Source organism: Marmota monax, unplaced genomic scaffold, assembly GCF_021218885.2.
Source record: "Marmota monax isolate L192 unplaced genomic scaffold, Marmota_monax_Labrador192_F-V1.1 WCK01_AAM20220418_F8-fsc00011, whole genome shotgun sequence".
NCBI lineage: Eukaryota > Metazoa > Chordata > Mammalia > Rodentia > Sciuridae > Marmota > Marmota monax.
This window is the reverse complement of record NW_026693082.1, coordinates 12792921-12865009: the sequence shown is the minus strand read 5'-3', so window position 1 is coordinate 12865009 and position 72089 is coordinate 12792921. Positions and strand designations below refer to the sequence as shown.

Sequence of the window (72089 nt, the reverse complement as noted above, 5' to 3'; positions counted from 1 at the left end):
TAGTTTGATATCGGTATCAATGTAATGAAAGGTTAGGTAAATCTAGGCTGGGGTGTCATTTTGGTACATGTGACTGCTAAGGAATAATCAGGGGAATATGATTAGTAAAAAGTAGAGAGAGAGAATGAAAGAAAAAGAGGAGATGCCATGTAGCCCTAAATAAACAAGAGACAGAGAAATCACCTTGAATCTGGGTGCTTCCCTGTTTCAAGCTGAAGTTCATGTGAGATTATCATTGGCTTCATTTCTGAGAGCAGTCACTGAATCTCTTCATAAATCTCATTTAACTATTACAGATTTATTTTTCTTCCTTCAAACAAAAGAGACTTGTCTAAAATATTGCTATCTTTCCCAGGACACGCAGCAGCCTGGAGTACTTTAATAACAGTGCTACAGATTCAGCTAAACTGAGAAGAGTCTCCTCTCCTACTACTACTACTACAGCAGCTGTCTCAGATTACGGGATCACATCAGCCCTTTCACTTTGGTTGGGAACACATTAAGCTTATGTATGCAGTTCAGAGTTGCTCCCAGTTTCTGCAAAATTCAAACTTTTCTCACTTTGATTAATTGACTGTATAAATAATACATCCCTTGCAAATCATTAAATCCATTTCTCCATGTAATTTCATGAAACCAATAAACGGTGAAAGAAAATCTTTTCAACAAATGGTATTGAGAAAACTGGATATCCACATGCAATAAAAATAAGATTCATTTCATGGGTAAAAGTCATCTTGAAAATGAAACAAAGACCCAAATTGAAGCCTTAAGAACTATAAAAGCCTTAGCTTAAATTCTTAAAACTATAAAACATTGGAGAAAAATATTTATGACATTGGATTTGGCTATGATTTCTTGGATGAGACACTAAAACAGCCAACAAAAGTAAAAATAATCAAAATTCACTACATCGAAATTAAAAATAACTATGCACCAATGTTCACAATCAACAGAGTGAAAATGAGACTTTTCAAATGGGATAAAATAATTGCATATCATGCATGTATATATGAAGAATATATGAATATATGAAAAAATATATGAAGAATAGATGAAGAAATATATGAAGAATATATGAAGAAATACTACAACTCAATGACAAAAAATAGATAACTTGATTTAAAAATGGGCAAATAACTTGAATAGACATTTCTCCAAACAAGATAGACAAATGGCTAACAAGCACTTGAAAAGATGTTTGGCATCACTAATCAACAAGGTAATAAAGTTGTTATAATGAGATATCTTGGCATTCATTAAGAGAGCTACTATTGAATAAAACAACAACAAATAATAAGTGTCAAGGGCATGAATAAATCAAAACCACTGTACACTATTGGTAGGAATAAAAAAATGGTGCAGCCAATATAGAAAATAGTACAGTATTACCAAGAGGTAGAAACAAATGTCTATCAATCAATGAATGCACAAAGAAAATGTGGTATGTACAAAAAATGGAATATTATTTAGACAAAAAAAAGATGTGTCATAGCTTCAACATGAATCAACCTTGAGGATATTAGGCTAAGTGAATTAAGACAGTAATAAATTGACAATAACTACATGATCCTACTGACATGAGGTATCTAGAGTAGTCAAATTCATGAAGAGAAAATACACCACTGAAACTACTCTAATTGTTGAAAACAAATTCTGTGGTGTCAAATCAATGTTCAATTTATATTCTTTGTTCTAGATCTTTCAGAGAATTTGAAACAGCTGATCATTTTCTTGCTGAACAATGCTTCAGTTTTCTGTTTGGATTACATACTCTTTCTATTTTCCGATACAGTCCTGGCAATATTTTCTAGTTTCACTCTCTAGTCATTCCTTGCCTTCCCAAACTTCAGATGTTGGATTACCACATGACATAATTCTTGGAGCACTTTATTTTTTAATCTACCCACTCTCTCTAAGTGTATTTATTCAACTCTTCAGCTCTAAGTATCATTTATATATGCATACAATTTATTTGTTTATATCTCAGGGCTCACTTCATCTCTGAAATTCAGACCTTGTGTCACTGCCTCCTTCACACCTGAATTTAGATACCTAGTGGGCATCTGAATCTCAATAAGTCCACACCAAACTTTTATATCCACTGTTTTTCTGCTCAGTTATCCCACTAATTAAATGGTAACCTCGTTCAGGCAGTTTCTAGACCCAAGAAAGTAAAAGTCATCAATGATTCATCTCTTTCTTAGCAGATTCTACTAGTTTTATATATAAAACATATTTAGAGTCAGATTTCTTCTAATTGCCTTCATTTCTGGTCCAAGCAACTCTATTTTGCCTGCACTGATACAAGAGCCTTCACACTGGTGTTATTCTTTCCTTCTCTTCCGTCTACAGTTTACAATCCTCACAGCAATCAGCATACTCTTTAAAATTGGAGATCAGATGGCATCACTGTCCTAAATCCTTTTGACAATGTTCCATAATGCTAGAACAAAATCCACAAAACTCAGACAATGATTCCATGGTGCATATACTCCTGACCTGATTTTCTCTCACTCTTGTCTTTACGCCCTCCACTCTGTCACACTGGTCCTCCTGCTGTTCTTCTAGTATGCCAAATTAGTTTCTGCCCCAGGGCCCTGACACCCAGGTTTCCCTCTGCCTGGCATGTTGTCCCTCTGACATGAACATGGTTCTTCCTCCATTTTGTTCATGTTTCCACTCCACTGATACCTTCTTGAAGAAGCTGACTCTGACCACCTTACTGTACACCATCCTTCTCCTTACTTGTGATCATCCTATGGGGCTATATATGTTTGTTCTAGAACTTACCACTGTCTGAAATTATTTTATGTGATTTTTCTGGTTACATTTGTGTGAGACTTATTTATTAAAATTGAAAGTCTTTCAGTCAGGGATATGTTTATTCAATGGCATTCCCTCAGTACCAAGAACAGGTCTTAGAATATAGGTATGTACCATAAATATCCATTAAATAAATAATAACCATCAACATATTGAACATGCCCTATTTTTATGCAAACATAGAACAAGTGCAAAACAACTTGAAGATAATTAAAAAACTTTTAGTTTGTTCTTTACATATTTCAATATTTTAAATAATTTTCATGGCCATCTATTAGTTTATAACAAAAAATAATCACTTGGTTAAAAACAACACCTGTGTCTGGAAATAGCTTGTGGCATAGTGAAAAATGTTAGCAGAGCGGATACCCGTCAAACAACTGAAACATTAGGAACTGTGCCAGAAAGTAGAAAAGGACATAGAAAGTTTAAACAGAACAATTTCAAGTAAGGAAATTATAGCAGCCATCAAAAGCTTACAAACAAAGAAAAGCTCAGGACTGGATGGATTCTCAGCAGAGTTCTATCAAACCTTTAAAGAAAAATTTGTATAAATCCTCCTCAAATTATTTCACAAAGTAGAAAAGGAGAGAACTCTTCCAAACACATTCTAGTATCACCCTGATACCAAAACCAAAGACACATCAAAGAAAGAAAACTTCAGACCAATATCCTTGATGAACATAAGTGTGAAAATTCTTAATAAGAGAGAAGAAAAAAAGAGTATCAGTTACATTTTCCTCATGAATAAATATTTAAAGGTAATGTATTAAACATTTATTATCTCCAAAATTTTCATATATTTTCAACGAGCTTTTCTTCCTTTGGTTTTGAGGATTTGATAACAGGAACTCTTTTAAAATTAAACACATACACACAAACACAATGAAAGGCATTTATTTTATAAAAACCTTGGACAATTCAAAAAATTAAAATCATATATATATAGTTGAATTTTGAAGAATCTATATATTTAGCATATTTTATTATATTATCAAGGTATTGCTTTTTATTTTGAATGCTACAGCTTCATAACTGAATCTCTATTATTAAATATTTAGATTAATTTTTTTTCTTTTTTCTTTTTCTTTTTGGTACTCTGGATTGAACCCAGGGTACTTAACCACTGGGACATATCCCCACCTCTTTTTAAAAAAACTTTTTTGTTTTGAGACAGTGTCTGGCTAAGTTGCTTGGGGACTCACTTGTTTTCTTCTTTGCTTATGTTAATAATGCTATGGTAAAAATCCTTGTACAAAAATCTTTGTGCATATCTCTGTTTTCTTCTTTTTAAAAAAACTCCTAGTAATGGAAACTGGATAAAAGGGTATACTTAAGGCATTTGATAATATTTCCCAGTAACCATCCAGAAAGATTGTATCATTTTACATTTACCTCTGATCTTATGAGAATGTCTGCTTCTTAAATCTTTGCCAACTCTGAATGTCATATTTCATTTTAGTTTTTGGTATTTGATAGAAAAAAATATCATCTCAGTGTATCATTTTGTGCCTCAAGTGAGTTTTGAATTTCTAGCTTTTCTAGTTGTTTGATATCTAGGAAATTTGAAAATGTTTAAATATACTAACAGTTCCTCCCATGCTCCCTCTCCCTATCCCACTATGAATCGGCCTCCTTATATCAGAAAAAACATTCAACATTTGGTTTTTTGGGATTGGCTAATTTTACTTAGCATTAGGGGAAGGGAGGGGGCATGGGGTTATTAATGATGGTGGAATGTGATGGTCATTATTATCCAAAGTACATGTATGAAGACACGAATTGGTGTGAATATACTATGTATACAACTGTAGAGATGAAAAATTGTGCTCTATATGTGTAATAAGAATTGTAATGCATTCTGCTGTCATACATAAATGAAAATAAATAAAAAACAATAGCAGCACCCTCCAAAAAAAAAAAGAAGACTATAGAATAGGAACAGAGAGGAGGTGAAAAAAATAATGTTTTCTGGTTGTTGATAATCAATCTGATAAGGAAGAAATGACAGAACACGGACCATGAACTTTTCTGTGTAGTTATAGATAATCAGATTAGTCTTATTTTGGGTCTAGGTGATATTGTTGAAGACAAGAATTCCCTTTTGGTATACAGTCACAAGAAAGTTTCAAATCAGTGACATATTATTGTTTAGGAGCTTTGTTATCAGTTAAAATTTAGATCAGGTAAATATTGACTGGAAACAGATGGAGCGAAGGAGAAGATTCTGGTCTTAACTGAATGGGCAGAATGGTTTTTTATATGGTTGGGGTCTGAGATACTCAACACTTTCCTCTTGTGTTTTAGTATTCCATTATACTTCTGGATTGCTTTGGACCCTACAAGTAATGTGAATGTCAATTCTATAAATCCACAGTAAATAGAACTGGTGAGAAAAAGATTTTTATGAATTCTCTGTAAATAGAAACAAATGATATTTTCAAAATAAATAAATACACTAACAAGCCATCTGAATTCCTTGTAAATGGATTGCTATTCATCACTGTTTTTCTTTTCTTATCAAATTGCAAAGACACTTATATGTAAACACTCTACCTACCATATACAATAAAAATATTCTTTTCTCCACTTAAGAGACATTTATGGAGCAACAGTTATGATGAGCAGAAACAACTGCTCCAAATTAATTATAAAAATGTGGATTGATGTAATCACACACATTTGATATCTTTTCCTGTGTGCCAAGCACCACACTGGCCACTGACTAAAAATACAGAAAACACATTCTTTGTTCATATGCAATAGACTGGGGATGCAGGTGCATCAAGAGATAACTAGGAAAAACATGCTGAACTTGAGACATTTACTTGCTTGGTTGGCTTCCAGGAGGAGATTGTGGTGTTACTGAATTCTTGCCCATCCTTATTTTGCCCTGAACATGGATACACACAATAGATTTACATGTTGCACACATACACCACTTATTACACACATATCAAAAACAGTGATGAATAGTAATTCATTTAAAATGTTAAATATTTAAATATGTCACACATATACACCACTCATTACACACATATCACACAACATACACATGCACGTGCTTTCTCCTCATGTATGCTCTTTATAGATGTCCTTCTCCTGCCTACAAAGTAGGCTGTTGGTCAGGAGAAGGTGGAAACAGGACCATATAGATCTGCAGCCCCTTTGAAATTCATGGTTTAGAGACATCTTTTGTGCAAATGTAGCACTTTGTTTGGTCTGGCCTTCTGCCACCCTAATCAGACAGGAATACAAGGCCAGGCTCATCATTCCACATCCCACTGATTTCATATAGAACAGACAAGGAAGTGAACCAAGGATAGAGCTAGGCTAGTTTGCAAATCAAAAAATAATACAAATAAAACTTATTTCAGGCAAAAGATGAACATAGAAGTCTCTGTCAAAATAAGATGAAAACATTTAAATTTTTCTAAGCTCATAATAATATATTCATTTAGTGTTCAGAAGATAAGCAATAATTATTCCTGAAGAAAGTAGAAATGCCTTCTTTTCTGACATTTTCTGGCCTTTTCTATACCCTAATTTATACAGATAATGAAATAGATTAATAAAGGTTAAGTAATACAAGTAATCAAAAGTAACATTAGGACTGAATCCAAATATTAAGAGCCCTAGCCCAGCACTCATCTCAGCATAAGATGTTGAGAATATAAAACACAGGCTAGATTTGCAATCCATTCATCCAATACAAGATGTATGGTCTATGTGGGGAATATTAGGTGGATGCTAAAAAGTGAGTGAAAAATGGGGAATTCAGTGTGGTTTAAAGGGGACCCTTCACAACAGTACATGGCCAAAATTTTGATGTCTTCATTCAGGAATCTCTCCTCATTATCATCACTATTGTTGTTATGGTTTGTATATTTGTGTCTCCTACAAAATTCATATGTTGAAACTTACCCACCAGTGTGATAGTTTTAAGAGATGAGGGCTTTGGAAGATGATTAAGTCATGAGGGTAAAGTCCTAGTGAATGAAATTAAAGCCTTTGTAAAAGATTTCACAAGATCACTTCAGCTTTCCACCATGTGAAGACACAGGAACAAGACACATATTGGAAGCAGAGACTACCCTCTCTAGACACCAAAGCCAGAGAGGCTTGATCTTGGACAAATAAATTTGTGTTCTATGTAAATTACCCCACCCATAGCATTTTGTTATAGCAGCATAGACTAAGGCAGTTATCATCATCCTCAATAATATCTCTTGCTCTGCACAACTACAGCCTCCTGACAGCTTTCACTATGGTTAATCTCATCCTCAGATTTCATATAGAGATTATATCAAGTATTTTGTCAAAGTGATAGAAAGTTGACCAATGCAACATATTACATACAAGATGACGTTTAAGTTATTTGACCTCATTCTTCTATGACCTGTCTTCTCCAATTCTCCAGCATTATTTTCCATCACCCTTGTCTCACACTTGATGCTCCAAGTTTATTTCATCCTTTTGGAAAATCTCATTAACTTGGTTAGATAACCATCTGTGGACCTCTGTATATATTACTTCATCACTCTATGTAACACATTATATGAATGTTTTCTAAGGAATCAAATTTTTAATTTTGTGTTTGATAACAGACACTCAGGTCAGGCTTGTTGGATAAGGCCAATAACTTTATTAGTCAAAAGTATCTGTCATACTCTACAGTCCAATTCCCAGGATTTGAATCACAGATCTGACACTTGAAAAAGTTATCCCATCTGTTTTCCTCAGACTTTCTACCTATAATATGGGAATGATTCTGTATATAATTATGAGGATTAAATAAATTAAATAAATACATAAAGCACTAAAACCAGTGGCTAGCACATACATGATCTACAAATATTTGCTAGTAGGATTGTGAATAAAGGTAAAATTAAAAATGAACTTATCCTCAAGGAGCTTAGAAAGACTAGGAAGAAAAATCATGTGTGTAAAAAGAAAAGAAATAATAATTGAATTCAAAATACATTAGTACAAAAATGCACAGACTGAGAGAAAGAAGTGTTTCTTAAATTTTGCAGAGGAGCAAAGCATTTTAGGCCCAAGGGTAGAGGATATCTAAAACCTCCTGGAGGTAGTAGGACTTGAAGGGTTAGAGTCCTCAGTAGGTACTCAATGAGCATCTGACACAGAGTGACTCTGTTGTGAGGAGATGTCCATACAATGTGGCATTGCAGATTGTTAAGAAGCCCCAAATCCAGGGCACTTATTATCAGAATAGCAACCCTATGGTGATAACCATAGATACCAAGATAATTCTAAACAATCTCCTAGGAGAATGGTATTGCACTGGTTAAAAATCTCTTGCAAAAGAAGAAAAGTAGAAACGGACATTTCAGACAGAAAGAATAGCAAGAACAAAAAAAGTATAGATGTATGCCCATAAAGTGTTTATAAACCAAGATTTAGGCCAAAGCATAGCAGAAATATAATTTTGATAATGACCTCAGAGACCAAAGCGTGAAGAACACAGATATTATGAACTGAATAGCTATGTACCCCTCAAGTTTATATGTTGACATTCTACCCATCAATGTGATGGAATTAGGAGGTGGGGCCTTGAGACAATTGGGTCAAGAGGGGACAACCCTCACGATGGGGATTAGTGCTCTTAGGAGATGAGATGCAACAGGTGGTTCTGAATTTCTCTGCTATCTGCCATGCAAGGATAGGTAGCAAGAAGACATCCATCTGCAAACCAGGAAATGGGCCTTCATACTTTCAATGAAACTCAATCTCTTGTCACTTTGGCCTTGGGCTTCTTAGCTTCCTAGAACTATGAGTGTTTCAATCAGCTTTTTCACTGCTGTGACTAAAAAGACCAAACTAGAACAGTTGTGAGGACAAAATATTTATTTGAGCCTTACAGTTCCAGAGGTCTCAGTCCATAGAAGGCCAACTCCATTCCTCAGGGCTTCAGATGCGGCAGGACATCATAGGGGAAGAGTGTGGCAAAGTGAAGCAGCTCCCATGCTGATCAGGAAGCAGAGAGAGAGGTCTCCACTTGCCAGATACAAAATATATAGCCCATAGTCATACCCCAAGCCCCAACTCCTCCAGACACACCCTATCACTTCAATTAACACTCAGTTAATCCCTATCACGGGATTAATTCACTAATTGGGCTAAGACTCTTATAACCCAATCATTTCTCCCGTGAACCTTCTTGCACTGTCTCATACATGAGTTTTGGGGGGACACTTCACATCCAAACCATAATGGTGAGAAATAAATGTTTTTTTTAAGCCTTTCAGTCTGTAATATTTTGCTATAGCAGCCCAAACTGATTATAACACCTGATGACGAGGTCAGAAATTAGTTTGGAATATTTTTAAGCACTGTTCCCCTATGCCTCACTTCCTGGAACTGAGTGGAAGGAATATAAGCCTCAGAGCCAAACAAACATGTGTTTTAATCCTACATCTATCATTCACTTCTGTATCAGTCATTTCATCTTTCTCAATATCCATGAATCAAGCAAATAGATTATTGTGAAGAATAAAGAGGTATGTCTCATAAAGCACTTAGCAAAGTGTCTAAAACATAAAACTTATACCAAAAATATGGGTTTGCTTTTTGAAATCCCTCTTTGTTCTTTCTGCCAGCACTCCAGGTTAATAATTTGCACCTGTATAACATTCTACTTCATTTTATTTTTAACTCTAACTAAACACATCTAATTATCAAGTTTAGAGATTGGGAAAGAATGTATTTTGCCCAAAGTGTCTGGAACAAATTATAGTTTTGAAGCTCAATGGAGGATTCCTAGGGGGACTATTCTTAAGGGGGCCACCTGAGAGTAGTTTATTTAGAACACTTGATAACAAAACATCACAGAGAGGCAATTATCTTGTGCCTTGAATATGGGAAGAGGAAGAAAGAAATTACTTTGATAGGCAAGTTGGATGTTCATTTTTATATATGGTCTATCATAATTCTTTTTCCCAATCTTGCTTAAAAAGAAGACCTTTATAGGCAGATTTTAAAATCTTCTATTTTGAAGTCTCTTCAACAATTAGAAATGTAACTAGAATTGGCTCTGCTCCTTCAATTTCCCATTTAATATAAAGCCTCTGCATTAATAACTTCTTGCTGCTTACAGTCTGTTCTTTTAGAGGTTATTTTGGGTACTCACTCCCCCCTCTCTTTTTTTTAATCAAAGGGATTGTTGAATGCTGGTTTGAGCTCTTTGTTAAGAATTGTAGGCAATGGAAAGCAGTCTGACTACTGGAAACAAGCAAACAACATTCTGTTCATTGGAATGCTGTGATTGTATACAGTAACACACACAAAGCTATGGCACCTCACAAAGAAAACCTTTCAGCCACTGTTGAAAACCCGAGCTGATGATTGGGGATTAATCCTTAGGTGTATGAATTACTTGCCCAAATTCTTTGCCTTTCAGATACCTACCTTTGGGGCCATTGTTCTACTCTTTAGAATTTCCAAGGGAGGACTTAAGAGAACTGAAACTGCTGCTTAACAGTGCTTGGTAATGGACTGTGGTGAGGGTGAAATCTGTAGATTAACAATGCTTCTCTTTTTTTCCTTCTATTTGTTCCATTTCATTCAATTGACTATTTAAAATTATGGAGATTTATTCATAAATTTCAGATTGGATTTGTGAATTGTAATTACATATGCAAAAAACATTTAGGACACATTTTGTAATTTATATATTTAACTGACAGCCCTGTCTGAAAAGCAGCAACCAGCAAATTGTATGAGGTAGAATCTTGCAGGTTGAATTATCTCTCTCCTACAAAGCAAGATATGCTGGAGTCCTAACCCCCAGTACCTCAAAAGTTAACCTTATTTTGAAGTAGAGGTTTTATAGAGAAAATTGGATTAATGAGGTCATTAGAGAGGGCCCTAATCTATCATGACTGATGTATTTATAATAATGGTAAATTTGGATACAGACCAGTGGAGATGGAAAGATGATATAAATGACATGGAGAAGACGATCACCTACAAACCAAAGCGAGGCCAGCTGACACTTTGGTATTGGACTTCCAATCGTCAGAGCTGTGTTGTTCAGTAAACCCCACGTCCAGTTTCTGGAACTTTGTTAGTTCTAGAAAACTAATAAATAGGCTTACACTTTAAAATTGGTACTTATTTCTATTACGTATGAATTTCCAGTTTTCCCAGCACCATTTGTTGAAGAGGCTATCTTTTCTCTAATGTACGTTTATGGTGCCGTTGTCTAGGATGAGGTAACTGCATTTACATAGGTTTGTCTCTGTGTCTTCTATCCTGTTCCATTGGTCTTCATGTCTGTTTTGGTGCTAATACCATGCTGTTTTTGTTACTATACCTCTGTAGTATAATTTAATATCTGGTATTATGATGCCATATGTAACAGAATGAAATTGAACCCCTATCTCTCACCCTGCACAAAACTCAACTCAAAGTGGATCAAGGACCTAGGATCAGAGACCCTGTACTTACTAAAAGAGAAAGTAGACCCAACTCTCCTTCAGGTATGCTTAGGAACCAACTTCCTCAATAAGACTCCTAAAGTGCAAGACATAAAATCAAGAATCAATACATGGGGCTGAAGTTGTAGCTCAGTGGTAGAGGATTGCCCCATGCATAACAAACTGGGTTTCTCAGTACCATATATAAACAAATAAATAAAATAAAGGTCTACTGACAACTAAAAAAAATTCAAAAAAAGAATCAATAAATGGGATGGTATCAAACTATAAAGCTTCACAGCAAAGGAAACAAGTACATGAACAGAGATCCTACAGGATGAGAGAAAATCTTTACCAACAGTAACTCAGATACATCATTAATCTGCAGGTTATACAAAGAACTCAAAGACACTTAACACCATAAAAACAAATAGCCCATATCAATAAATGGGCAAAGGAACACTTCACAGAAGAAATATGAATGGTCAGCAAATATATGAAAAAATGTTCAATATCTCTGGCTATTAGAGAAATGCAAATGAAAACTACACTGAGATTCCATCTCACTCCAGTCAGAATGGCAATTATTAAGAATGTAAGTAACAATATTGGTAAGGATGTGGGGAGAAAGGTACTCTCATACATTGTTGGTGGGACTGCAAATTGGTGCAACCACTATGGAAATCAGTATGGAGATACCTCAGAAAACTTGAAATGGAGCCATCATTTGACCCAGTTATTACACTTGTTGGCATGTACCCAAAGGACTTAAAATCAGCATACTACAGTGATGCAGCCACATCAATGTTTATAGCAGCTCAACTAACAATAGCCAAGTTATGGAAACAACCTAGGTGTCCTTCAACAGATGAATGGATAAAGAAAATGTGGTATATATACAGAATGGAATATTACTCAGCCATAAAGAAGAATGAAATTATGGCTTTTGCCTATAAAAGGATGGAACTAGAGAATATCATACTAAGTGAAATGCGCCAATTCCAAAAAACCAAAGGCGGAATGTTCTCTCTGGTATGTGGATGCTAACCTAAAACAAGGGAGGTTGGATAGGGGAAAAATAGAAATCCACTGGATTAGACAAAGGGGAAGGAAGGGAAGAGGGTAGGGAGTGGAACAGAAAGGACAGTAAAATTAATCAGATTTCCTCCTGTTTCTTGGTTGGGACAGCAAGTGTGGTAAGCTAAATGTCCAATTTCTGAACACTTCCTGAGACACACCTTCACCAACACACCTACAGCATCTTGACCTTTCTATCTCCTATGGGCTTTCTGGTTTCTTTTTTGGGGGTAAGGGGATACTGAAGTTTGAACTCAGGGGCACTCGACCACTAAGCCACATGCCTAACCCTATTTTGTATTTTATTTAGACACAGGGTCTCACTGAGTTGCTTAGGGCCTTGCTTTTGCTGAGGCTGGCTTTGAACTCATGATCCTACTGCCTCAGTCTCCCAAGCTACTGGGATTACTACCATGCCTGGAAGCCTTCCTGATTCCTGATGCAGTTTAAACTTTCTAGTCTCATCTTTTAGTTCTTCAATTCTAGGTTCTATTTATTTTTGACCTTCTCCTTTGTCTGGCTATGATCTTGCCTTCTGGCCTTGACTTTTTCTCTTATAATTCTACCCTATATTCAGATTCAAAAGCATTGGCCTCAGTCTTCCTTTGGGGGCTCTTTTGCTCTTTACTAGACACCATTCCAGTTACATAATGAAGGTTAAGTTTAGGTGAGCACAAACGTAGCAGGGATCTGTCAGGCTTTAAGCATTGGATAAGAATATCCATTAAGACCAACAAAATATGGTTTAAGGTTTAAGACAATCTGTAGTAGTAAGGCATGTTTTTATACTGTGAACAGTTTTAGGTGTACTTACTAAGAAAGTTTAGTGGAATTTTTAAAGTAAAAATTAAGACTTTGCTGCCAGCCTGCTCTGCTCCCAAGCCTCTGCATAAGATTCCTAAGGGCAATGAGCAGAGCTATTTAATATTTTTGTCTTCAGTTAATAAATGCTGAATAAAGTAATGACAGAACTCCAAATAGATAGATATGAGCCACCATGAGAAAATATGGATGCACCATGTCGCCTTCCTTTCTCACTGGCTTTAAGATTTATGAAAGGATTAGAGGGTAGGTCAAGAAGAGTAAGAAAGTAAGAGAGATAGGCAGATGTTGATGTCATGGGAAGCAGTATGTTTCTGGGTTTTGAACTAGGTTAACTTACCAAAGAGGCTATGCATTGTAGTGACTGAGAGGGGGTGTCTCTGAAGTCTGCACGCAAGATTTGAGTTACACCTTTGCTTGTCTATTTTGCTGTGTAACCTTGGAAAAATTACCAAGTTCCTTCCAAAGTTCCAGTTACCTAAAGTGTGATGATGACAATATTCTCTAGCTTGTAGACTATATTGATGAAATAAAAAGGTAAAACATAACACAGTGCCTGATACATAGTAAAAGCTGCATGAATATCAATTGTTTCTGTGTGCTACCATTTGCAGAAACATTAATAGTGATTTTATAAGACTTTACATTTAAGGTTCAAAATACCAGGTGTATTCCTCCATGTAAAAAAATAAAATAAAACATGATTTAATCATTTAGTAACTTTAGGTAGGGGGAAATGAACAGCCTTTATTGGTTGCAAAAGGAAGAGGGAAAATGACAGTTACTGCTCCTAAGTGATGTCTGAAAACTCAGTTGCCAGTCTCCAAAGAGCAGCCAATTTTTTAAGGCTTCTTCTAGACCTCGGCCAAATCTGAGAGTGTTGACTCAAACAGTCTGTCAGGAATACAGGTGCACAGGTTACAAAGGTTTAAGACAATCTGTAGTAGTAAGGCAAGTTTTTATACTGTGAGCCATTTTAGGTGTACCTACTAAGTAACTTTAGTGGAATTTTTAAAGTAAGGTGAAAACACTGATTATGGTTCTGAACATTTAAACAGAACAGTTAAAAGTTAAAAGTTCAAAGTCTAGTTAAACCTATATTCTGTCAGTTGCTGAGGGTATTAAGGCCAAGAATAGATAGCTTGTAACTAAGAGTGTATAACCTTCCTTAGGTATCTAAGAAAAACTCCTGACATTAGCCCTGCCACTCCTCCCAAGTTGTTCTTTTCCCAAACCTGTTCATCACACCAATGGCAAAACCATTCATCCAGTTAGTCATTCAGCCCCTAATGGTAAATACACATTTACTCTTCTTTTTCTCTCATATCCAATATTCAATGATAAATTCTTTCAGGTCTACAACTGAAGATATAACAGGAATCAATGTGTGGGCCCATGTTATTCATGGAGGATTTGTTCTAGGAATTTGATGGATGCCCAAATCCTTAGATGCTCAAGCCCCTTATTTAAAATGATTAAAATTTGCATATTACTTATGCATATTCTCCTTCATACTTTAAATCATCTCTACAAAACTTGCAATTCTTAATACAAATAGTTGTAGAATTGTATTGCTTAGGAAGTAGCACTGAAAAAAAGTGTACATATTAAAATAATTTTTCCCAAATATTTTAGATGTATGATTGGTTGAATCTGAGGACAGAGAACCTGTTTTTACAGAGCAACTGTCCTTCCCACTACTCAGGTCAAATTCATCATTATCTTTTGCTGAAAAATCTTCTCTATTTGGACTTCTGAAACCCAGCTTTATTCCTACAGTTCTGGTGCCCTGCTTTCTCTGTGATCTTATCTTTTACTCAGTTTACCTCTCCAAATGCATTCCAGTTTCACTGGCTGCTTTCACATTCTCAAATTGATACCTTCTGAGCCGCGCAAGATGATATATATAGGAGCCAAGAGGAAGGATCCACTTATACTGTTTAAGTATCTACCAAATGCAGTTTTTTCCACAAGGCAGCTTGCATTTTCTTTTCCTACTCTCTGGAACATTATTCTCCCACATTCACATGAGGCACTCCTTTTCATCTTACCTAAAATTGCATCTATTCCTCATCACCTTAACTAAAATGCTACATTGACTTTTTTTCTTTAATCATAGCGCTTGCCATTATGTTTATTTATTCACTATTTCTTTTCCACTGTCCTGTAAGCTCCATGAGAGCAGGGACACTTTATTTCATTACTCTATCACTGATGCTCAGAAAATGTCCAGGATCTAAGTGCTCAAAGTATGCTTGTTGACTAATTCACGAGTGCCTTCGTATACGTCTTCTCATTAAGCTCCTGCTCAAATTATCCTCATTGCTGCTAAATCTTCTATAACAGCACAGCTTTCAATAATTCTTTGAATCACTGTGACATGATCTGTCATATTCACTTGGCACTAATTATATAACCCCTGCAAGTTAATTAACTAATTTTATTCCAAGACATGAAACACATGAAAATAGAGATGATGTTAATTACCTGGAGAAGACTGAACTATATATTTCATTGACACAAACTTCTTATTGATCCTCAATTATGAATACATCTAGAAGTATCTACTAAAAAACTAAAGTCCAGTTGCGTATGATAATATGGGGAAAACCTTTTCTATTCTGTGACGCTCTTCACGTCCTGTGATTGCAAAGGTTAACTTAAATTTACTACATAATAGTATAGCCAAGTAGACTAGGAGATGATGTATAGATCTGTTTGAAACCAGAACAGGCATTACAGTTAGTGTTTAAAAAAAAAATCTCACACTCAAAAAGCAAAGAAATGCAAAGTCTGTCTAGACAGATTGAGGATAAGGTTACAATGCCAAATACTGACTTAGTTGATTTTAAAAAATGCTTCAAAATGGTGGAAAGGAGTGCATTTTATGAAAATCTAACAACTTTCCAGAATGTTTTTTTCATGCAAGTAAGGATGAGGATGAAAAGCAGGAAGCAAAAGGTAAGGGATAATAGATTGGAATTTTATATTTATTTATTTGTCTAAAGCAAGATGATGGCATCTTTGGAATCTGGCTTGCTTCATTAAAGTTCCTGTAAAATATTTTAAAATAAAGATTTCAAAAATATATCTTTCTACGGAATCACAGGGAGGCGGATTACATTATAGAGGATCTCTCCCCAAACAAAAGGTTCTGTGAAGTACAGAGATTATCTTTTCATAGGTAATAACTTGTTAGTATAATTTTTAAATTATACTAATTTTTAAATTAAGTCAAGATATTTGGAATATTACTATTTCCATATTGCAAAGCATCTGCAATTAAGCCCTCAGAAATCTCTTTTAAAGAGGGAAATCTCTTACTTCTTTTGCTCCCTACTCCAATTCAAATGGTAGGATTAGAGAAATTCAAGATTAAATTTACTAAGCGTGTGGAACTGACCACAAGTCACCAGAGATCACAATGCCCACACTGTCCAAGGCCTTCATTTCCCACTGTTGTGAGAAATAGTCTTTCCAGGCTCAAGGATGTAGCTTCCTACAAACACATGGTGATCCTCTTTTGGTAATTTATCTCTGTGGCTTGCCCATGTATTCACTCACTGTTTCTTATGTTTCATTCCTACATAATGTGGGCATCTGAGGATAACTACAAAAGTCCTAATCTGTCCATACATTTATCTTAAAAATTCAGAGAAGCTAGCAACTCCATTTAAGACTTGTCAAAATGTTTGTGGCACTGACAACAAAGAATACATACAGTTGATTTCTAAAACAGCTCATCAGTTGTAAACTGTGCATTTAAGAATTTATTAAATCCAAGTGTTACTCAGCCAAACAAATATTGACATGATGTATCATCACAATATGCTCTCAATAACAGCTTTTACATTGCTAAAAGAGTTTTGCCAGAAAATCAGATATCTATGCCAAAACACTGGCTCTCTGCATTTGCTGCCAACCTTGGCCAGTGTTTTGCATCCAGTGACAAAATTACAGCATTTTATATAGGAAAGCAGAGAATAGGTCATAAACCTACTTTTCAAATATTCACAACTGTGGTATATAAATGAATATGCTTACTAAGAGGGAATCTGTAAGTGCCAATGCTTATGTAGTTACTATTAAAATTTCCAAGCACAGTGAGATCATAGTAATGTTCAACAGCAATCTATGAAGCTCCTTCCAGATGTGTACTCATTTTGAAACATTTAAATATAATTCTACGAAAAAATGATGTAAAATGATTGTGTGTAGTTATCATCATATAAACCTTATAGTCAAGTCTTGAATACATTAACAATTGTCTAAGCTCCCTTAACAGTAAAGAAATAAACACGAGTATTTGATCAATCAAATGAGAGAATGCATGTGAAACGCCTGGGGTGACCTGTACTTAGTACATAAAGAAGCATCTGATATATATCTTCATGTCTATGACTCCTTTACCAGATAGTTGTTTTTTTTTTGCTTTTGAAATGTATAAATCCCAAGAAGTCCAAGAAAAGGAAATATGTCTTAGTTATATTTTGCCTTCAGTAGTTAATATCCAGCATATTTTATAGCTAATATATTTTTAAAATGATAGAATACTTTGTACTTTTTTAACTCATTAGCTCATTTCTGAGAGTGAGAGTAAATTTCCACCTCAATAGAAATATGAATATACTAGTTGATTAAATATCTTGTCTAAAGAAGTTACTATGGACAAAATACAAATAATTTCAATTTCTAATATATTTGTCTTTCTTTTATGCAGTCTTTCAAAGTATTTGTTATGAGCAAGGCAATTCTGAAACCCAGTTTCAGTCATGATCTTAGACTTATATAAAATTTATAGTTTACAAATAATTCTATATTTAATAAGAGCTATAATAAAGGAATGTACAAAATACACTGGTTGCTTACATAGTTAAATTCCTAACTCTGCTTAGAAGAGGCGAAGACAGGCTCAATGGCTTTCGGACTTGAAAAATGAGTTCTGTATTTTCCAGGTACACATATGGGAAAGTAAAGGCACTGCATGCCAAGAACAGGCACAACAATGATACTGTGTATCACTGTTAACTCTAAGATGAAACTAAGTATCATCTGCAGTTGAATGTAACTGGAGCACAGAGAAGGAAACCAGGAAAGCAGTAGTAACAACTCCAAAAGGCCTCATGTGTCATGGAAAGTATGCGTTTTTATTTAGCAGAACTTTTTAGTGGGAAGTACACAATCAGGTCAAAAAGCTCATTATAGCAACTGTGAAAGAAGAAATGGGAATAACAGTGGCTTTTTTAATAATATAAAAAGGGCTTTAACTGAACAATGGGTATGGCTTAGAATTAAGGTAACTGTTTGCTTTTATATAGTGAGAAAGGAATCATGATGAGTAAAACATATCTGGTATATAGACAGTTTTCAGGATGCGGATGTTAAGAGTGAGCCTTTTAAGAATATTTATTTCAATAATAGTCTAATTAAATGTCCCAGTTTAAATAATGTTTCACCCATCTCTAGCATTAACCAACAGAGGACAATTCCAGAATTTCTGTATTCTAGAGGGGCTTATGAACAACAACCTGGTGGGAAGAGTAGGTTATTAGGGAAGTAGTCTCACAGCTAAATCTGTGATACTTAAGATTAAAAAAACAAATGGTCTGATGGGGCTGAGGAAAAGAGAGAGACAGTTCCTACTTCTACAAGGCCACTTACGGAGTACTATCAGTATTATCATTTTTAATTGTTTAGTTCATGTTTAGTTCATATTTAATGCCCTAGAATTTTATATTTATACAATCATACTATGTTAAAAATTAATATAGTTCCTTATCATTACATGTGTATTTAGTACTGACATATAATTTTAAGACTTACATTTGTAATTTTTGTAACTCCTAATTCAACACAGCTCTAGTATATTACAAGAAATGAATACTATAAATTTCTCCCAGTATGTCAAAGTCAAAATAAGGGTTCAAATTTCAAATCTCAACCTAACTAAGCCTCTTTCTTCTTCTATAAAGTGAGGACAATAATTTAGCAGTTTGAAGAATGAGACAACGTAAATAAAATTATCCTTAAAACAATATAATCCATAGATAAACCATGTTTCCTGTGGTTTTACAAATGGCCCTGAGAACATTAATATCAGTTAATTTAGAGTCACTACATTAAAGTACATTAGTTCTTCCAATTTATTTCAAGTCCTTGGGTAAAAATGTATGGTAGATAGTAAAAAGGTTGATTTTAATTCTAAAATCACCTGCACTGCAGAAATCACCAGAACTTTTTATAAGAGGATCTTTTACACTATTCCAGATTTAATGACTTGAATTTAATGGGTGGTTTCCAGAAATCTGTATTTTTAATTCCCTACATGACTGATAATCACCCAGGTTTAGGACCTACTAGTACAGTTAATTACTATCACCCCTTCTTCAGAGTTTTAATTTTTTATTTTGTCAAATAAACTGACACTTGGAAATATACATTCTTATCCATGATTTATGGTATTTAATTATCTTTGCTTTTTATAATTACATTTTTAATAAACTGGCACAACCGGTGTGCTGATTAAGAATTCTAATAATAAAATAAGGATAGGCAATATGGTTTACAGTATAACAAAAGTATTTTCATAAGATATTAATTATGGACTATTAATTAAACTAAAATACAATACTTCAAAATATTTTGCACAAAGAGCTTACAGATCATAATTGTTAAATAACAAAATATCTCACTCAATGAAAGTTTTTTGAGAACTGCAATCTAATTTTCAAAACTGAAGAACAAAAGTATTAAATAAATCACTTTATGGCACAGAACACAATAAACTTATCTAAGCAAACAACAGAAAGGTTTTTGTATTAGAAGCAAAATGGGAGAAATTTTAAATTAAGCCCCAAATTCAAGGAATAGTTATTCATAACTTTCTGGTTAACTTATGCTCAATTATAAGAAATAAGGGCTTTTAAGCTTCATATCACTGTTTTTTTCTTTCATATATAAAATATATATATGAAATTCCAAACATTAAGAGTATATTTTTTTAACTTGGCAAAAAAAAAAAAAAAATTCTTACTTTGATAATTCAGAATCCTGGTATTCATCAAATCTGTGAATAATATTTGGTAATTTTTTAAACTACCGATGTCACCCTTAAGAAGATTCAGTTGTATTTTCTTGTAATTTATTTCTTCCCCATCAAACCTAGGAACTATAACAGGGAAGACACTGAAACATGGTAAGATAAAAACTGGTCTTAGACTTTATTCATGAATAACTCACCAAGTATTTATCGAATGTCTACTACACTTTCAGCTCTAGAAAGAATCTGACATGACAAGCCCTGCCTCTAGGGAGTTTGTCATTCAAAATACAGCACATCAAGAAATGATTCTGAATCACTAAAAGCCTTCATTTTATCTTTCAAGACGTACCCAGATACTGATATCCTATGTAAGATCAAGTATAATTTTTTATTATACTCTCTGAATTGTCATAAGGGGTACTTTGAAATTTGTATGCAGGCAAGGCCCCTTCTGCTACTTAGATTAAGTCAAATATTTTGTTTTCACTTTCAGTTTTCTCCAACATACCCTCCACAGCTTTGTCCAACCAGCTGGCTATTTCTGTGACACTTTACTTTCCTCTTCACTGGGTACTTGTTGCTTTCCTTCTTGCAAAAGCCTCGTCAACCAGTCTTTCTCATCTTTCTTTACTTGGTTTCTTATCCATTTGGTTGAAAAATATTAGCACTTTTTTAAAGTCAGGTCTTTAATTCATTGGAATTTTCAATTGGTATCTTTAAACTTTGTTGTATTCTTCATATTTTCTCTGCAACAACACTCTCTTCTTCAAATTATTTAGAAATATTATCCTCCAAAGCACAATGGTTTCTAAAAGATTTCCGTCTCAAACACAAGACTGATACAGAAATGCATAATTCAGTAAAGGACATTTGTACTGCATTGTCAATTCCCACTATTACATATACTGGATTCTGCCAAGATGACTATTAAAAGACTTATTTGTTACGGGATGTGACTTTATATACATAAAGGTTAGCTCAAAAGTAAGATTTTTGGTCCTCTGGTACTAAATTAAATGTAATTTACATGACACATGAAGTCTAAAACTTACAACACTAAATGATAAAGTCAAGACAGTTAACCATCATCAGTCTATCATCATCATCACAAACTATACACTTAAAAATCAAACTATTTATGAGTCTGTAAGTCAGATGCTGTCTAGCAAACTTCCATCTATGACTCATTTCCTTTTATATTTTTAACTCAAATACAAATATGTAAGATTAAGTAAATTTTAATTTTCCAAAAGTTCTCCAGAAAGAATTATCAGAATCATCCAGGTAAAAAACACAGTTGGATAATCCATTTTCACAAATGAACTCCGTACTTGTGTTGTGAGGTAGCAATCAACAACTCTAAGACCTTCTGTGGTGGCAGTTCCCGCTACTCACAAGCATTCCCTCTGCACATGAAGATCATGAACAAAGAAGGGACCAGAAGAGTCCACTTTTCATTGTTTCACTGACTTCTTGTGTTTTCGTAGTATGCTAAATGCCTGATTTCAAATTTACAACAACAAAAAATACCAATATTTATTCTGAAAAGTAATTGTATGTTCCAAGTAGCAGATATTAACAAGTTCCAACACGATCTCTAGGAATAATTCGAAGTTCTGAACCGTGCTTTAGAAAAACATTTCCTACACAAACAAATAAAACATAAAGTTAGGTTTCTAAAAAATGACAAATTGACAAGTTATCTTAATAATCCAACGATTATTACATACAACAAACTGTGTATTAAAAAGTAAAGTAGGTGCAAAAGATCAAGTAACATCAGAATCCAATTCCAACGTTTTGTTTTTTTGTTTTGGTGGTACTGGGGTATTGAACCCAGAAGCATTCTACCAAGGTGCTATATCCCCAGTACTCCTGCTCACTTTTTTTCAAATTTTGAGACAGGATTTTGCTAAATTGCTGAGGCAACTTGCCATCCTCCTGCTTTTCAGCCTCCCCAGTGTGTACCATCATACTTGGCTTAATTCCAAGCCTTTTAAGTTTTGTTCCTACTTTTCCCATAGCTTTACAACCAACAAATGTTTGCTTTAAAATTTTAAATAAGAACACTAGCCATGAAAATACTAACAATCAGCAAATAACAAGAATTAATTTCATCATGAATACTTGACTTAATACACAATAGAATACCTAAAGACAGAAAAAAAATTAAATTATCACAAAAGACAAAAGTTATATAAATTACAAAAATCTAGATACTCTGAATCTATTTTGGGTCAATTATTCACTGAGATTTCTTCATGTCCAGTGAGATACACAATTTAATTTTGAAATGTAATATAATAAGCATAATAGTAAAGTAATAGCTAAAATTAACGTATACTACACAAAATTTCTAGAATAAGACAAAACCTTAATCTACTAAGTTTGAATACATGTATATAATAAAATGCCTCACAATTTTCAATAAAAGCCCTTTTCAATTAAAAAAATATATATACTTAAAACTGTTGATTTAATTAACAATTTACAATTTTATATCATTCCTTACTTTCTACATGGCTAAATTTCACTAGTGGTCTTTAAGGAAAATTTTTTTTTTTATTATAATATAAAAGTACCTTAGAATATAGTAATTAAAAAGTAACTACTATTTAAGAATGAGGTTATATTATATTAAATCATATGTAATTTCAGAACATTAAAATTAGATGGTTAACCTAAAAGAACATATTTCAGAAATAATAAAAGTTTTTTTTTTTTTTTTTAATAAAGCTTAAGACTACTTTTAATAAGGACTTTTACTTTGCATGTTGATTAGAACATCAATGTGTCACTCTGAATTATGTGTAACAGTTTAGAAGTTTGGAGTGTGGACTCAACCCTCTTACATGTAAATGACTGTTCTTTAAAATAAAATAATAATAGCTAGGACCTACTGCATGCTAAGGATGCATAATGCAAACATTAAAACACCTGCTCCCTCACAACCACCTTAAGAGGCCAAAATTATCATTTCCATGAGAGTACAATCTTACCTTCATACATTTTGTTATGTATTAGTTAAAAACTTTCCCTAAACAAGAGCTACAACCTACTGAAAATCTTTAATTAGAATGAATTAAATACTCATCATCAATAGACATATAATTCACTCCCACTTCATGATTTTCAAATAGATACTCACCAGCAGTCTGTGCAGGATTTATTCCTATTCCATCTAGAAAACAAGTTATAAAGTCATGTAAGTTATTTCTAAAGAACCAGAAGAGATTTACCAATATAGTGCTGCTGCATAAACCCCAGAACATGAGTGAGAATCTTCCAGGTAAGTTACCTGTTTAAATCTACCGTTATGTATTTATGTACATTGCTGTATTAAACAAAAATAGCTGTCAATGTGATGATTCTAATAAATTCTATGGAAGACACAGTTTTTAATCCTCTTTTGCTACAAAGCATAAAAATGTTTGTCAATTCTTCTAAAAAGCTAAAGGTATCTTAGATATGCCATTAATAATTTCCATTCTGGTTTGAGGTATGAAATCTTAAGGGTGGTAGGGTACACAAAGTCATTTAGTTCAAGTTCCAATTACAATTTGAAATTTTCAAAATATTTTCTTGAGTTATTCATTTGTGAACCTAAAACTTTCCAGAAAGTAGGAAAGCTTTCTTATAAACAGAAGCACTTTAATTTAATAACATACAGCATATTTCATAGTAAGAAATTCTGACATACCTAAGTTACATCATGATACCATACTTTAAGCTCACCTCTCTTAGTATTCTAACTGGACATAAACCACTTGCTCACTCATTTATATTAGTCTGTGTACTTGAAAGATGATGAAACCCTCCATGCAAGCTTCACTCCCATTTTCTTATTCTACTATTTCATCATAAGAATAGTTCCATCATGCTAAACTTTTATCAGAATTCAAAGATATTCAAATTTTTAAAACTGTATCCCTAAATGGATAAAATACTACAAATTTGGAAGAGTTTTCTACCAGGAAAGGTAAAGCAAGGCATGGTAAAAGAACATGCTTGCTTAAGTTCCTGTATTTTAGAGCATTTTCTGATACAATAATCCTGGCATAGTTTACCATTAACTTTATCATTTATATTAGTATATTCGGGCTTTTTGGATATAAGTTATTGTTAATTAATTTGATTTCTTTTAAATAATATCTGTATCTCTGAGGTAATAGTTTTAAAGTAAATTCTTACCATTAGTAATAATTGCACTTGTTGCTGCAGGAACTTTAAACTAAAAGGGAAAAAGGAAATAAATTAAAAAAATGTGTAACTACCAAAGAAGAATAATAAGGATGGGATACATATCACCAATTCTAAAATCCCAAAATGTATGTGATTAATCTTTCAGAATAAGTGACATTAAAGCAAGCACAATTTGCTTTAATGAAGAGCCCTGTACTCTAAATAATGCATTTGACCGCATAAAGGAGACCAATAATTGTAAAACATTCCTTATTTATATACTATACAAAAGAAAACATTGTCAATCTATGGTCCAATCAAGGCCTATTCTTTTGGCTTAGACATGTTTCCTTTATCATGCATAATTCTCCTACATAAGCAAAAAAATAAGTATAGTTGATGAAAATATTTCTATAATTTCTTCATAGAAATGGCAGGTTTCAAACACATGCTCTCTTGTGTTTAATGGGAGTACCTCCGGAAGATTTTTAGATAACCACCAAGGCCTGTATTCCTTCCTCAAAATCTCCTTAAATGATTTGTTGATGTATATCTCAAAGGACTGTAATATTCCAATTATGTTGCTAGGAAATAACTATGAAGTTCAGTTAGGTACAGGTAATGTCAATTAGACAATTATGTGACTGCTACATGGGCAACTGCGATAGGAAGACACTCCTGACCTATTTCAGAGATGTTATAAAAAGATGTGCTTTTTGAATCAAAGGATAAGGCATGGAACTTATTGGTAGATAAGGGAGAGTCCATCTTGTAACGCTCTAGAGACCTGGAGCTGACAAAGTGTTCATGTCTTTATAGTTTATTCATTTTATCCAACAAATATTTATTAAGCATGTCTGTATGGACTAGTTTTATAGAATATTATCATTTAGTTTGGTGACCAATAAGTTTGAAAAACATTTATACTGAAGCAATACTCTTAATAAAGCTCTGATCAAATACCAAATTATTAAACAACTCAGATTTTCAAAGAATCCTACAAAGTTTTCAATTACTCTACTTACTCTTAAATCATGACTCAACACTTAAATCATGTCCATTTTAACATACGTTGTGTATTTTCTTAAATCACATTTTGTAGTGGCTGAGTATTTTATAAACTTTAAAAGCCAAAAGCAACTATTAACACAGTTTGTCTTTTCTCCAAAATACAGAAGCAATGATTAAGGTGAAACCTGGGCTGGGTGTGACATCAAATACAGTAATTAGTCTTCTGATCTTACACTACTGTCATGTTTTCTCTTGGATACAATATTTAATGTTCTCAGTTTTGTTTTCTATTCCAATTTAACAATTCTTTTAATTTAGGATGCTAAGAAGCTCTTCTGAAGTTTTGACAACTCAGTGAGTCATGTAATAGGAAATTTTGTTATTGTTTATTAAAATAATTTTATTAGGGTCTTAAATCTGGACTATTGGCTTCTCTGTGAGAGCCCCTCTCACCTCTGCCTGAAGTCATATTCTTTCAAAACATGTAATACTCACAATTCATAATTATATGCTACATCAAAACTTTAATTAACATATATGGTTGAGTGAATGTTGTTAGTTTATTTTCTACTATAGGTCCCTTGGGATTTTCTTCTACTTTCCTGAGAAAACCAAGGTTATAACAATGTATTAAAATTATAAAAGATACACCATAAAATAACTAAAAAATATATTATAATAATAATGATTTATTATAACTTTTACAGATCTGCTTCTTAAATCAGAAACCTACTATGCCCAAGACAGGGAATATTTCTTGCAAATGATGCATGCAGCAAAGCAATAACAACATCCTGTATTCAGATCTGTGTCTCATCTTATTTTACCTATTCTTTTGCATAAAGAATAAATCAAAATTGACTATAAAACTTTGTAGTTTAATTCTAAGTAAGGAACAAACGATGCTAGTGAACTAACATTAGTTTAGAAGCTAAGAGCAGTAACTAGTTGGCTGACTTCCCAATAACCACACAAATACAGGGAAGGGTTATAAGTTAATCATGTTTCTTATTTATTTAGGTATTAACATCATTTTTATATGACTATACTTTCCTAAGACCAAAACATTTGGTTTTGGGTTACTCTGAACCTATCTAACACTTTTAATTCCCCATAAAATTTTGGTAAAAGGTATTATATCTTTATACAAAATTACTTAATCAGATAGGAAGGACAGGCATTCACTACTAATTTCACAAATTGATAAAGAAAGAGTGCTAGGAATGTAGTTTAGTGGTGAAGAGCCTCCCTCGCAAGGGTGAGGCCCTGAGTTTGATCTATAGCAAAGAAGGTGGGAGGAGGAACCAACACACACACACACACACACACACACACACACACCAGCAAAGTGGAGAAGAAAGGAACTGAAGGATTTATTATAGCATACAGTTACTTAATGACATAACTAAAATAAGAGATCTAAAGTCTCCCAAGTTACATTTCAGTGCCATTTCTACTTTTCCATGAGTCATATCCAAAGATTTGATTATACATGTTTCTGATAATGGATGAAAATTTTTTTTATTTCTCAACAGCTAAAAACTTCACCTTTTAAAACTAGACACTTTTCAAAACAATTTTACTCACAATCTACAAGGTCAGGCATAAGATTTGGAAAATATGATAAAAATGTTTTTTAAAAATATATAATTCCAGAATCAAAACAAGTAAAAATTAGTGTTCAAAATTTAAAGTGATATAAAGTTGTTGTTTTTTTTTTTCAAAGTTTACATATCTTCACTACCTTCAATTTCAAGGAAAATTCTCCTTACAGTTTTTAACAGTTGCATAAAACTGGTGTGACAATTTGTTCAACTCATTTTTTTTGGTCTAAAAGTAAGCCTTAACTTTCACCGTTATCATAAACATAATAATGAACCCATAGGGAAATGCTAAGTCACAATACATACAAACTCAAAAATTTTTGAAAGCCATTGCCAAAGTGTATTACATAAAGATAATTCCAATTTCCATACTTACTTCTTCTGCTGCAAATTTTAAGACTGCTGTAAAAGGTGTACTCTCAGGAACACTAAGTCTGGAAGAAGAATTAAAGAATGTTAAAAACTTGGATTTATTTCAAGAACCTTTTTTCTTATTTCTTCCATTGTAAGTGATCTAGACAAAGCTGTCTTTTGAGTTTCAGAATTATTTGTTTTGATTACAGTACTATTTCATTGACTCTAAAATTTTAAAAAAAGGAAGCAAATACCCACTTGAAAACTTTTAAAACTTTAAAATTGAAAGCTAATGCCCACAGATATAGATTTATGTATTTTACCTTTTTTGATACAATTAAGTTTAATATATCAGCTAATTCTTTCTAGAGACAGATTTCAAGAAGTTTAAATCTCTTCTTGTTCCTCAGTCCACTTTATTGCCTTTCATCTAAACATTATTTTACCCAATGTGGCAATGTGTTTTATTTTCCAAGTTGGCGGCTTTTCATAGAGGTAGATATGCTTTGACTGTAAATGCACAGAGGGCACTATGGTTTTATAGGTATGTAGTACATTTACAGACAAGGGGATGGTAAAAATGAGAGAACTCCCCCTCTATTATCTTGATAGCAAAGGGAAAAGGAGTTGTGGAAAGTTTTGAAATTTTTATATAATCCTTTCTGACAATAAGAGAAAAGTGAGCACACTTGAGGAATACAGGAGAGTGCCCATTATTAATTTTATATAAAGCATCAGCTTAATTATGTATTTTTCCAGGAATATTCAGTCACAAATAGAAAATGAAAATGGTTAAGAGTTGGTGTCTCCCAAAGCAAAATATGTCAGGAAGAGAAAGGGGGACATCAGAATTGAGGGCATTTGCAAGGGAATGATTTTTAAAATGGACCACAAACTATAAGCTGGATAAGGAAAAAATAAGTGGGATATGGCACTGGGGAGTGGGGAGTGATAGAATAAAAAGCCACTGTCATCAGTGGATTAAAAAAAGACTTGTATAAGACATATTAGAGTAAATCAGCTGGAAGGAGAGAATGTAGTAACCTGTAAGACAGTGCCTGAAATTAATATTTTATGTTATTAACTTTCAACACAGGAAGTGTGTGGCTTGAGGCTCAATTACTTTGTGATATCCTGTTGAGTCATATACACAACAAAATAAAAAAAAAACTTGACAACAAGCGGTCAAGTAACTTCAGAGTCTGCACTGGGAAGTCTTCCCTAACTTCCTCTAACAGCTGCCAAAATGGCTCTAGGACTTTGCAATCACCAGGAGTGAGGGGCTGTTCAAGAGGACCAGAGCCTTGTTCAAATGCCCTCCCGCTCCCTCGTTCACCAAAGGAATTCCAAAGGGGATCCGGATAAACTAGAGTCACGCAGCCCTACCCCCGTGCAAGGGCCCAGCTGTCACTCAGGGGAGCATGCGGGGACCCCTCCTTTAGGGTTCCGGCGGGAAGAATTCCTGGAACGGCACGGACTGGGCAAAGGGAGGGAAGGGAAGCAAGCTGCGCGGGGTGGGAATCCTTGGAAAAGTTCGACCGCGTCCAGCCCAGCGCCGGCTCGCCCAGACCACAGGCCCTCGCCCCAGCACAGCTACTCACACTTTATACGGCAACCGTGGGTCCGACGTCAGCGTAATCTTAAAGGAAACCTTCGACCTGAGAAAGAGCGAGGGAGAGAATTAGGATCCGGTAGGGGATCAGGGACTGGGGCGGCTAGAAAGCAAAGACTTACATGGTGGAGTAGGTCTGGGCGGACACCCCACGCCAATTTGGCGAAGTAGCTCCAAGCCCTCACCAGTGAAGAAGCGTCTGGGCCCCTCCCGACTCAGCTCCACGTCTCCCTCCGCAAACTGGGGACCTCCAAAGCTGCTGCTGTCCAAAGAATTGCCTGAAAACTGGTTTCAGATTCTCAAGGTAGACGAGGCCCCAAAGTCACTAATACCACGGATTTTAGACTTCTGTCTCGAAAACATAGCAATAGTTACATACAAGTACTGTTGTTCTAAGTTCAGTTAATTTATGTTACATTTTTAGTAAGGCACAATACGTCTGAGCATAGAGAGTAGGACCCTAGGCTCCACTGGGAGGTTGGGTCGGAAGTAAGGAAATCCACTAGACCCAGGAGGTGCGAGTGGGTCAGGGGCGGGACTGGGGGGGGGGGGCAGGGGCGGTGGTGGGCGGGGCCTTTCCCAAAATTGCTTGGCAACCTGCACACCGGAAAGCTCCAAAGATGCTCAAGAAACTGGACTCTTAACCTTACTTTGTCAAACATTTTCTTTTGCCTTTCCAGTATCCCAATCCTACTGTACGTTTTTTATTCCTCTTATTTTATTCTTCATATTTTACTTTCCAATACTGAGTTCTATTAAATTTCAACAAATAAGAGAGTTATCAAGGACAAATAGTATATGTGAAGTCTCATGCTCAGGTGTTTAAGAAAGAAAAGATCCCAGTACTTGAGCGATTTTGACTCCAGCTGAAAAGATTGAATAGAAGATGTTAGTAGTTCATTAATAAAAATAAACCTGGAGTTCTAGATTGCCAATCATCAGCTGCATTTCTTCAGTTTAACGATGAACTTTGAATCCTTTCTGGGTGCCAGTCACTAAGCTAAACTCTGGGGGATCTCAAAACCAGTAAGACAGGTAGGTGCCAGCCCACTAGTTAACAGTTGGTAATGCTTGTATAATGAGGCAAGAGGGCTGTCCTCTAAACTTCATACAAATGTAAACCTCTCTATAAAATAAGCATTACTTTCAAAATAATTGTAATTAGCTTTTTAAGAAATATTGCAATGAATAAACAAAACAGAAAAAAGGTAGGCACTAAATTAATGGAGAGATATAGTTATCTTTAGAATATGAGTTAGGGGGCTGGAGTTGTGGCTCAGTGGTAGATCCCTTGCCTAGAATATGAGTTAGATGTTAAGGTGAGATGTCTAAGAGACCAGCAGGCAAGAAAATATAGTGGGGGTGCTGAAGACCAGTTTCATCTTTGCCAAATTTTTAGCTGATATTCTGTAGTGAGATCTTCCAAAGGAGAGTTCTGATTTTGACCAAAATTTGCAGGAACATTATCTTCACTTTCAAAATTGTAGGTCTTGCCATATACAAAGATGGAAGCAAATATTGATAGATTAGGGGGACAATAGTTACACCTTTCATAACTAAAACTACAAAATTTGTGGGCATGACTATGATGTTTGAGAATGGCAGTAAAGATAAACCTACTGATAACATCAGCTAGCCAAATAACAATGGAGAGATTAGTATACATATCTAGTCTTTATTTTTAATAAATATTACATGTTTTAAGTAAAACAATACATTCAGTTATTCATAGGTTGGTTTCTGCTCCTGTATAAAATGTGACAAATACTAAAGAGAAAAATATACTTTTATTAGTGAATTTCTATTGTATTATATAAAATAGTAAAGTCATATCCAAGGAGGTTAACTTAAATACTCAAATTCATATTCCTCTTTGGAGTACATATGTCAAAATAACAAAAGAAATATAAAGTACACAGCTTGACAAGCTTTCACATAATGAACATACAATATTATATTCTCAAAACATATCGAAAAGTATCTATTTCAAAATATTTAGAATTCTTTCTCATCTCAATTCTCTAGCTCTATCCTCTTACATGTGTATTCTCAATGTCAGCATAATTTCTAGAGCCTTCTGATTTTTTTCATAAGAAAGGAAATTATAAATGGATTTTTATAAATGGATTCATTCATAATTTTTTAGTTTTTAAAACATTCCTAAGGCATTTTCAGTTTTCAAATTTTATAGCAAAACAAGGACTTTCTAATTTACTGAAAAGCTAAAATGCTACAATATATTTAATGGGTATAAACAGAAATTTTAGAAGATAATTGGCAAATGTAACATTTTAAGACAAGAAGTGGAATAAATGGCCCAATGGGTTTGGAAGAGATCCAATTCATATCATGTAGAGACAGAAATGATTGTGCAAGTTCAGTGTGACCATATTAGATCTCATTGTGAAACATACTGATATTCTATTTGCAAAAGCATATGAATTTCTCATTATCAGAATGGAATTAGAAGGAAATGAAATTTCTGTGAGGATTATAAGACTTGAGGACTAAAATTCGTTTTAATAATTATTTATTTAGGAAGGTTTAAGTAAAATAGAAAACATGCAACATTTGGATGCCAAAAAAATTCACCTTCTTAAACTTTTTCACCTTGTATGGTTGTATGTATTGTTATGACTAAGACCACCTGATAGTCAAATTATGTCATCCTAAAGAGATCACAGTGGGGTAAATCTTAGGATCTTCTATTTCAAATACTTCATGTTATAAAATTATGCCTTGATCAATTCATAATAAGTTGCTATATGTCTGAGTAAATAATTGGTCATTTTATTCTATTATCTTTACTCACAGTACATTAAAAGGCACTGATATCACTGGGGCAGTGATTATAGTAATGACTTAAAATTGATCAAGATCTCAAATACCACATAATCTCACTCATTTGTTGAACTAATAAGTTGATTTTGTAGAAGAATGAAAGGGAATAATGATTGCTAAAGATTGCTAAAGGCAGAATGAGGAAGAATGCAAAGAAGTTCAGTAAGAGGCACCAAACTCAGTGGAGGAATAATGTTTAGTTATTCTTTAGCACAGTGTTTTAACTATTTACTAAAATAATCTATGATATATTTCAAAATGACCAGAAGAGTGAGAAGTTTCCAATACATGAAAAAGATTAGATGGAAATGCTTATTCTCCTGATTTTATTGTTCCACACACACACACACACACACACACTATCTATTTACCTATATAGTGACTCGGATGGGGAAAAAGAGGAGCATCCTTGATTCCATAATGTTTCTTGAACTAAAGGGTGCTTATCGTATGTTCACTATGTGAAAGCTTGTCAAGATGTGTACTTTATGTGTGTTACATTTCAATAAAAGAGCTCATCTTAAAAAAATCCTCCAAACTAAAATAAATAAAACAGTTACAACAAATGACTGAGAATGATACATAAATTTTAGTGGGCAGGGTACTAAGGGATTCACAATAGTATGTTCAGTATAGAAGAGAGTAAAAATTGTGTATTAGATTTACTTAACTTCCTGAGAAATTGTGTCATCGATAGCTATAGCACTCATTGTATTTGAATTGCTAATTCAACATGGCTATATCTGAATGTATTTATGACTGTCATATCTGCATTGAATTTACCTGTTGAACAGATATTATCTAATTAACTATGATTTCTTAACTCACTGTGTAGACATGAAATATATATTGAAGTAATTTCACATGGTGATAATTTGGATTTAGTTTCTTAATATTAAAGGTCGAATATGATGTAAATTTTTAAAAATAATATATATAGTCTGTTATTATCCAACAATAAATATTTAGGATTAAAAAATGAATCATATTTCTAAATGTGGAGATATAGATAAATTTGGCAAGAAGAGATCATTCTCACATCAGAACAGCTCTATAAAATTAATCCATTGAAAGCCAGGCACAGTGGTGGCACATGCCTGTAATCCCAGCAGCTAGGGAGGCTGAGGGAGGAAGATAGCAAGTTCAAAGCCAGCCTCAGGAAAAGCAATGCTCTAAGCAACTCAGTAGGACCCTGTCTCTAAATAAAATACAAAATAGGGCTGGGGATGTGGCTCAGTGGTCGAGTGCCCCTGAGTTCAATCCCTAGTACCCATCCCCCCCCCAACATTAATCCATTGAAGATGTGCCATTGTGAATTGAAGACATGCACCACTTTATGCTACACCACATTGGGCAGTGGGGATGGGAGTATGGATTGTAGTTCTCATTTCTGTCTAAAATTCTTCTACCTAAATCTTCATTTACTACTTTACTTTCACATCAATCTATCGGAGAGTTATCTTATAAATTAATCCATTTTGTAGCAGAAGTTAAATTATACAAGAAGAAAATAGCATATAAATCCACACTACCCTGTGAAAGTTTCTCTCCCTTAGCAAAGTATTATTTGTAATAATGCCAAATAATGACCCAAGGCCTTTAAGAAATAAAGTTTTAATGTTATAAGAAAATAAAAATGTCAGTAAAGGAAGAATTTTAAAAATCAACAAAAAATAGGAGACATGTGGATAACTTAGCATGTTATTTAGAAAAGAAACTAGTTTATTTTAAAAATAAAATAAATTATAAAAATAAAATCAGAAAGAATAATGACATAATTCATATTAATTTACAGTTTAAACATGGAGTGAAAATATACTTCAAACTGAAACATGATGCCGCCAAATGGTAAGTAAAATGCCTAGTCACTAAGAAAGAAAAAAGTAATTTCCATATTTACTGGAAATACTTTAATTTTGACAAATTGAATGGACTAGTCAACGCATGATAAAAAATGTGATTTAAAAAAGAATAAAATTGTCTTTTCCTTAATTTTTTTAATTTTACTGTTCTACAGTATTCTATTTTGTGAATTCTTGTCCTAGATTCATATTTAACTAATATTTATCTCTTCGGTTTCTTTAATAGTATTAGATGATATTTGTTTTTCCTCTAATGCTTAATTTTTCATGTTTTGCCCTAACAATAAATAAGGTGATAGAAGAGAATTTTCGGTTGTTGTAAAATGTTACTAATTGTCAGATGTGGCTTATTCTCTGAGACTCTTTGAAAGGATTAAAACCAGTGTGACATCTTAATTGTCTAAAAATTGCATCACAAGTTGCCATGATATGAATTCAGAAATATTGCTTAATTACCATTAAAATAGTAATGTTATTTTCAATGTGATGTTGTTGATCTTGGATATATAAAAATTTTCATTTGTAATTCTCTATCATTCTTAACCAAAGCAAGAAACAGTGATTGATAATCTTCTTTTATATTTATGCAGCATATTGCCATTTTCTAAGTCTGTTGCAATTACAGCCCCCATTTTATTTCTATAATAAGGCATTCAGCATTCAGGATGAATTCAGTTGTTTCTCTTAAAACTCACAAAATTAACACAAAGAGGTAACGCACAGGCCCAAGGTAACCCCAGTGGTTTTTGAGAGACTGTGGAAAAACACAGTTACAGATGTAGTTTTACAAAACTTACCTAATTTGAGCCCATGCAAGTTATTTTTTGATATTTATTGTTTAAACTACAAATAATTGAATTAATAAACCCATTTAATGAGTTTCTCAATGAGTTTTTCCTGATTTCCCAGAACCTAGAATAAATATCTGCCATACAGCAGGTACACAAACAATATTTGTTGAATGAATTCATGTTTGCTTAAAAATATTACAGATTGGTAATACTTTCCAGTTGCACTAATATTTGTAGATTCCATTAACTGCACTCATAAAAGCTCTTAATGCAGGAACTTACACACTTAGATTCTTGCGTTGTTCTTATTTTAAGGCTTGTCTGTTCAAAGGACAAGGCAATTCATGAAATTTACTGCTGCTAGTAAAATCAGAGGTTAAAAAAGGCTAATTAAAGATTCTTATCAAGTGTGACTAAAGAAGCCACTGGAATAAAAATATGTGAATATCCTCACATGTTCCTTCACCATTACTTTCTGTAACATGTGATATTCTGAATCAGAGATCCTGCATTAGAAACCTCACTACTGACTCTTTCAGGATTTAATACTTACAGATACAACATTGCTCATTGTTATTAACCTTTCTGGCAGCTTCCATGGTGATAGAGATGGTGATGTGTAGAGCAGAGATGGTATGCTGGTGGCAAGTGGCTCTGGGAGTTTGGGGGTTGTTATACACAGTACAGCTAAGTGCATAATACCTTTGGAATAGATCCATATGGCTCAGTACCTATTGTTCCTATCAAACCTTTATGTTTTTTGTTAGTCTTCTGCAGTCATTTGAGTTTATGATCCTTGGTATATAGGATCAGACTTAGGGAACACATTTTTGATGCAATTCTATTAGCCAAAGTACATATGGGTCTTACATAGCTTAGTATACTTTAAAGTTATAACAGCATGGTAATGGCACCAAAACAGACATGTATACCAGTGATACAAAATAAAAGACACAGAGACAAATCCACACAAATACAGTTATGTAGGACAAAGGTGCCAAAAACATTCACTGGAGAAAAGATAGCCTATTCAACAAGTGATGCTGGGAAAAATGGAAATCCACATGCAACAAAATGAAATTAAACCTCTATCTCTCACTCTGCACTAAAAGTGAATCAAAGACTTAGGCATTGCTGGGCACGGTGGCACATGCCTTAATCGCAGTGCCTTGGGAGACTGAGGAAAATGTCTGAGGCAGGCGAACTGTGACTTCAAAGCCAGCCTCAGCAACAGCAAGGCACTAAGCAACTCAGTGAGGCCCTGTCTCTAAATTAAATACAAAATAGGGCTGGGGATGTGGCTCAATGGTCGAGTGTCCCTGAGTTCAATTCCCAGTTCCCCCCCCCCAAAAAAAAGACTTAGGTACTAGAACAGAGACCCTGTGTCTACAAGAAGAAAAAGTAGGTCCAAATCTTTATCCTATCAGCCTAGGAACTGACTTTCTTAACAAGACTCCTATAGTGCAAGAGGTAAAATCAAGAATCAATAAATGAGATGGATTCATACTAAAAAGCTTCTCAGAAAAAGAAAGAATAATGTGATGAGAGAGCCTATAGATTGGGAGAAAATCTTTCTCACATGCACCTCAGATAAAGCATTAATCTCTAGGGTATATAAAGAACTCAAAAAACTTAACATAAAAAAATTAACCCAATCAATAAATGGGCAAAGGAACTGAATGGACACTTCACAGAAGAAGAAATGCAATTAATCAACAAATATATGAAAAAATGTTCAACATCTCTAGCAATTATAGAAATTCAAATGAAAACTACTCTAAAATTTCATCTCACTCCAGTCAGAATGGCAATCATCAAGAATACAAGCAACAGTAAATATTGGTGAGGATGTGGGGGAAAAGGTACACTCATAAAGTGATGGTGAGACTGCAAATTGGTGAAACCACTATGGAAAGCAGTTTGGAGAATCCTCAGAAAACTCGAACTAGAACCACCATTTGACCAGCTATCCTACTCCTCGGTTTATATCCAAAGGAGTTAAAATCAGCATTCTACAGTGACACAGCCACGTTAATGTTTATAGCAGCTCAATTCACAATAGCTAAACTATGGAACCAACCTAAGTGTCCTTCCATAGGTAAATGGATAAATAAAATGTGATATTTTTTTCCAGTGGCATATTACTCAGTTTTAAAGAAGGATGAAATTTACTGGTAAATGGATGAGTTGGAAAATATCATGCTAAGTGAAATAAGCCAATCCCAAATAACAAAAGGCCGAATGTTTTCTCTGATATGCAGATGATAATTCACAATAAGGGGAGTGGGGGGACTAGGGAGAATAGTTAGATTAGGTTGAGCAGAATGAAGGGAGTGGAGGGGAGTGGATATCGGGATAGGAAGGGTAAGTAGAATGAAACAGATATTATTACCTTATGTACATAATGAATGCATGACCAATGTGATTCTACAATGTGTACAACCAGAAAAAATGAAAAATTATACCCCATCTATGTATGATATGTCAAAGTGCATAAATGCATTCTAATGTCATGTATAACTAATAAAAGCAAATTTAAAAATTCAGAAGTTGGAGATTTCTAAGACCCAATTGTATATGTGAAACCATTACCCATGGTTTAAGAATTGTGTCAAAATGGGAAATTAGGAAGTTTGGGCTTGATAGCTATTTTAGATATTAGGATAATATAGTCTAGGTAATTCCAAAACTGTTAATTGTTATAGATTTTAACTGTTTTCAGTATTAATTCTGAAAATCTTAGATAATCAACTGCCTTACATAGTTTAGTATATTGTAACAATGTTATTATCACCTGAAACTCTGAGTGTCTTTTTGCAGCTCTGTTCACCTCAGTTTAGTTAATTCTATATACACAATCTATAATAATTTCTTGAAAAATTTTGCGTGATTTTTTTTAGCATTCATATCCATTTTGTCTTGCTTTCCTGGGGTATTGAAATGGATTCTCTCTTACAAAATGTCAATTATTTATTTTTATTTATTTTTGATTAGTGGTTTAAAGGTGGACTTACAATGTAAATGACCAGTTCACAAACTAGAATTGGTAAGAATTTCCTCTAGAAGCTATCAAAGTATTAACAGAGAGATGGATATTTCTCCCTTACTTCTTTAAGCAGTTGGAGGAATATGATTACATCATTTAGATAAAAATAAAATATTGGTTCATTATGTCCTACTTATTTTATGATTGATAAATAAATAAACTTTACTCAGAAAGTCTTATTTTTACTACCATCAAAAACTGTCATTATTTTCTAAGAGATTGGGTATACCCTAGCCTGTTTTGTTTTGTTTCTATCCTGACTCATTGATAGGAACTTCAAACTTCTATTACAGCTACAACAGCAATGAAAATGAAAACCCTTTCTAATAGAAATTTACATAATTAAATTTTTCTTCTTCATTTTTAATTCTTTTCAATTGTAATGCTCATAAATATAATCATGTTAACTTTTTATTTGACTTTCCCTAGCATTAATAGTAAATTGAAGACATTTGTTTTGAATATATCTGATCACACTATATAGATTTAACAATTCATAAATAATTCCTCATGGAAAGCATAATATAGAGTGTTTAATTTACAACCTAAGATTGAAGTCAAAAGGCTTTTCCAAAGCTTACTGTTATCTTCTATTTTTCTAGAATATTTATTGTTTGGTTTTGGGTTTAATGCTAATAAAAATACATTTGTATTTCTGTGTATCTTAATCACACTTTTATTTTCTGTGTTTTATGATGTTTGCACATCTTACCAAGATTGCTGGCAGCTGAGAGGTTCCCCCTCCCAGGGTTAGCCAATTCTTGGAGATAGCACTGGGCTCAACTTTGTTACCTTTCATATGCAAGTCAACTTATCTCCAGGAGTCCACAGCCCCATCTACTTCTATGTTAGTCTGTTTCCTTCTCTATAAAAAAAAAAAATACCTGAGATAGTCAACTTTATAAGTTTATAAAGAGAGAAGGTTTGTTTTGGTTTGTGGTTTCAGAGGCTTCATTTCATTACCAGTTGGTCATTTTGCTTTGGCCTGTAGCAGCACATCTTCTTGGGAAAGCCTGGGGGAAGTGGAGAATAAGAGGACAAGGCTGGGGTCCCACTATCGGCTTCAAGGGCACCTCACCAATGACATGAGACCTCTGACAGGCCAACTTCTTAACGTTTTCACAACTCACAGTAGTGCCAAAGGCTGGGTATCAAACTTTTAACATGTGATCCTTTGGGGGACTTTGGATGTCCAAACCATAGCAATTTCCCTATCTAATTCTTTTTGTTGTTTTTCTTCTTAGTTCTACATGACACTGGAATGTATTTTGACATATTATACATACATGGTGTACAACTTCCCATTCTTCTGGTTGTACATGATGTGGAATTACATTGGTCATGCATTCATATGTGAACGTAGGAAAGTAATGTTTGATTCATTCTACTGTCTTCCTATTCCCATTCCCCCTCCCTTCCCTTCATTCCCCTTTGTCTAATCCAAAGTATTTCTATTCTTCCCTACTCTCCTCCCCTTATGGTGAATTACCATCTGCATATCAGAGAGAACACTCAGCCTTTGGATTCTTATATGTTATCTAATTCACTTGTCCTAAATCAACTCTGGTTATTTAGTAAAATTTCCAAATGGCTTTATCCTTTCTAAAATTCCTAATAAAATATCAATGAAGGCATTAAAGTAAAACATGAAAAATGATGATAAAGCAGTTTCATTGTGTGCTGGTTTGATAGTCAATACTCTGTTTTTCTTGAAGATGTTTTCCTTAATGCAGAGCTAATAGGGATACAATGGCGAATACAATCCACTGAATGTGCATGTTACATGTCAAAGCCAAAACAAATAATCAGTAGGATGGGGGGTTTGCTTACTGTTCTGCTTACCTTAGCTGGTTAAGAGTTCCCTGTGCTCTTACTTGTTCAAGGTCTACACCAAGAAGAAAAATGCCTCCGTGCTGAAGAGGTGCCATGCTAAAGTGGTATTTTTCTTCTGATAACACAAAACTGTATATTTTTCTCTCCCAGTTCTAGCCATGGATAAACGAGTACATCTCTTAAACTTCCTTCCTTTCTTATTAGAATGGTATTGGCCTCCTTCTCTTGTATCTCTAAAATTGCCAGCCTGATTCTACAAAAGGTCCAGACATTCTCAAAAGACAGGAAGATGTGTTCTTTACTAAGGCCAGAGAATTCAGGGTGGTATCTAATTTCTTAGCAGGGGGGATTAGGTGTAGTTACTTCTAATACCTACCTGTTGTCCTTTGTCCTATTGATGCCATACACTTTGTTTCTGCATATAACACCCAACAACTTTTTATTACTTAAGCTTTAGATAATTAACTTTTAAAGAGTTAAAAAAAATGAGACAAACTATCATTCATATTTACCCAGAAAGTCATCATTTCTTCCATTCCAAATTTCATTTTGATATCTGGTATTAATAACCTTCCCTAATATTTCGTGTGATACAAATTGTTGTCCACAAAATATCACAGCTTCTGTTTGTCTGGAAACATTTTTATTTCACCATTTTTGAAAGATTCTAAGTATAGAGTTCTAGTTTTCTTCTAGCATATTAAAGGTGCTACTCTTAACTTTGGGCTTGCAAACTTTCTGACAAGAAATCTGATAAAATGTTTTTTTTCTCCATTCTCTTGTATATATATACCCCTTTAAAAATAAATTTCCATTTTTATTTACATTATTGAAAATCTCATTCAATACAAATAAATGGAAACTGTTTTAATATAGTCCATATAAAAATATGTGTTTAAATCTGTAGAGCAAGCTTAAAACAAAATAAAATTATACATAATCAGCCAATAATGGAGATAAAAGTAACCATAAAAATTCATTCTGTCCTAAAGGATGATGAAAAAATAGAAACAAGAAATAAAGAACCAAAGTGAAAAATGGAAAACCAATAACATGGTGGATTTAATTGCAACAATGTTGATGATTACATTGAATATAAAAGGTCTAAACACATCAATAACACTTCAGAGATTAAGATAGGTCTCCACTGGAAATACAACAGAAAAAAAATTAAATAACTAAATATGGGAACCTGCATAAGAGAGTTTATGTTTCTTTATGAAAAGATATTGTGGAATTTATGCATAAGATTATGTAGCCTCCATATAATGTCAGTTAGCTCATGGATAGGGTTTAAGCTTTAATTTGGGAGGAATTTGTATAACTGTTGGAGAAGGAGAAATCTGAAAATTTGGAAAGAGTGAATTTGTTTTGTTTTGTTGTGATTCTTCAGCACCATAATCTGTTAAGGTTTTTATAATTTTGAATTTTTCTGGTAGCTAAGCAGGAGAAAAAAAATAATTCATCTATTCTATTATTAGGATGCTTTCCAGATATGTCAGATTTCCAAGGCCAACATCTACTGAAAACAGGTTCTAAAATTGGAATTTTCTGGACTATTGAGCATCTCTTGGCCAGCTGCTTGGCAGCTAGTAGGTGATAGACTCAAAGACTTTCCAATGGACATTTTTAAATTTATTTTTTTTGGTAACAAAATAAACAGATTTAAACATTCAGTGTAGTTTAGACTGAATATATATGACACAAAATGAATTTTAATTGATTTTATATTCTAGGAGTTATGGAAGTGTGGTCTAGCAGGCTGAGCTTAGGAATGGAAGCCAAAAGTATTAAAATTCTCTGACTACAAAGACATTACTTACTTGGCCTTCTAGCACTTTTTTTTTCACATTACTTTAATTTTCATCTCTTTGAACATCATAAAATTCAACTAATTGAGTTCATCTGTCCTGAAAAATTCCAATAAATATATAAGAAATTTTTATTTTCTAAGAATTTTAATAAAGTTTGTTTCCCAGTTTGGAATGTTAATGTGATTCCCAATTTTCAGAGAACTTAGACTAAAATCCAGTATTTTAAAAATATTTTAAAATATTGTGTTAAAATGTATCAGAATCATAGTAAATTGTTATTTACTATAATAATTTACTATAATAATAATTATTGTTATTTTAACACAATATTTTAAAATAACCTAATAACTTAAATATCCCCTATCTCTTTCTAGCAGTGTCCCTGCCATCACAGCTGTCAGCAGTGCCTTTGGGTCAACATGATCTGCCATTATCACAGGCAAAAGTCCTTGTTGTTTTTTAATGGTTTTGTTGAAGTTGTTTTGTTTTGACATTTAAATATTGCAAGTAGAGTACTTTTAACTAGGTTCTTTTTGCAGGGGAGAGAGTGTATACCAGGGATTGAACTCAGGGGCACTCAACCACTGAGCCACATCCCCAGCCCTATTTTGTATTTTATTTAGAGACAGGGTCTCACTGAGTTGTTTATTGCCTCATTTTTTACTGAGGCTGGCTTTGAACTCTTGATCCTCCTTTCTCAGCCTCCTGAGCCACTGGGATTACACTAACTGAGTTCATAATTTTGAGGATACATACCATTCTTTCACTTGTGCTTGAGTTAATTAGAGGAAGATCATAATGAGTTGTCATAGGTTTTTGGGTAAAATCATCTATAAAAACATGCCATTCAACTGTGAGTGAACAGATAGCAGTTTTCTGTCACAAACATTCTAACAAAATGATTTCTTATAAATATATTTTTAGTTACAATTTTGAGTAGCAATTCTTAGACTTTTTATTACAAATTATATTACAGGAAGCACTTTGACTTTCTTATTGAGCAGACTTGGACATATGGGCTTTAAATATATATTTATAAATCTATATTATATATAGACATACATAATTTTTTTTACTTTATTAAGAAGACATTTTTAAAAATTAAGCAAGTCTAGGTTTAAACAGCCTTGATTTAAAAGAGACTAAAAAACTGAATAGTGTGCTTTGATAGCTGATTAAATTATCTGTGAAGTCTCTTGAAAAGAATAAATTAAATACATCCTGTTTCAATATTGCAACTGTGAAGCTTTCCTTTCTGCATGATTTTTCATTCAATATGAAATGGTAACAATGAAAGAAGATAATATGTATGTTAAAATGCTTTCAAACTAAAATGTTGGCATTTGGCATATAACCTTTTAATCTGTAAATTTGATCAAATTGGAACAATAAAACATACAATGAAAGATTCTCAGTTCATAAAGCTCCTAATTATTTTTGCACATGTTGTAAATACCATAGTGTGGTTGTCATTCTTTTGTTGTTGTTGTTCTCCAAAAGGTATTAGAAGCTACAAAAATATTTTAATTTTTTAGGTGTTTTCTCTTTTGTCATTGTCAGGTTCAAGAGCTCAGTTGTGCCAGGGCACCAGGGTAGGTTGCAAAAAATATCAAGGAAAGTGTCCGGAGATAAATTGGGAGATATGATTTATTAGGAAAAGTTTATGAGCAATCAGCAACTGCTCCATCTTGAGTTCAGTGGTGATAGGATGGACAGATAGCACCTCCATCCTTCAAGGTGCTGTGCCTCAGTGTCTCCTTTTCCTCACGTTATTTTGTTCAGTGGCACTAGCTGGACAAGTACGATATACCCTTTCCACAGGGACTCAGCACCATCACCATTGAAGGAGGTGTGCCCCTCCCAGATAAATTAAGTCTTTCTGTTCATTGCCTTGATCATTAGCATTAGCTTGCTCAGTTTGCTTGTATAACCAGCATCCCAAGGAGCAACTGTCCTGGTGTTCCAAGCAAGAAAATAGCTCTCTACAGTTGACACTAACTTGCCTTAGTTCCCAGTGTGCATGAAAGAAAGCCAGTGTTCTTCAAAAAAAAAAAAAATGTTTATCGACTTCCCAGTCTAGGTTTGACCTCATTGTTCCCTCATGTTGGCTAGGTTTTTGGGAACACAAAGGGACCATTCAGGTACAGGGTGTTTCACTGTCTGTCTTTAAGGATGTTGCAAATATTTCTTTTGGCAATTTACTATGATTCTGATACATTTTAAACAAACACAGTGAGTATGCCCCTTAGTGAGGCAAAGACAATAAACACAACCAAGAGATAAAAAGAGTGAAGATTTCTTACTTGTATAATAAGGAAGGCACTGAGGAAAACTCCCAGAACAGTGTCCTCTTGAAGAAAGGAAGCAAGAGACTTTTTGGGAGAACACACATGTTCATACTGGAGAGATTTGTCACTGCATATTGAAGCAGGCATGTTCCTGAGCATGTTTAGTTTGAGGACATGCTTTTCCACACATTGTATGTTTAAGATGATGGGGAGGAATATCTCTGAACCAGAGAATTTAACACTATAATGAGCTTGTAATCAGAGCAGTTTAGGTCACCTAGAAGAGGGGCTAGGTGTCCTTTGGTGATATAAGTTGTTCCCTTGTGGTTTTCTCTGGAAAGCTTTATCTGAAACAAAGATAAAACTTGAAAGGGTATTGCCATCAGCAACTTGTTCTCAAGCAAGTACAGGTGATTGCTCTTTTAAATTTCTGCCCACCATCTAACAAATTCAGATCATTCAGTATAACACTCAATCCAAGTTATTTTATGTTAGCATATTGCTGAATGGTATTCCATCCTATATGCATAATTGTTAGTGAACATTTGGGTTGTCTCCAGGTTTTTAAGTGGTGTAAATAAGTCTGCTATTAATATTTTCATGTTTTGGACACAAATATTTTTTATGCCACCACAGACAAATTTCTAATAGTGGAACTGCTTGGTAGTTGAATGTTTAGCTTTTTAAAAAATGGCCAAAGAGATTTACAAAGTGGTGGTACTGTTTTACAGTTTCATCAGCCATTGTCTGAAGTTCCAATCCTTTACCTTGCAAATATTTGATATCATCATGAAAAATAGCTATTCTAATAGCTATGTAATGATAACTCAAAGTAGTTTTAATTTTTTATTTCCAGAATGACTTTTAATATTGAACATTTTCATATGCTTATTGGCCTGTTACATATCTGCTTTAGTGAAATGTTTATTCAAGTAATTGGTCTATTTCCTTATTTGGATATTTGTATTCTTATTGTTGAATTGTAAATATTTAGCAGATATATGAATTAAAATAGTTTTTCATAGTTTTGGCTTGCTTTTTGAATTTCTAACAATATTTTTAAAAGCTAGGTTTTTAATTTGTAATTTTAATTTTATAATTTATGGCTAGTGCTTTTTCAACTGGTGCAAGAAATTGGTACCTAATTTCAGACCAAATATCTACTCCTTAATATTATCTCTTAGACTCCTGATAATTTTAAGCTTTTACATTTTGTCTCAGAATCAATTTCAAAGTTGTTTTTGTGGGTGGTATATGGGCAGTGTTGAGGCCAAAGTTTTTTTCAATAATTGAACTAGTTTCGTGGCAGACATAACAAATAAAAAACCAAAAAACACAACCACCCTTTTTCCATCATATTACCTGGGCAATATGGCTGAACACTAGGTATACTTGCAGATTTTCGATGCCCTTCCTTTATACCATGCTCCTCTGCCTATACCTTCTAGGAATCTACAAAACCAGGCGGTATAAGTATCTCAATTTTCTTTTTCATTTTTCAGCATTGCTATGGATGTGGAAGTCCATGTTCATTTTAGAATCAGCATAAAAATTTCAGTAAATATTCCACTTTCATTTAATTAGTATTGTGTAGTCTTGAAAATTTAGTCAGGATTGGCATCTAAATAATACTGAATCTTCAAATACATGAGGATGGCATTTTTTCCATTTATATAGGTACTTTAGAATTCCTCTCAGAAATACAGCCATGCATCACTTAATCATGGGAATATACTCTGAAAAATGTGACAGGTGATTTTATATTATTTGGACAGAAAAGTGTGATTAAGATGGCCCTGATGTCACTAGTCCATATAATATTAAGGAATCATTGTCAGATAAGCCACCAAGTGTTGACTAAAACACCATTTGCAGAAGTTGATTTTATTTTGACATTTTGAGTACACAGATCACTTGTATTTTTCAATCAGACTCTCATTATATTTCTTTCTAAATGTTTTGGTTTTGATGTTACTTTATATTTTGTTATTTAAATTTAATTTCCAATTGTTCATGGCTACAAATTGAAAATATAATTGTTCTTTGTGCATTGTCCTTGTATAAGTTTGCTAAATGTGCAGTTTGTTCTAACAAGGTCTGTTGTTGTTGTTTTTTCCTTTGTTAACTTCTTTTCAACTTTTGTGTAACCACTATATTCTTTATAAATATAATTTTACTTCATTCTTTATGACTTTTTGTCCTTTGAATTTTCTTTGTTGTACTAAATAGTACCTCCCATAAAATATAAAAAATGATAGACATTTTGACCTTTCTCCTCAAGGAAAAAAATCAATATTTTATCATTGATTTTAATATCAGCTATATATACTTTGCATATACATTTGATCAACTCAATAATGTGCCCTTCTATTCCCATTAAAATATTTTCAGTTTGTTGAGATTTTTTTTCCTGAATATGTGTTGATTTTGTCTAATGCTTTTTATGACTCCATTGAAAACAATCATATGAATTTTTTCTGTTTTATTCTATTAATGTGCTGTATTACATTGATTAATTTTTCAATAAGAATCTCATTTCTGAGAAAACCCTTCTTGGTCATGTTATAACATCATATTTCCCTAGATTCCACTTACTAACATTTTGTTGTGGGTATTAAATTCTTGTCAATATAGCATATTTTTCTTTTCTTATAAAGTTCTTGTTAGGTTTTGGTTTAAGGATTATTCAGACAGTATAAAATAAGTAAATAGGAACATTAAATATTAAATATTGAGGTAGGTTTGATAAAGTAACAAATGTTATATTGGACATCGATTCACTTTTTATTGTGTTTTGATGGCTACATGTATTCAAAATTCCTGTTTTCCAAGTTATAATAAGCACTTTCTATTGTTCTCCGCAACATGTTGCAAAGACCTCTTTCTCTAGAGTAAATGAAGACTGAATTTTACAATTATGAAGTTATATGCTCTATAAAAATAAGAATATTATTGAGGGACCCGTGGGAAGCTCAGTGATAGAGTGCTTGCCTAGCATTTGTGAAGCCCTTGGATCTATTCCCAGCAGAAAAGAAAGTGTATAAGTATTGTAATGGTTAATCTGAATTGTCAACTTGATTCGATTAAGAGATGCCCAAGATTAAAAGGATTCTGGGTTTGTTAATGAGGGTGTGTCTAGGAATGACTGACATATGGGATACTGATCTAAAGTGGAGACCCTCCTTAAAGTGGGCAGCATCATCTAATAGGATGGTGGCTTGGACGGGATAAAGTTGGAAGAAGAAGGAAGCAGCAGCAGATGCAAGCTCTGTTCTCCTTGAAGGAATTCTTGATTACTCCTGCCATCTCCTCAGGACATCAGACACTTGCTCCTTCAATCTTCCAAAGCGAACTCTGCCAATGATTCTCCAGGGAGTTTCCAGAAGCCTTCGGTCTACTATTGATCCCTCTTGTTCTTATAATATAATTATACGGATTAATTCAGTACAAACTCAATGTAATACAGTACAATACTCTCTTTATAATTCATCATCTTTAAAGCCATAGAACCTTAAAAAATAAGCCAACATATTAAAACTATTAACACCCATTTTCAGTATTGTGCTGGCACTAGAGTGAAAATCATGAAATATTAAATAAGATCCCTAGGCTTACAAATTACCTCTAGTTAGCAATTCAAAACATACATATTAAATATACACTAGAAAGCTGTTTTTTAAATGGCAAACTAGTTACCATATTTAAAATTACAAAGTATCTTGTTCACTTTTTTCTATTTTTGATTTTTTTTCTTCTCTTTTCTATTGGTTTAATTTACTTGTGAACGTGTTTCCAGGAATCAGGTTTAGAAAGGCGATTGTCATTCTGGAAAAGGGTTCTAGTAGTGTTTTAGTCAGCTTTTTGTCACTGTGACCAAAACACTTGACAACTTAAAGGAATTTATTTTGGCTTTGTTTTTTAGAGGTTCGGTCCATGGTCAGCTCACTTTTTTGCTCTGAGTCAAGGTGAGGCAGAACATCATGGAGGAAGGGCATGGCAGAGGAAAATCTGTCACCTCATGGTAGCTGGGAAGCAGAGACAGAAAGGGAAGGGACTACAGAGAAGATAAACTAAGCTACACCCCACCTACCTGTAGTTACCACCCATTAGTAATAATTTCATATTATCAACCCATCAAATGGATCAAACCACTGATTAGGTTACACCTCTCATAATTAATGATTTCATGTCTGAACATTGTCTTGTGAGCTTTTGAGGGACAGCTCATATTCAAGCTATAACAGGTACTTCCTATCAGAAGTTACTGCCTACAAAGAAAAGCATTTCCAGACAATATAAATGTAACTACATCAAATTTTCTTTTTCTTGAATCTTCCCTTTTGTTTTTTTCATTCTCTTTCCATCCTGAAAAGTTTCTTAGTTGTTAAGAAAACAACAAAAAGTGTTCTGAAAAATGTCCCCAGAACATGCTTCTGCTTGCTTACTTCTCCCATTTATTGTTCAAACTCTTTTTTTAAAGAGTACCATTGATTGACTGCTTTCACTTTCTCTGCCTTCATTCCTTCTTTAACAAATAGCTGAATTTTATTCTAGCCAATCTATTAATACTCTTCTCTGTAAGTACAACAATGTTCTATTTTTTATTTATGACTTTAGTTACTAAAAACAGAAGCTGTATTCACTTACAGACAGACAGACAGTCAAAAGCTGCAATCAGATAAAGAAGTGTTCCCTCTCACATCATTTTTGTTTTATGCTGGGACAGGCTGGCCTAGAACACAATTTATAATGCCCTTGCAACTTTCAAATACTAACAAATAAAAAAGGTCTCATTCCTGAAATTGTATAAGGGAAAATCCCATTGATTCAACTCAGGTTGTATACTGAGTAAAACACTGTGGCCAGAGTTGTATCTTTAGGGCTGAAGTGAGAGATGGGCTCAGTCTCACTCTTAACAACATTGACTGAGCAGAATTACTCTAAAATATGGTAACCGTGGATTACTATAAAAGAAATGTGCATCATGAGGGAAAATTTCTTCTCACATTTTTATTAAGATCCAGAGCTAATTATTTCCTCATAACCTCACCTTTGAACTCTGTCCAATTTTCCTACCAGTGACCCAATTTACCTTCTTAGGAACCATCTCTGTTGGTTTCTAGACAAGATTATTTTCTTTTCATTTTTAGTACTTCCTCTTCATTTGCTCCTTCTTTATTTTTCCAAGGGTCTGTTCTTGTACATCCTATAGTTTTTCCATCTATCTTTTTCTCTTTATCTCTGAGTTTCTTAGACCCACAGTTTGGTGTCCTTCATTAACATTGTACAATTCTCTGCTTTGTGCTTTGGAACAATAGCATTTGATACACCACTGAAATTGTCCCACAGATGGTCTGTTCTTTATTCACTTTTATTTTTTTCTCTTTTTCATTTCGGGTTGGGAAATTTGACTATCTTCAGGTCATGGATTTTTATTTTCTTCATCTGTGTTTAATCTACTATTAAGCATATTAGAAACATTCCTGACTTCCATTACAATTGTTAAAAATGGATTTTGATTTTGAATGTTTCCTTTCTTTTACTTTGCGTTTTCGTCTCTCTGCTTGCCACCCATCTGTGCTCCAATGTCGTCAACTTTTTCTGTTACATTTCTTAACATATTATCATGGTTATTTTAAATTCCCTGTTTGAGGATTCCAGCATCTGTGTCATATCTGAGTTGGGGCATGATGACTGCTCTGTCTCTTCAGCTTGTTTTCTTTCTAGCCTTTTGGTATGTCTTGTTATTTTTTTGTTGAATGCTGGGCATGTATTGAGTAATAAGTTCTGAGATAAGCAGGCCTTTGCTGTGAGGATTTACATTATTCTGCCCAGGTGCTGGTTGTTTTTAGTACTTGTTCTAAATAATGCCATGATGTGTGCGTGCCAGGGACTCCAAATTCTTGAAGTGTCTTTGTTTTCATCTTCTCTCCTGACTTTGGGCTTCTCTAGGTACTCTTCCCCAGAGACAGTCTATGCCTTGTAGCTGTTAAAGCTCTAATCCACTGTTATCATCCTGGGGAGCCCTGATGTATTGGTGGTAAGGGGTGGAGAATGGGGAATGGCCTGTAATTTTACAATCAAATATAAGTTGTTGGGAACTGTGTGTCAGGGCCCACTAAAACCTGTGATTTAGCTCTTCTGGCTGCAGTGCTCTTAATCCATTTTCTTCATGTTCTGACCCCTGTTAACTGTATCCCGCCCTCAAATTAGGTGAGACAGAAGGCCATAGGGGGCTGGAGTGTGAAGTATTTCCTTCCTCAGGCTAGAATAAGTCAAAGGTAAAGTGTTTTTCCCTAGAGAGTATATGCTATGGAGAGGGTTCTGGGAGTGTATCCCACAGTGAGTCCTTCCCCTCCTGCCAGAGACAGGCTGGGGGCTTTCTTAGATTACCATGAAAACCTCGTGGGATTCCTAGAGATAAGGCCCACAATGTTTTGGGGATCATGTGCAGCAGAAAGAGTTGTTACTCTCAAGATAGTTCATATCCAGCCTCTAGCAACTCATGAGATTTACCATTCAAGTATTCTTATCAGTTTATGGCTTCCATGACTCCTGATGTAGTAGGTAGTGTTTATGATTCCTGTGTGTGTCTGTCTGCCTAGAATTTTGGACTTGCAATTTGTTCGGAGCCCCCAGTTTTCTGTTGGGGTAAAAAAATGACTGATTTTTAGTTTTCCCAGTTTTTTTTTTTTCCCCACAAGAAGTAGTCATGTTTTCCAACCAACTACATGTCAAAGTTTAAACTGAAAGTCTGCAATTTAGTTTGTCCTTTTCAAATTAAGGCCAAGATACATACTTTCTAATTCTTTTGTACCTTATCTATGACTATAATATCATCAATAGAGACAATATCTTAATTGGTTTACATCTCCAGCAGCTACAGTGGTAGTTGGCCCATATTTTGGTGATTTGTATTTATAGTTGCCTATATAAAGAGTCACCTAATTCCTATTGACATATCACAATAATCATAATTTTTTTTTCTTGAGAGACAAATTGCTTCCTTATAAGTTAAACCAAGGATGAAAAATATAATGGATAGTCATTTGAGCTGATATTTTGTACATAGTTTGGAAAAATATTTTCAGGAGATATTTCCTAAATCCATACAGTTTACAAAGCAAATCTGAATAATCATTACATAGTTTCTACCATTTCTATATAACAAATATACTTTCTCTATATTTCTTGCTATAAATTCTAACAAAGTATAGAAAGAAAGTGCTAGAAACATAGTAGGTGAATGTGCATAGAACCTCCTGTAGAGTTAGGTCATTCAAGAGTAGATTCTCAGACACAAATGCCAGAAATTCCAATTCAGTGAATTAAGACCAATTAGAGAATTTGCCTTTTGATGTGAGAACCACTCCATAAGTCTATGATACTGGAAAACTACTCTTCAAAAGATAGTGCCCTACAGAGAGGGATTACTAAATATTTCTGTTATCTCACTTGTGCTTTAGACAGGAGCTGGATTACACCTACTTTCATTATTAAATTTTAAGAGCCACCTGAATTTCTAATATTCTGTGCTGTTGGTTACGTATCTATATGCTTTTGAGGCAACATGTATAGGAGGCATAGTAATCATCTCATGGTGAACACTACAGATTCTGCCTGTGGAGACAGTTGGAGAACCTTCTTCTGCTGCAGGAAGGTGGGCAAAAAGAAGGCCTGACACAGTCAAGGCACTTTTTCCCTTAAAAGTCTACCTTTTGGTAGTAAACACAAGTGTGAACTTACTCAAAATCTCCAATTTTGCATGATTTTATGTTTCCTGAGAGGAACGACTTTGTTCTGAAACAACATAAACATAAATGATATTTTTGCCTTTACCATAAATTGCTTTGCCTGAGGGCTGAATGAAATGAAAAAGGAATGAAAATATTTGGCTGGGAGGGAATTCATTATCATTAATTCCAGCCTCATGGAGTTGATGTTAAAAAAAAATTTGAGCAAAAAGAGGAAAAGCTCTCCTCTGTGGGGAGTGAATTTTGTATGGAACATGTAGGAGACAGTGTTAATTGGTGGGAAGAGTGTGGTTCCTTAACATGGCACTTGTGACTGATAATTAGAGCCTTAGCTGCTTAACCTCTTGTATCTTAATGCCTTGTGCCTCATTTTACTCACTGATAAATAGAAATGTGAAAATAATATTACCTCTTATTGGCTCACTGTGAAAATTATTAATTTTGTTAACAGATAAGGAAAGAAGAGAGAGAGAGAGAGAGAGAGAGAGAGAGAGAGAGAAAGTTCCTTCCCCCATCATCCATTTCCCTATTTATATTCTAGTAAAATGTGAACTTTTACATTTCTTATTTAAAAACAGAAATGTAATTTTTAAAAATAATTTAAATATTGTCTAAAAGCAAATGAAGTATAATAGTAATTCATGGAAGTGTCTGTAACTACATAAGATTTATGAAACAATCCTCTACATCATAGAAAAGAATGAATCCTACATTTGATGATTAAATAACAGAAAAAAAACTTGCCCATAATAAGCTTCTACAATTGATGGAAGAATGCTGGACTCCCTTTTGGAAGGAAACTTCTTAAGTTGCAAGGTGACATTTCTATAAGTGATATGACATTGAGGAACTGTAGATGAAATCTCTTATGCTTTAAGTGTTTAGTTTACCTCCTCTAAGAAATAAGTTAAGAAATTATCTACCATATTCAGACATTATTTCCCAGATTGTATAGATGAGCTAACTAAAATTCAGAGAAATTTGGCAACCCTTAAATCCTCAGAGCAGATGAAGAAACATAGATGTCATATTTTTTTATGTGGTGTTTAGGTATGTAAAAAGCAGGATGGTATAGCAGAAAAAGCATTAATTTAGAGCCAGGAAGTACTAGTGAAAACTCTCAGTTCTCTGATATGCCAGCTTTGAAATTTTAAACAAATTAGCCTCCCTAAACTCAATTTCCTCATTTTAAAAATAGTAACAAGTATATCTCTATCTTGTGGCTTTTGGAAAAGACTTGAACGAATTTATATTCAATATCTAATATATAGACAATGTTCAATAAATTGTGAATATAATCATCAGTCTAAGAAGTTGCATGCAAACTGGGATTAAAGATCTCCCTAGTTGGTTGGAAGGGAGGTTCATTGCCTTAGTTAAGGGTTTTCCTTTATGTAAAAGTGCCTTAGTGAAGGGTTTTCCTTTATACAAATGTATCTAGTCAAACTGCTTCAAAAAATAAACTATAATTAAGGATACTGACATGTCTTCTGGAATATGATGCTTTTACCAGGGCAGGACTACTGCTTTATGGATTATGATATCTAGGTATCTGGAATACTGTTTATACTGAATATAACTAGTGTTCAGTAATTACTGCTAATTAAATAAATAAGGAGCTAGAACTGAATTTCTCAACTTAAACCATCATCACTCTTGTAAAGATCATTTTTTAAGAGGTTCTTCTCTACCATCTTCCTCCCTTGGAATTAAACACTAATAAATAAGGTATTTTTCAGGTCGAGTTGAACTTTGGAGGGGGCCAAAGTTATTGCAAAATCTAAAAATTTTTACCTCTACTCTGCGAACTAATTATTCCATTGAAAGTGGTATTGCCCCTGTTGAGCTTGCACAGACCATTCTAATAGGAAATTTAAAAAAATAAACAAAACAATACTCTAAGGGAACAGATTGTTCTCTTCCTCACTTTTCTTTCTCAAGGACTTTTATTACTACTTTTCTCTGAAAAACCACTTTTGTCCCTTCCTGTCTGTAAACATGCACCTTCTCTTTAGCACTTACTCTTTGCTATCCTAGATCTATACCACTTTATAGTCCCCAAATCTAAGAGACAATTTAAGAGTTTCCCAATTCCAATTTCAAATTTCCAGGAAATAGTTTAAGTCCAGTTTTTGTGTGGTGTTTTTCTGCAACTCAGTCAACCAGGGACATGAATGAGGGTGCGTTTCTGTCATTCACAGCCAAACTGGAAAAGAAAGCAAAATCTGTAAGAGGAAGATTTGAGTAGATTCCTTAGGAAGTGAACCATGTGGGGAGAAGGTAATGAGAGTGATTTTCAAGAAGTAGTAAAATGTTGGCATAGTGTCTGAGCTCAGATTGTTGGAAGAAAGTATATGGAGTTTTACTTTAATTTTAAGATTTGGACACTCATTTCAGTGTTTTAAGTGTAATATGATGAAAGACAGATTATAGTAAACTAAATCTAGTTTGACTTAAAAATTAAGTGGATAAAGAAGATTCTGCACAAATATAGATCAATAAGGAGGCTATTGTTATATTAGTGTATGAAACAATAATTTGAATTAGGAAGATGGCAAGAAAAAGATGCTTATATTAAAGATAGATCAATCATTGATGTGAAGCTCTAATCTTTGACCAACAAAGGATTTAGTTTACTTATCTATAAAATGAATACATTGATAGCCACCTTGCAGGGTTATTTTTGAGAAGATTAATCATAACATAGGAATATTACCTATGTCATATATGGAAAATAGTATGTGTTCTGAATATAGACTATTGGTCTTGCCTTCTCTCTGACTTTCACTCTCAGTTTTAACTTTTTCATTGTACCTATCTCTTCAGGCTTTTTTCTCCTATGCTTTCCTTAGCATAGGATTTAGACTGATCTTGTACCTCTTTGTTAGTATTTTGAAAGAAGTTCTTTTGAAATAAATTGACAAATTCACCCCCCACCCGTCCATTGCATGATATGATTGGGTCTGGGTAGTTGAATCCTTGACTAGCCCTGAGGCTTCAGCTGACAGAGTACCATAGTTTCCACTACAAATTAAAAGAGAGCTAGTCAGTCTCTTGGCTTCACTGCTGTCTCAAAAACTTAAATGAATAAACCTGGATGGTTCAAGAAACCACTGAGTAGATGGCCATACCAAATGATAGATCCAATCCTTTTTGTGTTATTGGTAAAGTTATCATTTTTAGGACAATTTTTTTTTATCTCAACTTGGATTCTGCAAAAATCTGTCAATGTTTTTCTGATAGTTTTGGCTGTTACTCTGTTTACTTCCTGGGGACCACTCCCTCCTACTTTTCAAGTCTCTAGACTTAAAATCACATGGTAGTATTAAAATCACATGGAAGTATTGAAAGTCAGGACTTAATAATGGAGCAAAAGACATTGTGAGGTATCCAGTGATGCAGGGAACATTTGTAAGGGTATTGTAAGCAGTTTCATAAAAAAGCAGGGGCTGTTTTGAAGGAAATAATAACATGGCCTATAAAGAGAACTGTCATACATAAGATGCATCATTTTAGAAGCAACCATGTGAAGTTATATGTTCTATTCTGAGTAGAGCATTTCATTATAATAGTCCACCAATTTTACTGTGTGATGGGCTCAGTTTCCAGTTTCCAAATAATTGTATTTTGTTTCATGAATAGCTTAGATTGATCCTTCAAAATGCATCATATGGAGTATTCCATTCTAAAAATTTACTCACCAAAAACACAATATCACTTTAGGACAATGGTTGCTAGGAAAAAAATTAGGAAGTGCAAATTATTGCTTTAGCAGGACACAAAAATGCAGCAAAACTATTTGCTTCCTAATTTGAAATGCAGATTTTGAGGGAATTATTTTAAAAACAATTAAATTATTTTAAAAACAATTAAACAGAGGTTAATTCTGCCATCATTCATACCTGTTGGCTCTCAGTAGACATGTGGAAATCTGATAATGATTGCTAGTCTTTGAAATGAACGAGTAGACTTTTAACTTCTATGTTTAATTTTTAAAATGACCAGAAATTATTTGCTACTTGCCTTATGAAGGAGTACAGTCTGTTTCCTCATATCTAGAGTATACAATGGATTTATGGTTTGCTTTGGATAACACAGTATGATAGAGGTGAAGATTTTAACTTCAAAGATAATTTGCTCACTTCAATTTATGCTCTTAAAAATATCTACTATCACGTGTATGTATCCATGCTAACCTGCCAGAAGATAAGAAGCCATTCCAGTTGAGACCTCTTTAACCAGTTTTCTGGCAGTTGACCTGAAATTCATGAGAGATACATAGGTGCACTAGGTGGCATCAGAAGAACCACTACCTAGTTGAGCCCAGCCCAAATCTAAATCCACAGGAGCATGAGATGAATAAATTGTTGCTATTTTAAACCACTATATTTGAGGGGCAGTTTTTTTTTAATCAAAGATCAACAGATAAAACTTCCTTTTGATGAGGAGTTCCTAGATTATTCTGCCATTATTTATTTGGATAGTATTTGACATACACTATAAACTAGTTTAGTATGTATTCCAGATATGAGTGTTTTTCAGGCAACTTAATAATATCATCTTTATACAAGCATTGGGGAATTGTTGAAAATCACTGATTTGGCCCTTTTTTACCATAAATTCTGTTCTTGGATATACCCATCTGAATTTTCTTCATTGTCTACATTTTGATGATTTAAATTAGATTAATCAATCAATACTGTCAGTGACATCCCCAAAGAGATACTGGGGAGTTTGAACCTCTCCTTACCAAGTTCTGCCTCAATAAGACTGTCCCTGTGTTATGGTTTAGATATGAAGTGTCCCCCAAAAGCTCATGTGTTGTGTGCTGGGAAACATGATATCCAGCATGGCAATTGTTCAGAGGTGAAATGATTAGATTATGAGAGCTGTAACCTCATCAGTAGATTAATCCAATTGAGGATTAATAATTTGAATGAACCACTGGAAGGTAACTGCAGGCAGGTAGGGCAAGGCTGGAGGAAGTAGTACAGGGGGCATGGTCTGAATGATATCTGTCATGTCCCTTTCCTCTCTCCCCATCTGCTTCCTTATCATCCTGAGCTGTGCAACTTTCTACCATGATGTTCTATCTCACTTGGGCCCAGAGCAATAGAGTTAGATGATCATAGACTGAATCTCTGAAACTATAAGCCAAAATAAACTATTCCTCCCTCCTCTAAGTTGTTCTGGTCAGGTATTTTGTTCAATGCAACAGAAAGCTGATTAATTCACCCTTTTCCTACCAGCAACACAATAAACCCTCATACACTCCATATATGGTAATTCATTGTCTATCTCCCCTTTAGGATATGTATAATTATGCCTATATTGATAAATTCTTGTTTGTTCAGCTTGATTTTCAGGTGATATATCTCCCCATCAGAAAAAATATATTCAAAATAAGTGAGCTACTGACACATGGTGATAACTGGATGATAATGTTTTATTCACATTTAGTACATTAATTCACTCAACATTACAAAATTGGAAATCATCTCTTAGATATTTTTCCTGGTAAAATAACAAACTGTCTTAGATAATCAAAATTTATCTATCATCCCCTTACATCTGTCCTTCTAACCCAGACCCACCATAACACCCAACTCCATACAGTGGCCTCTTCAACCCTTAATATTGCTGGTTTTAATGAATCAGAATATGAAATGAGCAATGTTATAAACTCCTGCCAACACTTGCAATGATAATATTTTGCCAACTAGAAAGGGCCCAATTTATAAAATTAGCCTTAGAACCTTTTTGTTAGAATGCATAATTTTATTCTTTTTCTCTTTATGGTTTCATCTTCATTAGGTTGAAAAAAGTGAGAAAAACTTAGGTGGCTATAAGAAAATGGGTTGAAGGATATTGCTGGATTTAAAATAGTGATGAGGCAGCATGAAGGATTCATATATAAAAATAACTGGCAGCAAATGCTTATTGACAAAAGTAAAATATGCTTCAAGAAGAACCAAACTATCTTGTATCTACATGAAATAGGCTTTCTGTACTGAAAGTCACCTGGTTCATGCACTGAATTACACATACATTACACATTCTATCAATTTTTCCTCTAGTTTGACTTTCCAGCTTAATTGCCCTTTGATATATAGTAATGGTGTCCTCTTTTCCAGTTTCTAAGCTTCCTAGGTCAGAGTTCTGTCCTGGCTTCATATTGGTCTATAACTTTTCTAAACTACTATGTCTAAAATTTGTTATATATCTAATACCTCAACTGTACATGACAACATGATTGAATCTCAATATGTAAGTATTTCTTGTTCTAGATCCAGAATCACAAATGCCTATTCTAGGATAGAGAGCCTTTATTCATTAGCCTTTCTGCCTATAGTTTATCCACAGAGCCTTCTGTTTGTTTTCTATGCCCTTTTCACCAGAATTTCCCAGCAGTTCCCAAAGTTTACTAAAAAAGTTCTGGGTAACTTCCGGTGAACTCAGTTTCTTTTAGGTGGGCTGTATTCTTCATTAAGCTGCTTTAAATTGCTTCATTGACCATAATATCCCTGGTGGTTGCCTATGGATATTCTCTAATCTAAATTTCTTTGAATTAGCAGAAGTTTACTTACTTGGCTACAAGATTATTGCTTCTGCTTATAGATTCTTACTGTTGTGAACAAAATTATCAATTTCCCCTAGAAACTGATATAAAACCTAAGGTGATTGATTCCTTCACATGCTTTCTAGATATTGTAATTTGAAAAGATGCTTTCTTCTCCTTGGCCCTTCCTCCTCACTTTCTTTTGACCTGCATCATAGATGAGTTTAAGAGTACTTTGATATGCATCATAGATTAGTTTAAGAGTACTTGAGTCTAAAGTCCAATATTCATGCATGAGATATTATTGTCATGTTGAATTCTAACTCACTTTATTTTCTAGGTTCTTATTTAGTCTGTGATTTTCACTTTGAATGACTTGTTACCAAGGCACATTCTTGATTAGTAGCTATTAATTTTCTATTCAGATTTCATAATAGTGCATCAGCAGACTAGGAGGTGAATTTTATTTTGTTTGGTTCTACATATTAGGACAAATATTTTTAAATGCCTTTGTTAATCATAAAGTTAAATGATTGAGTCAAACCAAAGCTACTAAAATTATGGCTTTTTAAATTTTAGCTAGGTTTTCTTTTCTCCCTAGGTATAAGTCACTGAAAGGAATAAACAACACATTTATGGAGTCTGAATCATACCTGGAAAATATGTTTATTTAAGGAGAAGAAAGGAAAGATTCTGACAGCAAACGTTTCTTTGAACTTGAAGATTGAGGGGTTTTTTTTTTTTTGACCTCTGACAAGTTTTAAGCTAATGTTAAAACAAAATGTAACTGTTTATCAACAAAAATCTAAATCTCATTAAACTTGAGAATATACATTTATTGAGGCATATACCTTTTTGGCTCTACCGAATGCCCTGGAATAGAGGAAGAACTAGATAAATATTCACTAAATGAATAAATGACTGGGCTCATTGCATGACAAGACAGTTCTTAAACTCACATGTTTAAATACAATAAATGCACTGAAGAACAAAACAAAGAGGAGTCATTTAAGATGTGCTTAAGTGCATCCTATTATCTATTTTATGGAACTAGTCCATATTTAGACAATTGTTGCTTAGAGATCAATGACAGGTGCATTGCATATCTTTCACTATTAAAAAACATAATTGATAGTGTGGATTGAGTTTTTAGTAATATTTTTGCCTCTGTTCTTATTATTTCTACTAACATTGGCAATAGCAAAGACTTTTTTTTTTGCAAAGATTTTTAAAATGAGAATAGCATGTGATTACAAGCTCTTGGGTAAAAGAATAAAGAAGATACATTTATACATGTCATTCCATTTTAAAGCTATCAAGGTTCCCTGCTGTTTACTAGGTTAAACTCATCATACTCCTCAAATTGATTTAATGGCTCATTATCTTTCCATTCTTTTACAATGTTAACATAGGAACTGTAGATGGGTATTGTGGAAGGTAATTATTCACTGCTATTGAGTTCTCCTCTACTTCCAAATAATTGGGTGTTCACATTTCCTTATTGTCTGAAGCCACATTACTTACCTTTGCCCAAGACATGATAGTATAAAGTGTCACTTATAGACAGAAATATTTAATATTTGGCGTAAACTTATCCATACTCTATTTCTATTGTCATGATAACCACTCGCATTGAAAATGATGAAATTCCATCTCTTGAGAATGAACAGAAAAATAAACTATTGTGATTTGGGAGTTGTTTGATAAAGCAGACTATCCTGAATAATAATAGACAGTAATTTTTTTTCTTTCCCTCTTGCTGAGTTCCATATGATAATCTCAGTAGATGCAAATAAATCTTTTGACTGAATTCGACACCTATTAACAATTAAAATGTATCAAGGAGCATGTGGCACCAATATAAAACAAGCTATATGATGGTATATTTAATTCCAAATGTATTAGTAATGGTCTGTCGGAAGCCATGTATAAATTATGGGTTTGTTTGAGCCAACATAAGGCAGGGAAGCTGCTTTTCTGGGAACTCCTGAGTGAAATTCCCCAAGAAAGCCCAGATCACACTGGAACCCTGCCTTAGCTCACAGCCCTAGAATCAAACACTGCTGCACAGAGATGGTCGTAACCTGCCAAGCACCAAATATGCTGTTTTTCCTGAAGAAGCACCTTACCAATCTCCTTTGGTCTGTACTGCTATAAATAAAGTATTCTTGGGGTTTTCTCTTGATGAGGAATCAGAACCATCAAGTCTAATCCACCCGTCACTGCTCCTGTTTATATATATAATATGTATTAAAATATATATGTACATGTGTGTGTATGTTTGTATATTTCTTGTCTTTTGTGTTTATTTTGTAATGCTACTTTCATAGCTTTTATTTCGCAGCCAGCCCACATCTCCAACAGTTACCCACTCTCTTCCCATGCAGGACATATCCAGAAATGGCCTTTTCCAGGTATTGCTTCCATCATGAAATGAATGTTTGTGTCCTTCAAAATTCATATACTGAAAATCTACTTCCTCATGTGATCATATTAGGAAAAGGAGATCATATTGATCTTTTAGTATTATCTTTTGGGGATAATTAAGATTATTTGAGGTCATGAGCATGGAACCCTCATGAGAGGGATTAGTTTTTACAAAAGAACTTGCATCCCCTCCTCACCACTTGAGGACCCACTCAGAGGTAGCAGACTTTCACATTAAGTATTACTAATTCTGAAATGCGTTCCCTCCCAAACCCCCACAAAATCCAAGTTTAAAAGGTTTGGGCTTTCTTTGTTTCTTTATTTCCTCTTTAGGAAGTTGGAGGCTGCAGTAGATGACAAAAAATTCAAGAGGCAATAACTTGTCTTTTGTTTTGGGGAAAGTATTCTACAGGTCTGCCACCTTTCAGAGGAGAACTAGAAGAACTTTGCCACATGACAGGTTCTTGAGTCTTCACAGAGCTTATTTACCACGGGCTCAGTCTTTGAAATACATGTGTTATGCTCAGGACTCCAGCATACTGGAGTTACATGTTATTCATATAATGAATCAGTGTGATGTTCAGGGCTGTCTAGACCACCAGGATCTCTTCAAATTACATTATGAAAGAAAGCAGCATATTAACACCCATAGAGTAAATAGACATTATTATCAATATTATGTTAAAGTACAATTGTTTCTTTTTTCTCATAAAGACAGGAAAACACATTCATCAAATCAATATCTGTATGCTGTGCACCTGAGGACTTAACTAATCTGCTTCAGCATAGTTTTTCATATTAGAATAGTAGGCCACTATACTGATGGTCCTTGATCTATGATGGCTTGATTTGTGATTTTTTTTTTATTTTACAGTGGTTAAAAGTGCTATTTATTCAGTAAAAGTGGTACTTTGGATTTTGAATTCAGATCTCTACCTGGGCTATCAATATGTGGTAAAATAATCTCTCACAATTAAGGGCATTGATAACAACATATAGCTCCTAATCCTTATGTAATTAAGTAATGGAAAGAGTGATCTACTTCAGATGTCAAGGGCCTGAAAAAAAGAAATAGCAGATTTGATCAGGCATTGGGGCAAAAAATAATAAAGAGTTGGGTTTTTTGAATTGCTATCATGTTATAAAGTTTTACTCTTTCAATGTGATAGTCACATGGAAGAGTCAAATCAACTTTAGATGGTAGTACCATTAATAAGGATAAAGAATGACTACAGAATAATCAGGTTTAGAGATGAAAGAAGGCATTCTTTTGAATGTAAGTTTGAGATAGGAATAAGATATTTAAGTAAAGGAATAATGTAAGCAATTTATTGCAGGAATTTGAGCATAGAGAAAGAGGACACGATTGGAGATATAGAATTGAAAACCAGTGTTTATAGTATTGAAGCTGGGGTTGAATAAACTCAGAACAAGTGCTATGACTGGGGGGACTTAGAACAAAGTGATGAAAACTCCCATTTAGACATCAGAGAAAGGAGATGACTTGGACTTAAGATACTGAGAAGAAATATTCATAGATGTGGTAGGAGAATGATTAGAGATGGATGTCACAGAAATCAATAGAAAAGGCATGAAATGTTGATAAATTTGCCAGGTGCTACCAAGAAGTCAAGAAGAAGTTTTTAAATGGTTCTTTGATTGAAGCTTGAAGATTATCAACAATAGATGTTGAGAATGGTGGGAACAGTATTCATATAGGAGAAGGATGGAGAGCAAGTAAAAAGAGAATGAAGAAAAAGCAGTAGAGTGCAGTCAACATAAAAGTTTGCTGTGAATAGAAGTAGAGTAGATTTCTAGAAATAGCTGGGAAGGTATATGGGCTCATGAATTTTGTTTAAGAAAGGGAAATGTTAAAGCATCCTTAAATTGTAATGTAAAGGATGAAGTAAAACTGAGAGTTTAAAAAAAGCAAGAAATGAAAGGTATAGTTCTTGGTGTATTTGTCAAAGCCATGAGTTTATAGAACCAAGGATTTAAGTGAAGAGATTTTCTTTTGATAAAAAGAATACTAACAAAATATGTCACAACAAATTGAATGAAAGAAACCTCAGTATGCAGAATCTAGTTCATGGCCCAAGAATTTTTTACTGAAAATCATTTAGTTCTGTTCCTTAAACAAGAAGGTTGGATGGGCATTGAATTGTTATAAAGAATCTGATTGCAGTTAAAAGAGTTGAGGTGAGCTGAAATGGCTGTGCTCTTGATCTAGAGATCTATAAATTTAAAATATATTATCACATCATAACTTAAACATTCAGGAACTCTCTTATGTAAAAAGCAGGAATTCTTATTTTTATACTGGTTCTTTTTAATTATATACTAGAATCCATTTTGATATAATTATACAAGCATGGACTATATCTTATTCTAATTAGGACCCCATTCTTGTGGATGTACCGAATGTTGAGATTTACTGTGGCGTATTTATATATGTACATAGAAAAGTTATGTCGGATTTATTTCAGTGTCTTTCCTTTTCCTAACCCCTTTCCTTCCCTTCATTCCTCTTTGTCTAATCCATTGAACTTCTATTATTCCCTCCACCCCCATTACTCTTGTTTAACTTCCACATATCAGAGAAAACATTTGACCTTTGGTTTTTTGGGATCGGTTTATTTCACTTAACATGATATTCTCCAGTTTCATCTGTTTACCACAAAGTCCATAATTTCATTCTTCTTTGTGGCTGAGGCATATTCCACTGTGTGTATATACCACATTTTCTTTATCAATTTATCTGTTGAGGGGCACCTCGGTTGGTTCCAAAAGCTTGGCTAGTTTGAATTGAGCTGCTATAAACATTGATGTCACTGTGTCACTATAGTATGCTTAAGTCATTTGGGTATAAGCTGAGGAGTGTGATAACTGGGTCAAATGGTGGTTTAATTCCAAACTTTCAAAGGAATCTCCAGATTACTTTCCACAGTGGTTGCAACAATTTGCAGTCCCACCAGTAATGTATGAATGTACCCCTTCCCCACATTTTTTCCAGAGTTTATTGTTACTTGTAATCTTGATAATTGTTGTGCTGATTGGAGTAAGATGAAATCTCAGAGTAGTTTTCATTTGCATTTCTCTAATTGCAATATATATTTTTATATTTTTGTTGATTGTTCTCATTTCTTCTTTTGAGAAGTGTATGTTTAGTTTCCTTGCCCATTTATTGAATGAGTTATTTGTGGAGTTTTTTGCTATTAAGTTTTTTTAATTCTTTGGATATTCTGGAAATTAATGCCCTATCTGAGGTGCATGTGGCAAAGATTTTTCTCCCATTTTTAGGTTCTCTCTACACACACTTGATTGTTTCCTTTGCTGTGAAGAAATGAAAAAGCAGGAATTCTTTAATGCTTTCTGCATATCTACTGTGTGCTCTGTCTTGGAATATGGCTACATGTTTATTTTGGTTTATTTACAATTTACAGAAACCATATAGCAGAGCTATTATTCTTTTCATTTTATAGATGATAAAATGAGATTTTTTAAAGAGACATTAAGTTATTCAAGGTCACAGGGCTGAAAAAGGGGACCAAAAGGAACTAAAAATTCATGTATGCATAAGTCTAGTTTCCCATCTACATTACAGGAATGTTGGAAAATATAAATTACTATAATCAGTAAAGTGCCTTGTACTCTTTTGAGAATAAAATCCCATTATATGTTTAGAATGATTTTTAAACATATGGTAATCGCAGATCTACCATGCATATCTTGAAAATTTATGTAACTAGAGACAGGAGTTAAAAAAATCAACTGCAAATATTCAGTATTTCTCACAGAATTTGCATTGATGCATTTTTATTTTCCAGAGCCACCCCTCCTCCTAGTCACAGCCATCTGGTTTCCTTCTACATCTTGCTATCTCAGTAAAGGAACAAACTGATCTGCCGGGAGCAAATCAATTTCTCATTATCCTTAATGTGTGAAGATGAGACTCCTGACAGTGATCACACTCTTTGTCGACTGATATAGTTGAAAACTTATGTTTACATAACAAAAAATGTTTTCATATAGAAGAGAAAGAATGGGCATAAGTGGCTGAGGGATGCTGTGTCTTAATATGGAAACTGGTTTCTCTCAACAAATAAACTTAGCATTTCTCTATCTATAGGACTGGAGTGCCTTTTTCTGAGAATGTGGAAAAATTTTAAAATGGGGTGCACTTTAAAAATTCTCTACAGTATTTGAAAGAATCTCTCTGAAAGAATTTAAGGATAATAAAATGAAAACAAAGAAGGCAAAAATAAGGAGAAGAAGGTGTGAAAAAATAAAGAAATGAGCCCACTCATCATTTATTCATTCATTCATCCATCCATTCAATACCTACTATACCAGGCATTGTTTGAGATATCATTGTATTGCCAATAAAAGCAATAAAGTTCATATTACTTAGAATATAAATTCTAAGGAAGAAGAGAGAGGAAAAAAATTCAAAAACACCAACGGTAAGTGTGAAGAGTTAAAACAGGATAGTGACTGAATGTGATTGGGTGGCTTCATTATTTCAATGGTCAGGAATGTCATCTCTGAGGAGGTGTCAGTTTTATAAGTAAATAGTCAATTGTTGGGAATAATTCACCAGTGCATGAGTTAGACAGAAGAATGTTTCCAGCAGAGAAAAGAGCCTGTGTGAAATTCTGAACAAAATTTTGAGCTTGACATAATATAGTGAAGTTTTCTACAACTTACAGATAGGAGGTAGAGGGGATGAACTGAAGTTAAACAGATTGGTGGGGACAAGATCTTGTGGGACACTGTAAGGGTGCGATATTTGCTTTTTATTCTGTGTGCATAATAAACCCATTGGATGGTTTTAAGTAGGAAATGGAAGGAATCTGATTTGCTTTATGGAACTGCATTAGTCTGTTTTTCATTACTATAATTTATTTAGGTTCAGAGTCTTGGAAGTGCAAAGTTGGGGGCCTTATTTGTGCCAGAGTTCCCAGGTGGTGGCACAGAGCATCATAACATGGCAAGAGACATGGTGAGCAGTGTATGCATATGTATTCTAGTATTTCCACCTTATAAACATATCAGGATTCAATCATTGGGGCTCAATTCTAACATCATCTAGTCTTCATCATCTCTCAAAGGCCCCAGCTCTAAGCATCAGAACCAGGTTAAGTATTACCCCTTTTACTGTATCACAATGGGGACTAAATTTCAGTACTGAAAGCTTAAGAAAAACACACCATATTCAAACCATGCAAGAAACTACATAGAAGATAAGCTTTCGGGAAGCAGAATGTAGTGAAAAGAACCTGTAGTTGTCTTGCACAATTTCCTGTTTTATATAGTTCAGTTGTGTATAAATTTTGCAATAAATATTTTTTAAAAGATATGCTGATATTTTTATGGAATCCTTGTCCCCCTTTTTAATTTCCTTAGTTCTTTCTAGCTTCCACATGTAAGAGAAAGCATTCAACATTTGGCTTTCTGAGTCTGGATTATTTCAATTAGCATGATATTCTCCAGTTCCATCCATTTACCAAAAGATGCTATAATTTCATTCTTCTTTATGGCTGCGTAAAACTCCACTGTGTGTGTGTGTGTGTGTGTGTGTGTGTGTGTATGTATGTATGTATGTATGTATATCTCATTTTCTTTATTCATTCATCTGTTGATAGGCACCTGGCTAGGTTCTTTAACTTGGTTATAATTGAACTGCTATAAACAGTGATATGCCTGTATCACTAAAACATACTGATTTTGGTTCCTTTGGATAAATTCCAGTTCATGGAATAATTGGGTCATATAGGTTCCATCCTAGTCTTTCGAGGAGTCTCCATACTGTTTTCCAAAGTGGTTGTAGTAATTTGAAGATCTATCATCAATGTATGAGTAGACCTTTTTCTCCATATCCCTCTCAGTATTTATTATTATTTGTATTCCTGATGATTGCCATTCTAACTGGAGTGAGATGAAATCTCACCAGTACAGGAAAGGAAAGGGGTTTAAGCAGAAGGGGGAGGAATGGGAAAAGGGAGGAACTTCATAATTAAATTGATCAAATTATACTGTGTACATATATGAGTATACTACAGTAAATTCCACCTTTATAAATTACCAAATTAAAGAAAAATCAAAGGAAGACTAGTAGAGAAAGGTGATTGGGGAAGGAAAAAGAGCAAGGGAGGGAAAGTGGAAGTACTAGGGATTGTAATGGAGCAAATTTTATCCTATGCATATACAAATATGCTGAAATGAACACTACTATTACCTTTAACTATAATTCACTAACAAAAACATAAAAATTAAAGTAACTCAGAATCAAGGAAAAATTATGCTGCTAAGGATAAAAATGACAATTCTCGTCTATTTAGCATTATAAGAAAACGTACCAAAAAGTACTGATTAGTCTAATCAAATATATTTTTTCATATATTCCCATAAGCTAGCTAAGTTCTTCTTTGCATCAGAAACATGAATATTTACTAGATTGGTCCACAGTACTCCTACTTTTATTATTATTGTCCTTAAAATCTCTAATACATTGCATTTCTCAGATGTACTATAAATTCCCATTTGTTCATTTGCCTGAAGCTGTTGATGTTTTTAGTGATATAATTTTAAGAATGTCAGTTTTATTTCTATTCTTCTCTGTGCAGTACATACTGTATAGCCTCAGGAAATTGTGCCCAGCTGTAAAAAGGTGTAGGCTATTACATTTTTGTAATTCTCAGTGAGACTCTTCCATTTTACAACAATTCCTACTGAGAAATGTCTTTGTTTAAAACACATGGACACCTGGAGTCTCAAAAAACTTAAGAAATCTGGAATCTAAAACTGGAAAATATGTTTTGGATATTGTTCCAGTTATATTAAAATTGTAGGAGATGAAAGATATTTTAAGCCGTTTTTATATTTATCCTTAACAATCAGCAAACATTTAATCATTGCCTACTACAATAACAAGATAACATTTACTAAATGCTCACTGTGTGCCAGGCAATAGTTTCTTAAACATTATCTTATTTAACTTTTTTAACAATATACTTCTGACCACTGCCAATCATGTGCCAGATGCTTAGGACATCCAGTTAATACATGAAGTTGTTGGCCTCAGTGAGGCCATACTCCATAAAGCAAACAAACAGATAATACATTGCAGTGTGGCAACTACTCTAATAGCTATATAGTATGCATCCAGGTTTGAGTTGAATATCCTCCAACAGTAGTTCAGAAATGTTGAGGACTACTTGCAAAAATGGAATAAAACTGACAGAAGTTAATATGCATGAGAATTTGGGGGTTTGGACTTAGGAAGGACAAACATTTGTGTATAGGATTTTTATAGGGATGAATGAAGGTATATAGTGGGGTGGCTCAAATTGTGCTATCTAGCCTCATGAATTAGATGTGAGCCTTATGAAGATGCATGTTACAGGCAGGAAAAAACAAAAACAAAAACAAAAACCTCTGCAAGAAGACACAGGCATCAAGAAGGGAAGTTTTTACGGTCAAATGACAAAGATAGCTAACACCCAAAGGCAGTTGACATCCTCCTCCCATGCTAAAGACTATTACTAAGGATTAGAGGAAATATCTATTGAAACCCTTAGAATAAAGTAGCAGAACTCTCTTACACTTTTCCCCAATGCTTTATTAGAAGATTGAATAAGGAAGGAAGGAAAATGGTAATTCACCCATTGATGTCATGGGTCAAATATTCTATGATAATTGTTAAAAATGTTCCTTCTCCTTCTATCAAAACCTTCTACAGCTGGGTGCTGTGGCCCAGGCCTGTAATCCCAGAGGCTCAGGAGGTTGAGACAAGGAGGTTAGCAGGTTCAAACCAGCCTCAGCAATTTAGCAAGATTGTAAGCAACCTAGAGAGATACTGTATCAAAATTAAAAAAGCAAAAAAAAAAAAAAAAAAAAAAAAAAGGAGGGGGGGCTGGGGATGTGGCTCAGTGGTTAAATGCTCCTCAATTCAATCCCTGTACCAAAAACAATGGGCAAACAAACAAACTAACACAAAATTCTTCAACTCTCTCCCAAGCCAAATGAACACAGGGAGCTTCCAGTTGTTCATGGATTGGGGGGATTTACTTGAAAACTCATAGATCTACTCTGGAGTTACTTTTGGAACAGAGGTTGCTTACAGGAGTGGTGACTAATCCAGGCAGAGGATGGAGGAGAAAAAAGGATATTCGATAAGATTTGTTGGGGAACATGAGGGCTAAGCTGTCTTTAAGTGTGAGAACCTGTTTGGATGAAGCAGTGACAACAACATGCATAAAAAAGTAGAATTATCAGGGACGTTTCTCTCCAGAAACAGACTGGTTCAGATCAAAGAAAAGGATATGTGGCAAATGAGAGGCTAGAAAGGTAAAGAGTGGCAAATGACAGGCTTCTGTGCTGTGTCAAGGATTTTTAATTATATTCTATAGGATAGGGTCACCATAGAGTTAGCTCTTTATGATTATTCTGGCAGAAATTTTGAGAATAGCTTAGTGTAAGAACTATTAATTAACCTGGGGTTCAAGAATTGGTAGAGGGATTAAGGATGGAATTCTTGCATATAAGATCTGTTTAAAATTGTAGGGAAAAAATCCCGTGTTTAGTGCATATGTGCATTTCTGTAAGAAAGTAGCCATTACTCTTATCAGAGAAAGAATTTTATGATTCCAATGGAGATCAAGACCCTCTGGATGCAGAGAAATTTGTTGGGAGTTTCAAGAGATCAATTAGGTTGTTGTCACTATAATAGAGGAAATCAATAATCAGGGCCTAAACCAAATAAATGAAAATATGAAGCACATTTTTAGGAAAAGAGATTTGGGGAGGGATACTAGTTTTGTCGTGCTGAATTTTAGACTTCTCTGAGATCTGCAATTGGAATGCCAATAAGTGTTTGGATGTACCTCTGTGAAGACAATTAGTAAGAGCTCGACTAGGAAAATATGTTTTGGATTTATAAGAATAAACACAAATCACAACAATTGAAATCATTAAGGTTGGGCATGCAAATATAACTGATGTCAAAAGCTGATATTATACCCTGACGTGCTGTTTTGCCAAATAAATTAGTTGTTTTTTTCTTCTGTGACTCTGGGTCACATTGCAAGGCTGCCTTTTCTCCCTTTCTTCCCTTTTTCTGTTCTGAAAATTCTTCCTTTTCTTTTAGGTCTCAGTTAAGATCTATTTCCTTTATGACATTCCTTTCTTTCAAAGTCTAAAGAGAGTGCATTTTATTTTCTAGAAGGCCTTGGGATTCATACTGTGGCTTTTTACAATGGCTTTAAATTCTCACCTGCTTCTACATTTGACATATGAAGCTGAGCATGACCTTCTCTAAGTACCCATTCTTGAGAGATGTGGACAGTGGTATGGTTTCCCCAGAGAGCTTATCTGTAGAAAATTGTTTGCCATGGTTTTGGAAGTCTAGAAATAAGTTCTGTGATACATTTAATTCAGATTATTTATTTATTTATTTTGTTCATTATTGTGCCCTAACAACATCATATTCACACAGAGGACACATTTAAAATAAAGAAGATGAAGGAGAAACATGAGATGCATGTTTCCTTAGAATATAAAAACAAAAGAAAATAAATACTGGTAACTCAGAAATTAATGGTGGTGAATTTGAAAAATCTTTCAAAATATAAGAAAAATACAAACCTTGTCTTCTTTAGTTTACCTTTTTATGTTTCAATTCTTCCTCTAAAACTGCTGTTTTTAACCACTCACTTCATCTCCTCTGGACAAAACTATTAGGTAGCATATGAAGTTCGGGCAGCAACTTGAAACATCAATCTTTTTCAAATTGATTTTATTATTTTTTTAATATATGACAACAGTGGAATGCATTACAATCCTTATTACACATATAGAGCACAATTTTTCATATCTCTGTATATAAAGTATGTTCACATCAATTTATGCCATTATACATGTACTTTTTTGCATTACAATTCTTAATACACATATATACCACAATTTTTCATATCTCTGTATATAAGATATGTTGACACCTAATTCAAGTCTTCATATATGTACTTTGTATAATGATGACCATCACATTCCACCATCCTTGCTAATCCCCTTCCCCCTACCTTTCCCTCCCACCCCTCTTCCCTATCTAGAATTAATCTAATCCTCCTATGCTCTCCCTCCCTACCCTACTATTAGTCACCCCCCTTATATCAGAGAAAACAGTTGGCATTTGTGTTTTGGGGATTGGCTGACTTCATTTAGCATTATCTTCTCCAATGCTATCTATTTACCTGCAAATGCCATGATTTTGTTCTTTTTTAATGCTGAGTAATATTCCATTGTGTATAAATGCCACAGTTTTTTATCCATTCATCCACTGAAGGCCATCTAGGTTGGCTCCACAGTTTAGCTATTGTGAATTGTGCTGCTGTAAACATTGATGTGTCTGTATCCCTGTAGTATGCTGTTTTTAAGTCCTTTGGGTATAGTCTGAGAAGAGGAATAGCTGGGTCAAATGGGGAATCCAATCTTTACATCCTACTTTCCACGCTTGGGGCCCTTTCCCACCCAGATCATGTAGGACACAGACACTAGATTAGCAATGATGTGGTTGACTGGAAATCTTCCTAAGGGTGATAAAACTTGTTAGAAGATCTAGAATATCTCTGACCAACTTCAAGCCATTTGAAACAGTCACTTGCCCCCTCTCCCAACCTCTCTGTCCTCCCTCGCTCCCTTCCTTACTTCTTTCTTTCCTTCCTTCCTTCTTTGCTTCCTTCCTTCCTTCTCTCTCTCTCTTTCTCTCTGTACTGGGGATTGAACCCAGGAATGCTCTACCCCTGAGCTACATCTGCAACTTTTTATTTTTTATTTTGAGACAGGTTCTCACTGGATTGTTAAGGCTGGTCTCAAACTTCTCATTGTTATTGTGTTGAGTGGCGGAACCAATAAGTAAATGTGGAGTTAACAACTGGCAAAATGGTGTAGAAAATCAGGAAATAATGTGAATGTATCATCTTCCCAGTTTAATGTTCAAGATTTTTTTTTCTAGTATCTACTTCTTAAAGTTTCTTCTCTGATATTTATTACTTTCTTTTTGCTAAATTTGGACTTAGTTTGCTCTTCTTTTTCTAATTTTTTGAGGTATAGAGTTAGATTCTTTATTTGGGATATTTCTTATTGAGTCATCACTATCAACTTTCCTCTTGGAACTACTCTTGCTGCATTTCATAGATTTTGCTGTGTTTTGTTTCCATGTTGTTGCTTACTTCCTGGATATTCTGATTTCCTTCCTTCCTTCTTTCCTTAATTCATTCATTCTTTCCTTCTTTCCTTCCTTCTGTCCTTCCTTCCTTCCTTCTTTTTCCATTCTCTTTATTTTTTTTATTTTTCAGTTCTGGAAGTTTCTATTGTCATATCCTCTATCTAAGAAATTCTTTCTTTTTAAATTAATTTTTAAATTTATATATGATAGCAGAATGCATTATAATTCTTATTACACATATACAGCACAATTTTCATATCTCTGGTTGTATACAAAGTATATTCACACCAATTCGTGTCTTTATACATGTACTTTGGATAATAATGTCCATCACATTCTACCATCATTTCTAACCCCATACCCCCTCGTTTCCCCTCCCATCCCTCTGCCATATCTAGAGTTCGTCTATTCCTCCCATGCTCCCCCTTTCTACCCCACTATGAATCAGCCTCCTTATATCAGAGAAAACATTCGACATTTGGCTTTTTGGGATTCGTTAACTTCACTTAGCATTATCTTCTCTAACTCCATCCATTTACCTGCATATGTCATGATTTTATTCTCTTTTATTGCTAAGTAATATTCCGTTGTGTATATATGCCACATTTTTTTATCCATTCATCTATTGAAGGGCATCTAGCTATCCCTTTCCTTGTTCTATACCCAAAGAACTTAAAAACGG

General features: G+C 34.1%; 1 protein-coding gene and 1 long non-coding RNA gene across 3 annotated transcripts; one reads left to right on the top strand and one right to left on the bottom strand.

Moving 5' to 3' along the window:
- Positions 1-18289: 18289 nt before the first annotated feature.
- Ufm1 (ubiquitin fold modifier 1) lies at positions 18290-29467 on the bottom strand. 2 transcript variants are annotated; one of them, XM_046454196.2, is made up of 6 exons: positions 29091-29464; positions 28958-29014; positions 27379-27436; positions 24397-24436; positions 23354-23386; positions 18290-21848 (listed from the first exon to the last, which is right to left on the bottom strand). In XM_046454196.2, coding segments are annotated over exons 1-6 (258 nt in total). In that variant the 5' UTR covers positions 29093-29464; the 3' UTR covers positions 18290-21780. The 2 variants fall into 2 exon arrangements, with proteins under 2 accessions (XP_046310152.1, XP_058438529.1); XM_058582546.1 differs by having other exon boundaries at positions 18290-23386; positions 29091-29467.
- A 98-nt stretch (positions 29468-29565) lies between these two features.
- Positions 29566-58960, top strand: LOC124099168 (uncharacterized). Its single transcript, XR_009227744.1, has 3 exons — positions 29566-30003; positions 33605-33657; positions 58358-58960. It is a non-coding gene; the product is annotated as an uncharacterized LOC124099168 (long non-coding RNA).
- The last annotated feature ends 13129 nt before the right edge of the window (positions 58961-72089 follow it).

Excerpts from the sequence above, each read along its gene's own strand:
- Ufm1 (XM_058582546.1), bottom strand. Across the intron at positions 27,437-28,957 it reads CCACGGTTGCCGTATAAAGT|ACTTAGTGTTCCTGAGAGTA; the intron begins GTGAGTAGCTGT and ends TTCTTCTTCCAG. Across the intron at positions 23,387-24,396 it reads AAGTGCAATTATTACTAATG|ATGGAATAGGAATAAATCCT; the intron begins GTAAGAATTTAC and ends CTTGTTTTCTAG.